Source organism: Mustela erminea, chromosome 2 (assembly GCF_009829155.1).
Source record: "Mustela erminea isolate mMusErm1 chromosome 2, mMusErm1.Pri, whole genome shotgun sequence".
NCBI lineage: Eukaryota > Metazoa > Chordata > Mammalia > Carnivora > Mustelidae > Mustela > Mustela erminea.
Window position 1 is genome coordinate 72510217 of NC_045615.1, and position 72089 is coordinate 72582305.

A 72089-nucleotide genomic window follows, 5' to 3' on the forward strand; every position below is an offset into this window, starting at 1 on the left:
GTCTGACAGTTTGCTGCCAAAATCCTCCCCTTTTATTTTTTTATTATTTTTTAAATTAACATATGATGTATTATTTGCCCCAGGGGTACAGGTCTGTGAATCATCAGGCACATTTCACAGCACTCCCCTTTTTAAAGGGATTTAACTAGTCTTGGGCCCCTACAGATTTCTGGTTCTGTGTGTTATCAGATCTGGGGTGTCAGCTACAGTACTCTTAACTGCTTGTGTCATTGCTTGACACAGACTCCTGTTTGACATACTCCATTTGCTCTCTACATTCATTCTTTCTCCCTCTCTCTCTCTTTCTCTCTCTCTCTCTATATATATGTCAATTGACAGATGAATCATATATATATAACATATATATTAATATCATATATTAATATCTATATATTATATGTATATATACATAATATATGCTATTAACATCTATATATTATATGTATATACAGATATAATTATGTATATATACATAGTGTATGTTATTAATATATAATATATTTATATATGATATTGATATATATATGATATTTTATATATATAATCACATTTTATCTATCCATTCATTGATACCTAGCTTGTTTCCATATCCTGAGGTATTATAAATAATGCTGCAATTAACATGGTAGTAAAATGTCTTTGAGATACTGATTTTATTTTCTTTGAATATATATCCAGAAGTGGGATTGTTGGATCATATGGTATCATATGGTAGTTCTGTTTTTCATTTTTTGAGGACTCTCCATACTGTATTCCATGGTGGCTGAGAACATAATTCTAGACTTGCCATGCTTTGGTTAGCCCAAAAAATTCCAGCACTAACTTGTTTTGTGTACTTCTTTTTCTTTTTTTTAAAATTTAACTTAAATTTTTTCAGTGTTCCAAAATTCATTGTATATGCACCACACCCATTGCTCCATGCAGGATGTGCCCTCCATAATAACCATCACCAGGCTCACCCTCCCCTCCCCTCCAAAACCCTCCGTTTGCTTTTCAGGGTCCACATTCTTTCACGGTTTCCTGCAAAGGAAACAGTCGAAAAAACAAAGAGGAAACCCACAGAATGGGAGAAGATATTCACAAATGACACTACAGACAAAGGGCTAGTATACAAGAGCTATAAAGAATTCCTCAAACTCAACACACACAAAACAGATAATCACGTCAAAAAAATGGGCAGAAGACATGAACAGACACTTCTCCAAAGAAGACATAAAAAGGGCTAACGGACACATGAAAAAATGTTCATCATCATTAGCCATCAGGGAGATTCAAATCAAAGCACCATTGAGATACCACATTACACCAGTTAGAATGGCCAAAATTAACAGGACAGTAAATAACAAGTGTTGATGTGGAGAAAGGGGAACCCTGTTACACTGTGGGTGGGAATGCAAGTTGGTGCAGCCACTTTGGAAAACAGTGTGGAGATTCTTAAGAAACTAAAAATAGAGCTACCCTATGACCCTGCAATTGCACTACTGGGTATTTACCCCAAAGATATAGATGTAGTGAAAAGACAGGTCATCTGTACCCCAATGTTCATAGCACCAATGGTCATAGTCGCCAAAGTGTAGAAAGAACCAAGATGCCCTTCAGTGGACAAATGGATAAAGAAGATATGGTCCATTATGTAAGTATTATGCCTCCATCAGAAAGGATGAATACCTAACTTCTGTTTTGCTTACTTCTATACAGCTATATTATTAGCTCTTCAAATTGTCCAAACATAATTATGTAAATGCTAGAACAGTTTCTGTCTGCTACAGTTTTATGGGATTCATAAACACAGCCCTGCTGGCCAATAGGGCCAGGTGATGAAGAGGAATTTCCAAGCTGGAAGATACAAAACCCCGTACAGTAGACATGCACACAAACTCCCTTTTGGGAGAGAAGTGCAACCTGGAGGGAATCACAGGGAAGATGGCTCTCACTGTTCTCCCTTTGGAGAGTGTTGTAGTAGGCATCATATCATTTATTAAATTAGAAGCTTGCCCCTTCAAGCCCCAGCTGTTAAGATAAACAGATATGCTCTTTCAGGAAAGGGTGCATTCCAGCCCACTACTTCTGTGCTATATCCTGGAGGTTAACCACAGGTTAGCCCTGGGTTAGCCATGGTGTGTCTGCATGAGCTGTTTAAGAACCATCTCTTGGTTTCTGATAGCTTTGTGTATCTCGTGGACACAAATCCTGTTGGCTTTTGAAGCTAGAGGTTTTAGAGGCCCATCTCCTAAGGGGAAGTCTTAAAAATCATGCCATATGTGGCATCCAAACCTTTAACTCTTCAAGGAGAATCTCAGGATTCTGAATGCCATTCTGATTGTGAGTACCCACATCTCGAGACTGGATTTAAGGCACAATTGTGTCTTAGTCTCTTCTACCCATTTGAATGCAGGTTTTTCTCATTCACTCACCCAGTGTAGGAGTAGCTCACATAGTTTCTAGAGTTCTTTCAGAGGAAATTGTCCCTATGTAGCTGTGAATTTTTTATATCTATGGAAGAAGGTAAATTTGAGAGCTTCTTATATAGCCATCTTCGACCGGCACCCACAGGAAATTCCATGTTATAAGTTTGGGCACTATTCACACAACACAATACCTAGATGAAGTTAATCTTTCAAAATTAAGCTTGGCAAAGGGTGACAAATTTTCAAGGGCAGCTCCCATTTCTTCATTTAGGAGCAATGGTATGGGACTTTAACACCAAAAATCTGATTTACTGATAGGAATGATATTCTAACACTCTAAGGACTGATTGCCTGAAAAGTCATAGGTCTTTCGTACTGCCTCTGGACAAAATTTAACCAACCAAGAGTTAAAGAAAATTTCCCAGTATGTTGGGATTCCAAATCAAATACGATGTAATTTATGTAAGGTCTTTCAATATATGAAACAGCATTGCTTTTTTAAAAAAATACAGTATCATCTCCAAATTTGTTTCTAGAGGATGGTTCATTTGTACAATGCAATTTACTACATTATCTGATCATTATGCTCATGGGTTAAATGAAATACTTCAAAAAAGAGGTAGCCATGACATAGTAACAGCCATGGTCACTTTAATTGACCACAGCTATACATTTACAATGTATGACATTTGATATTGCTTTCCATAATATAGAGTAAATTTTAATCATTAAACAATCTAATTGCCTATTTCACAACTCATAATTTCACAAATCATTGATTCCTTTAAAAAAAATAAGGGCGCTATTTTATTTATTTCCTTGTTAATTATTTTGTTTTTTATATTTGACATAGGACTGAAATCATATGATACTTGTCATTCTACTTCTGAAATTTCACTTAGCATAATAGACTATAAGTCCATCCATGTTGTTGTGAATGACAAAACCTCATCCGTTTTCATGGCAGTGTAATATTTTATTATGTATATACACCACATCTTCCTTAACCATTTGTTTATTAATGGGCACTTAAGTTGCTTCCATAGCTTGCCTATTGAAAGCAATGCTGCAATAAATGTAAGGGGTCATGTATCTTTTCAAATTAGTGTTTTGTTTTGTTTTGTTTTAAACTGGGTAGATACCCACTTATTGGATCATATGCTATTTCTATTTTTAATTTTTTGAAGAAACTCCATACCATTTTCCACAGTGGCTAGAGATTTCCTGGTATATTCATATGAATTATATACATATATTTAATATTATTAACAACCTTAACTCTTTGTGTGTTTAACCAGTGGGAGGAACCAATCTGCTATCTTTTCCTTCACAATTGGAATGGCACCTCTTCCTTCTTACCGCTTTATGCCTATAAGTTACTACCATTTTGGATGTTTTGGGGCAGTTTTGTTTGCTTTTTTTTGCAGCCTCTATCCATTTTGTTTCAAGGGTTCAGTAGCTTTGCAAATTGCTTATTTTACTTTTTCTATCCTTTGTTTTTGATATTAAGCTTATTAAAAATAAAATTTTTGTAACTAATTTCTAGTTTTTCTGAAAAATAGAGACCTATAAAATGTGTAAGGAGAAAAAGAAGAACTGAAAGACTTTGACCCTGGATAGATAAGAAAAATGTATAGACAACTGTAAATTTTAATTACATTTTCTTTTTCAAGAAGGAAATTTTCTTTTAATTTTTCTTTTATTTCACAAAAAGAGAAATTTAGTTGGAATGTGTGAACTTTTCACGAGATTAACCTTAGAATCAACAAAATGTATTTCTCAGTTTAAAATTCCATGAGGTACATCTCTTGGACAATGCAGTTTAATTAGTTCCTGCATATGTGTTTACCTAGGTCAGTGAGAATTTCTTAGATCTCAGTCATGCCAAAATTACTTTTAAAAAATATTTTTATTTTCTTAGAAGGGGTGGAGTAGCAGAGGGCGAGGGAAAGAAAGTCTTAAGCAGACTGGCACTGAGTGCAGAGCCTGACCTGGGACTTCATCTTGAGACCCTCTGATCATAACCTGAACCAAAACCAAGAGCAAGCACTCAACCAACTGTACCACCTAGGCTGCTCACACCAAAATTACCCTTATTTTATTCCAAAAAATTTTTTAGAACTTATAAGGAATTTTTTTCTTATTAAAATATTTTTCTTGCTAAAATATTTGTACTTATGAAAAATTTACTGTTTTTCTTTGTGAATTTCCTTAAACATCTTCAAGTGTTCAAGAACTTGAGGTAAGGGGTGCCTGGGTGGTTCAGCTGTTAAGCATTTGCCTCTGGCTCAGGTCATGATCTCCAGGTCCTAGAATCAATTCAGGATCTCTAGTACACATTCCATTTAAGATATTTTTAAATGCTAAAGGAGGCGATCTAAAGATAATCTTTCAAAATGTTCTGTCTTAATGGATAACTCTTTTCTAAGTTTTGGTTAAGTATATTTATTAATGTATAGAAATTCTGATCTAGTGTAGTTCTTAGTTTCTGAAATTCAAATGTAATAATTACTATTGTTGTGTTAGGATTTTACATAAGCATCAGCAGATCATAATGTTTACTTTTGTAAACATTTTAAGTAGTGATTATGGAAGGATGAACAAATAAAAATATGGTTTATTTTCTCCAGAGCTGGGCTATTCTATCTTGAATTTCTATCACATTATTTGACAAGATATCATTATGTTATATCCAAATTCTGTATTTTGGCTTTTCGTTTCTTTCTATTGAAAACAGATCTGGAGGGGGTTGAACATTTGCCATTTGATTTTTTTTTTTTTTCTATTCTGTATTTCTGTCTCTCTACCTTGGTCACAATTTCAAAAAAGTTTTTCATTATACTTTAGGTTTATTCCTTTAGATTCTAAGACTTCCCTTGGGAGGGTTATCAGATCTAATTTGAGTTTTGATCTAGCTTTTTAGATTTTTTAAAAATCTAAATAGTGAGTCAATTGTTTAAAAGTTTCTCTGTTTTGGATTTCCCCATCTGGAATATCGCATTCATTTCAGAGAACATTTCTTAGAGCATGAACTAGTACTTTCACTAATTTAATTGGGATGCCTATATACTTATAGTTCATTATGACCAAATGCAGTATGAGAAATTGATTCACATACACATACACGGCTAGATAAATTCTCTCAGAGGTCACAGAACAGGAAGACTCACTGAAAAAATTAAATAAGTTAATCTCATTTATTGTTCAATGTATTTTAAACACAGAAAGAAGCAAAGGGGAAAGATAAGGAGGATGGTTACACACTTAGCATGCAAACAGGGTTGAAATACCAGACTAATTGAATCTTTATACAATGCACATATATTCTCTTCCCCTTTGCTTCATCAAGATTTCCTACTCTCAGTAAGGATATAAGAACCAGACTTAAGGTTTAAACAAGGTAAGTCAGCAGACAGAAGGTGCCTGGAACTAAAACATTCTAGCTGTTTTGAAGACTTGAAAACTAGTATGCCTGAAGCTGAAGCTCACCAATTAGCCAGATGAGCGGTCATGGGCTTTATATAGAGGAGGATAAATGGGGGGGTAGTTGTTGTCATTGATGCATGATGGTTAAAAACTTCATGATTATTTACAGATTCATGCAATTCTTACATATTCAATATATCATATATAGTTGGTACTTTATGTACCTAATTTATTGTGTTAGAATTCCTCAAATACTTCATGATTATTGATTCTTTCATTATTCCTTCCTATGTTGATCACTGAAATTCAGTTCTTACTTTATGTTTGGCTTAATGCACAAGCTACTTTTCTATATATTTAGGTTCATGCAACTTCTTACGTTTTGTTTCATTTTTATTTCAGATGTTTGTTTCAGTTATGTTTATGACATAATTAAATACTCGTAAATAATATAATGGACACAAATTTCATTACAACTTGCAACTCTGTTGTCCCACTGCAGGTTATTTACCCAAAGGCAATGACTATGTCATGCATCAAGAGTAATAATGTAAATATTATTTACATTAATAACAGGGTGGGGAAGAACAACAAAGGTTTGACAATAATAGACTTGGTTAATTGCAGTGAAAATGAATACATTATAGTGATCTACAGCAAACAATGAATTTCACAAACAATGTTGAATGAAATTGAACAAGAATTGAATATATGAATCAGTTTATGCAAATTTCAGAAATGAAGGACTCTAATTTATGATATTAGAAATTGGCTGCTGGTAATATTTTTAGCCAATTAGTGCCTGGAAGGGGGAATACACAAAAGTGTAGTTTCTGTAGTTCTGGTAATGTTCTTCTTAATCTGGGTGCTGATCATACATGTATCTTTTATTTGTAAGGGAATAAATGACCATGAAATCCTCAGATTTTATGAGACTTTGTAATAAAATATAAAATGCCATATAAACAAAATGAAATTTAGTATTTTGTATGATTTTATTCATAGACAATACTAAAAAAAGGATTATAAGAAAACTAGAAAAATATGTTTATTTCTGTTCAAAGGATTTTTAAAGCTAGATTTTTTCATTCTCTATAATTTTTAAATTTTATGAATATTTCATATTGGATATATATTACTGTTACTATTTTAAAAATTCCCAACTAAATTTCTACCAGAAGCCCAATTAATGAATTTACAATCTCAAAATAACAACAGATATGAAAAAAGGAGACATGTGAGTTAAAATATTCTAAACCTCTCACTTCCCATATAAAAGAATAAAGATTTGTCCTATTAGTAATTTTGGCCCCATAATATCAGTGAATATAAACATGCATTTGAAAAAATTCAAAGTAGCTAATACTTAAACTGCATCAGGTTGTTTACGCTCAACCATAATGAGGGAAATAATCTTACAGTGACTGAATATAACATGAAAACCTCTAATGAAAAGAAGGGGAAAATAGCACTTCTTTTGGTTTTTGTTCTGTTTTAGTTTTATACTCCTCCTCAACTCCTCACCTGCCCAGTTATATTGAGGTATAATTGATATTTAACACTGTGTCAGCTTTAGATATAAAACATGATGATTCTATGTATGCATATATTGTGAAACAATCACCGCAGTGTTTCATTAATATCCATCACTTCACATATGTACAATTTTTTCTTGTGATGAGAACTTTTAAGATCTACTCTCTAACTGATAATTTTCTTAATATGCTTTCTTTTAAAATTAAATTGAATTAATCTATTAAATTTTATATAATAATTTTATTTGTTTGTTTGTTTGTTTTCCCAGTGTTCCACGATTCATTGTTTATGCACCTCACCCAGTGCTCCATGGAATACATGCCATTTCCTTAGGTACTTGTTCCATCAGGTACTTTAGAAATTTCTTTGAATGCCACTTTTTCAGTGATGCTTTCCCTGAATCTTTAATTTTAAATTGCAATACCTCCCATCCTACTTCTTATATCCTTTTACATCCCTCCATTTTTCCTGTTGCACTTACTACAATTTGACAAATATTTTGCCTATTATTTTGTTTTGTTTTGTTTCAATCACCTCCCCCCCAACTAAACTGTCTGTTCATTATTGAGAAATGTAGCCTAGGAGATACTTATTATGTACATGATGAATGAAGATGTGCTAAGAAATATATTAAGATGTACTAAGAAAGAGAAACCAAAGAAATTAAAAAAAAAAAAAAGACAAATGGGAGTATTTGTATTTTAAGGACATCTGTCAGTCTATATCAGACAAAAACAGATATGAAACCAGATGATATAATTAAATTAATTCATATTTTTAAATTAATCAAATATGTTAATTTTTTGCCTGAATGAAAATAGTTCCTAATGCTGGTCTTAAGTTCAACTTAAAAAAGAAAAAAATGTAAGGGGATACCTCAAAAACTTCTGGTTAGTTCTTATTTAATATGCTTTCTTATTAGTTATAGTATTATGAACTCATCACTGCCTGGAATTTTTCATATAATACATTCAATTTAAACCATTTGAGAAAATATGATTGGTCTGGTAGTCTTAGATTCAGAATCGTATACTATAATCATTGTGGGTCCATATCTAATAACCAATTTTCATACTTTTGTAAAAATTGATGACTAAAGGAATGAAACCATTTTTCTTCATAATTCTCAGCAATGGGATTATTTTAGTTAAAGCCTAATGTGATCTAAAAATTGATCAAATAGAGTTTAGTTTGCTCATTATTATAATAGTTCAATGTGCTATATTACATTTGTTTATTGACATGCTAATATTTTCACAATTATAGTAGTAGATTAATTCATATCTGTTGAATTATAAATAAATGCTTTTGGGAAGTCTAGATTTTAGGGAGAGTTATTCACTGTAAAGAATGAAATCAAGATAATTTGTGACACTGGTAAAAATACATTTTGCATTATAAAGTAGTGTTTAATATAATTTCAATATTAGTGTTGATGTAAATATTTACACATGAGGTTTTATCTTCCCTGTATTCTATATATTTACACAGTTGTGTTAGTCTAATTAACCCAATAAATATTCAAATGATGATGATATGGTATTTGAAGATGGGCATACAGTCTCTTCTTGCCATAATTAACAATGAAATAGGGGAATAGGTACAGACACATTAATGTATATAAATAAAATATTTTAAAAATCACAAAATATAAATAATATATAAATGAAAAACTACAAAATAAGGGATGTGGCAATGCAAATGAGTGATTCAAGTCCATGTACTGTCCTTCATTAGTTATAGAAAATTAATGTAGAATATTAATATACTAATTTAGCTTCATAATCATGGTAAATTATTAGAAAATGCCTAGTTCATGCAAAGTTAATTTAAAAATTAAATATTAACCATTATTAAGATGCCTGTGTCACTCAGTCAATTAAGTATCTGGCTCTTGATTTAGTCTCAGGTTATGATCTCAGGATCTTGCAACTGAGACCTGTGTCTGGCTCAACAATCAGCAGGGAGTCTTCTTGAGATTCTCTCTCTTCCCCTCCTCTGCCTCTCCCCTCCCCACTTGCTAGATCTCTGTCTATCTCTGTCAAATAAATAAATCTTAAAAAATTAAATGTCAACCATTATTGATACTATCATTACAAACTAAATAATATGAAATTTCAATATCCATTTTGGTTATCAGACAAGGCAATGGAAGCACATATGGAATGCAGAACAAGAATGTGAGGAAAGCATCAATTGTCGAGTGGGAGAAATGTATTTAATTACTGATGGAATGGGGGTAATTTTGACCTTTTTGTTTACTTGTACTTTTTGTTTACATATATATATGTATATATATATATATATATACATGTATATATATGTGTATAGTTTTTGTATACACACACACATATATATATATATATATATATATATATATATATTTGAGAGAGAGTGTGTGTGCAAGCAGGGGGAAGGGCAGGAGAAAGAATCTCAAGCAGACTCACTGCTGAGTGCAGAGTCAGACAGGAGTCTCAATCTCACAACACTGAGATCATGACCTGAGCCAAAACTGAGTCAGGCACTCAACTGACAGCCACTCAGACACCTCTGCTTGTGCTATAATTTCAATTCAAAGGAGAACTATGTTTTAAGAATTCAAATTAGATGCTGATTTTAAAGTAGATTAAGGAAGAAAGACAGAAAATATGAATTGACGACACACTACAATTTCTACATTAGTCTGGATGAAAGTTCTGTGTCTGGTAAAAATGGAAAGAGAGGATGGCTGGGGAAATAATGTGAAAAATAAACTACAGTATAGAGTTTGGACCATAGGATAAATCTCTCACACACACACACACACACACACACACGCACACACAATCTAAGCCAGTTCTGCTTTGATGAAATAATGAGTAATGGGAAGGGAAGCTTCAAAGGAAAACAAAAAGGAATAGGTAGTTTGCAGATCATCTATTATTTATTTCTTCTTGAGGGCAATCTCAACATCAAAGCTACTTTTCTATGTAAATTTATTTTATAATTTTTCTTACCCTTAAAGTAGTTTAACTTGTCCAATGAGCCATTGTAAATAGAAGGTTTTGTGACTTTATATATATATAAGAATTCTTAGAATGTGTTAACATTTGGGCATCTAAATCTTGGTGTGCACAGTATCATCTCTTGATAAATAATATCAACTAGTTCCATTTAAATTACATGTTCTATTCAAAATGTGTATTATATTGCCAGGTCTCTATTCTATATCATATAGTCTTACAAATGTCTACCTAACAACTTTTGGATATTATAAATATATCAAAATATGTCAAAATTTAAACCATTTAAGAGCACCTAGGTGGCTCAGTCGGTTGGGCAGCTGCCTTTGGTTCAGGTCACGATCTCGGGGTCTTGGGATGGAACCCTTCATTGGGCTCCCTGCTCAGCAGGAAGCCTGTTTCTCATTCTCTCTCTACCTTTCCCCTGCTTGCGCTCTCTCTCTCTGATGAATAAATAAATAAAATCTTAACGAAAATTTATTCTCTTACCTTATTTGCTATTTTTTAGTATATTTTAGATTCTTAAACAGCACTCATTTTCCCAGGCCAAAATATTAAATATATATGAAATATTAACTTTGGACTCTTTCTTTCATATTCAACACCTAGTCCATACATCTAATTGATTCCACCTTCAAAATAAATCTTCTGTCCATTTATTTTGCATCACTTTCAACACTAATACCCTACTCCATCATCTTTAACCTAGATAAGTTCAAGAGTCTTTTAGTTCTTCTTTTCATACTCTTGTTTCCTATAGTTTATGTCACACAAAGGAACAAATGTTTTTTTTAATGTTGAATTCAGGGCAGGTCAGTCCCTTGTTAAAACTCTCTGGTGGCTTCCCATAACAACTCTAATGTGGAAGTATTTGATAATAAAGACTTTTTTTAATAAGATCTAATTTTATATTATAATTTACCCACCTAAGATTATTCTCAACATACTATACACTACACACAGTGATACAACAACTGATGCACATGGTCCCTGAGGATGGGTGCAGTGACATTTTAAGAAAAACTCCATAAGAATTTTAAAACTGATTGGAGAAGTGTCTGTCCATATCTTCTGCCCATTTTTTGATATGATTGTCTGTTTTGTGTGTGTGGAGTTTGAGGAGTTCATTATAGATCCTGGATATCAACCTTTTGTCTGTACTGTCATTTGCAAATATCTTCTTCCATTCCATGGGTTGCCTCTTTGTTTTCTTGACTGTTTTCCTTGGCTGTGCAGAAGCTTTTGATTTTGATGAAGTCCCAAAAGTTTATCTTCGCTTTTGTTTCCTTTGCCTTTGGAGACATATCTTGAAAGAAGTTGCTGTGGCTGATATCGAAGAGATTACTGCCTATGTTCTCCTCTAGGATTCTGATGGCTTCCTGTCTCACATTGAGGTCTTTTATCCATTTTGAGTTTATCTTTGAGTACGGTATAAGAGAATGGTTGAGTTTCATTCTTCTACATATAGCTGTCCAGTTTTCCCAGCACCATTTATTGAAGAGACTGTCTTTTTTCCACTGTATATTTTTTCCTGTTTTGTCGAAGATTATTTGACCATAGAGTTGAGGGTCCATATCTGGGCTCTCTACTCTGTTCCACTGGTCTATGTGTCTGTTTTTATGCCAGTACCATGCTGTCTTGGTGATCACAGCTTTGTAGTAAAGCTTGAAATCAGGTAACATGATGCCCCCCGTTTTATTTTTGTTTTTCAACATTTCCTTAGTGATTCAGGGTCTCTTCTGATTCCATACAAATTTTAGGATTATTTTCTCCAGCTCTTTGAAGAATACTGGTGGAATTTTTATCGGAATGGCATTAAAAGTATAGATTGCTCTAGGCAGTATAGACATTGTAACAATGTTTATTCTTCCGATCCAAGAGCATGGAATGGTCTTCCATCTTTTTGTGTCTTCAATTTCTTTCATGAGTGTTCTGTAGATCCTCAAGTACAGATCCTTTACCTCTTTGGTTAGGTTTATTCCCAGGTATCTTATGGTTCTTGGTGCTATAGTAAACTGAAAGTTATATGACATAAAGATAAACCTGTAGTATGATAATTAGAAATATTACATTAAATAATTCAAAAAGGATATGAATATTCCACAAGAAAGGTAATGTATAAATACATATTCTGTAATAGATAATTATACATATAACTATGCTCTTGTCAAGCAAATAAAATAACTTAACATCTAGATGTGTATACATTTCCTGAGGGGTGATGTGTATACATGGTGTTTTGTATTTGGAGTAGCATTGTTGAAAAGGAGAAAATCCTGAGGCATGTAGACAAGAGTTTAGTTTATGCACTTCAAAGAAAGTTAATTGTTGAACTTTCAGAGAACAAAATGTCAAGTATATCAAGAACTATGATAGGTCAGAGATTTTACCCACTCAGAAACTAACAAGTTAGCTTGCTATAGTTTCATAAATGCTGCCAGAAGACATGAGACTCCTCGGTCAGCAACAAAAGAATTTATTACTCATTGTACAGCAAGCTGCGTGATCTTTAAGTTCACCTGGGTTTCCTTTGCAACCTAAGTAAGTGCACATGGGTAACATGAAATGGACCAGCTGGGAAGTCTCCACATGGTGTTTGTGTTTCAGCTAAAGGATTGAATGCATGGAAAACCTTCAGTCTTATAAAAGGGTTGTTTTTATAAGCAGCTTTATAAGCAAAGCTGTCTGAACTTGGCCCCATAAAGAGACATTACCTTTTTTTTTCCTGGTCAGGAAAATATTCTGCCCCTTTCCCTGGAGGTGGACATATCTATACATTCCAAGCATGTTTCCTATACACACATTCTTGAAAATACAGTGTAGGACAAAAACTCTCCCAAGATGTACAAAAATGTCATGGAGAATGGCCATCCAAAAACATAAAACATTTTATTATTTGCTTAAAAGCCATTGTAAAACATTTTGATTGACGTTCATACAAGAGAAAAATAACTGATACATAGTCTAAGACTCCTGAGAAACTAATCTCAACTTTTGTGTTGTGATCTTATCCTGTTTTAGGACTTTAACTATCAACCCAATGATTCCCAAATTTAAATCTCCCAATTTTAATTTGATATAGATAGATCATCAGAGTTTCTGTGTATATTATATGATAATATAAATTTAGTTGCTTGAATTCTGTTTATTTTTGAGCACTTTAAAGTTTAATAAATTTCATTATGCAGCTGAAAGAATCCATTCCTATTAACCATTGAGTCTTTGCACCAAATCTCCTGTATAATCTGTTCTAGTAAACTGTTAGGAATTAGGTTAGTAATCTAAATTTATAAGGATTTTAATACATAGTGTTGTAAATATTATATTTACATATATGCTACACATACACGATGCATGAATTTGACATTTCCTTATTTTATGAACCAAGGTAACAGCTTAATACTTTTTAATTTTTTTTAATTTTTAATTTTATTTTTAAAATTATTTTTGAATTTGACCTTTTCAAATAAAGAAAAATAAATTTTTTTTAAAGATTTTATTTATTTATTTGACAGAGAGAGATCACAAGTAGGCAGAGAGGCAGGCAGAGAGAGAGAGAGAGAAGAGGAAGCAGGCTCCCTGCTGAGCAGAGAGCCTGATGCGGGACTCGATCCCAGGACCCTGAGATCATGACCTGAGCCGAAGGCAGTGGCTTAACCCACTGAGCCACCCAAGTGCCCAAGAAAAATAAATTTAAAATCATCTTCTTAGAGAAGAAAATTACTATATAATACACACTCTCATTGAAGCCACTCAATTTCATAAGGATTTATCTGTATGATACAGATATAAGCAACACTTATTGAGAATAGTTGGCTGAATAGAGAGCCAAATTTGCACATGGAAACAGCACTTTGATAATGAAGCTGAAGTTAAAAGAAATGAAGTGGACTGGCCAATCATGAGTGGTAGGGCTGGATCAGAGCCCATCTTTATTCAGTGCTTTTCCCATGGATGTGAACACACTTTTCACAATGTCCATAGTTGTTCCTAGTAATGTATTAGGAAATGATATATGTGCTAACTTCAAGCTCAAACTTACTGATTTTTACATGTATAGAGCACCATTCAAAAATAATCTTTAAGCAATTTTATATCTATTTTCTCAAAACTGTCTATGTAGGTAAGAAATAAAATAATTTCCTTTCTATAGATAAATGGCTCCAAAGAGCTGAATCACTGAAATATAATAGTGGTCTTGAGTTCCAGTTATAATATTTTTCCATTAAGCCTCTCCATCTGGTTAACCAAATAAAAATATTTAAACTATTGATATATAAAGGACTTACGAAAAAATTAGGAGTTAAAATTGTAACTATATTATCCAATGAGTTGGAAATTACTTATTTAATTATGGAGCTAATATAAAGAGATATTGGGGCACCTGAATGATACAATTTGTTGAATGTCTGACTCTCGGTTTCTGTTGGGATCATGCTCTCAGGGTTGTAGGATTGAGCTCCACAATTGGCTCTGTGCTCATCAGCGAGTCTGCTTGGGATTCCCTCTCTCTCCATCTCCTGCTCTTCCCATCATTTGCATGCTCTCTCTCTTTCTCTCTTTCACTCTCAAATAAATAAATCTTAAAAAAAAGGAGAGAGATCATGTGTGTTGGCACTCCCCTGTCTAAAACAGTCAAAAAAGAGTAAAGCAGAGTTAGAAAATTATGAAAGTCACAGATAAAAGAAAACCTTGACCAATGAAGTGCTCTTTGAAAATTTGAACATCCTGCCTTGTTGATTTTTGCCATCTAACTGGTGTTAGGTGGTATCTCATGATTTGAATTTCCCTGATGACTAGCAATGTTGAACATTTTTTCATGTGTCTGTTAGCCAATTGTATGTCTTCTTTGGAGAAATGTCAGTTCATGTCTTCTGCCCATTTTTTTTTTTTTTTTTTTTACTGGATTATATGTTATTTGAAAGTTGAGTTTGAGAAGTTCTCTATAGATCTTGGATATCACACCTTTATCTGTAATATCATTTGCAAATACCTTCTCCCATCTGGTGGGTTGTCTTTTAGTTTTGTTGACTGTTTTCCTTTGTTGTGCAGAAGCTTTTTCTTGATGAAGTCCCAAAAGTTCATTTTTGGTTTTGCTTTCCTTGCCTTTGGAGACAAGTCTTGAAAAAAAGTTGCTACAGTCAATGTTGAAGAGGTTGTTGCCTGTTTTCTTCTCTAGGATTTTGATGGATTCTTGTGTCAGATTGAAGTCTTTGGAAAACAGTATGGCGGTTCCTCAAGACATTAAAAATATAGCTACTTCATGATTCAGGAATCACATTTACCCCAAAGATACAGAGTTAGAGAAAAGGAGAGGCACATGCACCCCAATGCTCATAGCAGCAACATCCACAATAACCAAACTATGGAAGGAGCCAAGATGCCCTTCAACAGATGAATAGATGAAGAATATGTGGTACATATACACAGTGGACTATTACTCAGCCATTAGAATGGATGAATACCCATTATTTGCATTGACATGGATGGAACTGGAGGTGATTATGCTAAATGAAATAAGTCCAGCAGAGAAAGACAATTATCACATGGTTTCACTCATATATGGAATATAAGAAGTAGCACGGAGGACCATAAGGGGAAGGAGGGAAAATGGAAAGGGGGGATTCAGAGAGGGAGACAAACCATGAGAGACTATGGATCCTGGGAAAAAAAACTGAGGGTTTCAGAGGAGAGAGGGATAGGGGTATGGCATAGCCAGTTAATGGGTATTAAGGAGGGCACATGTTGAAATAAGCACTGGGTGTTATACACAACTAATGAATTATTGAACACTACATCAAAAACTAATGATGTACTATATGGTGGCTAACTGAACATAATAAAAAAACTCTGAGCATCATAGCATTTCATACAGCTTGTAAAAAATTTGAAGAACTTAGGAAACCATGATGGTAGTATAGATATAGGTATTTATAAAAAGTAGCATAGATAATTTTTGAATTGGATAGCTAGTCTTTAAAATGTGTGTTAGGATAGGGTGCCTGTGTGGCTCAGTGGGTTAAAGCTTTTGCCTTTGGCTCAGGTCATAGTCCCAGGGTCCTGGGATTGAGCCCCACATTGGGCTCTCTGCTCAGCAGGGAGCCCGCTTCCCTCTCTCTCTCTGCTGCCTCTCTTGCCTACTTGTGATTTCTGTCAAATAAATAAATAAAATCTTAAAAAAAAAATGTGTGTTAGGGAAGTTAACATGATGTCCCATGGTGAAGGAATCCTAGAACACATGGAATATATTTTTTATCATTAATTCCATGTTCCCAAAAACAAGACAAAAATTCAATATTTATCCAACAATTAAGTGTAATTCAACTCTGAATCTTTTTATCCTGAAAGGAAAATTTTTGAGCTTCATGAATGATTATAACTAGAAAAATCCACCTGCCTTAATAATCTGTTAAACCAACAAACAAACAAAACAAACAAACAAAAAAACCCACACAGATTTCTAGGAACTTCTAAGCTTTAGATATCCAATTTTATGTGAAGAAATTATTTTTGTTCAAATAAATAACTTCTAAGTAAATTCCTTGAAAACTGCTTTTGTACATTACCAACTTTGTCAACACTCTAGTATTATTTGATGTGGAGTACACCAACATACTTAGTGTATGCATGCATACATAATTTTGAGTTCTGTTGTTCATTTATTAGTTGTTGTGGACCTTTCTGTACTTCAGCATAAGCCTTCACAATTTTTAAAATTTTGGCAGAGGAAAGAAACTGGAATGTTTGTGTTCTGTAAGGTAAAAAACCATGTTTTAGATATCCAATTTTATGTGAAGAAATTATTTTTGTTCAAATAAATAACTTATAACTTTTTGTTTTGTTTTAAAGAAAGAGCACCAGATGATTTTAAGTTTTGATTAAAATCTTGATTTGGGGAAACAATTTTAACTTTCACTGTGTATCATATTTCATATGAAATATAGTTATAAGTTATTTATTTGAACAAAAATAATTTCTTCACATAAAATTGGATATCTAAAACATGGTTTTAAAATAAAATGAAATGATATTATGATTATATAGCTTTAATTATAATTAAAACATTTTAACCAAAAGCTACAAAACAAAGAGAGACATTTATGGAAAATTTAAACATAAATTTAGATATTCCTCTGAATTCTAAATGTTTCATTGAGTATCAGAAACCACCAAAATTTTAGTCTTTTACTTGTATTATTCTGTATTCACATTCTCTGCATTTGATTGGATGCCTGGATTTTATTTCCTTTTCTGTATGACATTTTCCACAAATTAATATGACTGGTTGCTGCTTTTGGGATTGAACATCCTTCTGGGTGTTCACTGTTAGTCCTTATGCAACAGTGAGAAACTTCTTACGCCAGAGAACATTACTTACTTTCCCTTTGAAAGAAAAGTGGAGCATGTGTGTGTGTGTGTGTGTGTGTGTGTATATATATATATATATTTTTTTTTTTTAAATCACAACTAGACTAGGATTTTATGCCCATTTTACAATAAAGACTCCCATGACTTATAAGCATGATGCCACTATAACTTTTAATGTTCAGGTCAAAGAGTAGAGTAGAATCATGTTTTCACCATTGAAACAAACAAAAAAAAAGTTAAGGGAAGAAAGTACAGTTATTTTGTTTTCTGCTCTCCTTGAGTGTGAATATCTTGGGATGAATAACTCTATAGTAGTCTTTTCTGTATTTTTATATACCTCTAGCATTTTTGGCCCCCCCCCAAAAATAAACAAAACATCCAATATCACTAGTGGCAACAAATGTTAGATGTGTTTAATTATTACAACAATATCAGATAAAAGGACAAGTGAATTCTACAGAAAAGTGTCATCTTAGTGATTTTTAAAATGCACATTTTTACTTGCAGTGATATACCTATTGGAAACAGGAAATCCATTTTTTTGTGAAAATAAAACATTCAGTTAGAAAAGTTTATTAAAGCATTTAGTCAACAGATTACTTCTGTAACCTTTGTTCTGTTTGTGAGAAACATTTATATGGCTGTTTCTAAAATCTATAAACTGATATACTCATACCAAATTAAAATGAGCAACACAGATTGGTTTTCATACACAATAGCATTTTTATGGACTCTCATTTCTTCATAGACCACTTAGCTGTAAATAATCCATGCAAATAGCAATTAGACGTTTCCTGGTTTATGCATATAAACATAATGGTTATTCAAGGAACACAGAAATGCTTCAAGCAATTTTCTACATAAAATATGCATATTTAAAACCATATGTTTGAAAGTTTCAGTAAATGATTTTAAAATGAACTACTAGACAATTCAGAATGGTAATGTTCTGTATGTATCTTTGTTGTGCAGAATCAGGTCAACCTCTACTTACCACAGCAAACAAGTTAAAAACCTGTTGAATTTTCTATTACTATCTTAATGTATTCTAAGTCTATTATAAAATGCTTAAAATTTTCTTTCTTAGTTATGAATAAGAGATAAAAAAATGAAGATGTTCTTTTAACCATAGTGCAATTATATAAATTAAGAAATTAGCATTGATATAATACTAGTATCTAATGCAATGATCTTACTCAAATTTTGGCCTTTGTCCCATTGATGTCACTTAACAGCAAAAGAAATAAAATCTGGTTCTGGACTTAAGCCAGGATTTTATCTTTTCCTCAATTATTTCTCTTTACTCCCTCTTAATCTGATATTTCTTTGGTCTTTTTTTTTTAATGCCACTGATAGTTTATAAGACATATTTCTATATTTGTCTGATGTTTCATCAGGATTAGGCTCAGATCAGGTTTTTTGGCAGAAATACTAAAGATGTAATGTTTTGTCCTTTGAGCATGATTACAGAGTGAGCATGATTTTTACTTATCCCATTATTGGTGATAACTTTTCCACTGATGTTGACTTCTGCTCTTATTATTTTTTTCTATTGCTAATTAAAAACTGTTTGGGAAGTACTGTGCTGAAAGTTAATTAAGATTGATTCTTTATTTTGGCCTTGCAAAGGGCATCAACATTAAGTGTCTGAAAGGATGTTAAGCCCATTGTGCAGTTATTCACAAAGGCTTTAAGATTTGTGTTCATGAGAGACTATGGACTCTGAAAAACAATCTGAGGGTTTTGAAGGGACGGGGGGTGGGAGGTTGGGGTACCAGGTGGTGGGTATTATAGAGGGCACGGATTGCATGGAGCACGGGGTGTGGTGCAAAAATAATGAATACTGTTATGCTGGAAATAAAAAAAAAAAAAAGGAAAAAAAAAAGATTTGTGTTGAGTAGAGATGAGGAATAATGCAGAAAGGGATCTTCTGTAACAGGAGTGTGGGCGGAATGTAACAACAAAGGTAGGAGAGTTGGACTCTTTTTTGAAAAAAAAATGACTTTGCTTTCTTCCATTAGTCTTTTTATTTTCTGTGAAATAGATGGCAGTTTGATTTAAAAAGGAGAGAGAGAGAGAGAGAGAGAGAGAGAGAGAGAGAACAAGCAGATGTTAGAGACTGGATGAGAGAAAAAGGCTATCCCAGGAATTTTAGAGAATTTATCCACTAGGGAAAAAATAAGTCTGCCTAACAGAAATAATACACCATTTGAGATGTATGAGGATCTCAGTTTACTTAGAATGAAAACAGTGAGCATGCCTGTTTAGCTTTTTTTACAATCAGGTTCTTCTCCTTGGATGCTGTCAATGAACATGAAATGATCTGGTTTCAGAGTTAGAAATTTAATAATCAAGTATAAGAAATGTGGAAAGGGTCAAGACAATGGTGAACAACAGTCTTCCTGTTACATAAAGAGAAAATGAAGAAATGACCGGTGTACTAACATTTAAAAGGTGATAATGTCGGGCGCCTGGGTGGCTCAGTGGGTTAAAAGGTGATAATGTCATTGACACAAAGTAGTGGTAGAATAATTCTGGAGAAATAATACAGAATACTGAAATAAGTAATTTTGATAAATGGAAGGAGATAGACAGTATTTACATGTTTTAAAGCATGACCTTGGAGATGGTACAGTAGTTGATAATATATACATGCACATACACACATACACTCATGTCAGTAGGATAGGGCAAATGAATTAGGATGTGGCTAGTCTTATGACAGTTTGACTTTTATTAGAGGAAAAGTAATAAATAAATATCCTGGCAGTCTCTGTGAGGAGAAAAAGAAGAGGACACCAACCTCACCGAAAAGCCTGTAGGTTTTATAGTCATTAAAGTGAAGGAAAATACATATTCAACATTTGATATGACTTCAGGGGAAGCACTATCCAAAAGGTATAACCAGAACTATTAAACACACTTTTATTTTCACTTAATTGTAGCTCTTATTACATCTTTATAGAGTATTTGTTAAAAGTTCTCAGGAAGTATTCTTTGGCTGGAGTCATTATTCTGATAAATTGAGACAGTCCTCATGAGCTATCACAGCCTGTTTCCTAACAACTGTTCTTTCTCCCATTCCACATCAATATAATATTAAGCTAAACTATTGCCACTAAAATAACCTCAAATATAAAAAAGATATACTTAAAATAATACTAATACTTAAGAAAATATATAAATAAATAAAATGTGATGCTAATGACTTTTACTGTAAATGTCAGTTAAAAATTCAATTGTACTAGAGGCACCTGGGTGGTTTAGTCATTAAGTGTCTGCCTTCAGCTCAGATCATGATCCCAGGGTTCTGGGATTGAGCTCTGCATCTGGCTCCCTTCCTGGCAGTAAGTCTGCTTCTCCTCTCTATCTCCCACTCCCTCTGCTTGTGTTCCCTCTCTCGCTGTGTATCTCTCTGTCAAGGAAATAAATAAAATCTTTTAAAAATTCAGTTGTAGTATTTAAAATATTTGGAGAGGGAATAGGAGAAGAAGAAATAATGCTTTTGTACTAATGCATCTTCATGAAGACTAAAATGTTCATAAAAAGCAGAATGGAGCAGTAAATTGTGGATTGCTAGGCATCAATGCAATGAATAAACTACAGCTATATTCACGATGTGGATAAAAGTCACAAACATTTGTAAGGAAGAGTAGACAAGTCATAAATATACAGCCTGGTGAATTATTATAGAGTGACATGGAAAGTTACCTCAAAGATCAAAAAGTAATAAGTAGAAAGGATAATAAAATTAATCACAAATTAAATCTAAAATAAATAACACATTTTCCCAGTGAGATTGACAAAGATATGAGAAGTTGAAGAGAAAGTTAAGGAGAGTTGATAATTCAACACACTTTATTTGGGGATATATTTTGGTTTTAATTATGATAATGAGGATACTAGTCACTATCTACCAATTCTTTAAATGTCCTTTTAAGACTGAATAATCAGACTTCTAGAAATGTATTATATAGAAGTATTCCACATGTAAATTTTGTAGTAGCGAGGCATAAAAATAACTTCATGCCCATTAGTAGTGTGACAATTAAACTAGCACATATGCACAAAAAATTCACTCTTAATAAGATAGACAAAATGTATAATATATTGCACTTTATAAAATATATATGACATATTTAGAGTGAATTTTGTTTACTCTTTGAACTTTTATTTGATTAATTACATATTTTGTTTTATTGTTCAGTAGTTTATTGACAAATTAACTAACCTTTCTTTTATGCCCATTGCACTTATTTTTAAATCATTCAATTTTATCTGTCCTACTTTATTAACATATTCATGTAGGTAATATCTTTCTTTTGTAAGTTAAAAATTCATTAATTTTTTTTTTAATTTTTTATTTTTTATAAACATATGTTTTTATCCCCAGGGGTACAGGTCTGTGAATCAAATTTTCTAACAACTTTGTCCAAATTTCTGAGTTATATATCTACTTCATTTATCTGTTTTTTATGTCAAATATTTATGTGAATTTTTTCTAGCCCAGTTTAATTATATTGAATAAACTTAAATGTATGCAATAATATATTAAAATTCAATATTTTGAGTAAAGCTAAGCAACTTGTTATAATTTCAAGGAGTAAAATTACCCACTTACTTTAAAACCTAGAAAGTATTGGTCTAATTATATTTATTCTTCTATTTTTATTATTTTTAATTTTTATTTATTTATTTTTAATCATCATTATATATATATATTTCTCCCATCCTCCCACCACCACCTCTCTGGTAACCGTAAATTTCCTCTCTATAATTGAGAGTCTGTTTCTTGTTTTGTCTTTTTTTTTTCTTTGCTCATTTGTTATGTATCTTAAATTTCCACATATGAGTGAGGTCATATATTTATCTTTCTCTAACTTATTTCCCTTAGCATAATCTCTAGCTTTATCCATGTTGTTGCAAATAGCAAGATTTCATTCATTTTTATGATAAATAATATTCCATTGTATATATTTATATACACCACTTCGTCTTTATCCATTCATCTATCAATGGACACTTGAACAGCCTCTATAGTTTGGTTATTGTAAATAATGCTGCAATAAACATAGAGGTATGTATATCCCTTTGAATTAGTCCTTTGTATTTTGGAGGTAAATACCCAGTAGTATGCTTACTGGACCTTAGGGTAGTTCTATTTTTAATTTTCTGAGGAAGTACCATACTGTTTTCCAGAATGGCTCCTGCAGTTTACATTCCCACTAACAGTGCAAAAAGAGTCTTTTACCTCCACATCCTTGTCAACATTTGGTTTTGTGTCTTTGATTTTAGTCATTCTGATGGATGTGAAGTGACATCTCACTGTGATTTTGATATGTATTTCTCTGATGGTGAGTGACGTTTAGCATATTTTCATGTGTTTGTTGGCCATCTGTATGTGTTCTTCGGAGAAATGTTTGTTCATGTATTCTTCCCATTTTTTAAACTGGATTATTTGTCTTGTGGTATTGAATTTATTGGTTCTTTGTATATTTTAGATAATAACCCTTTATTGAATAGGTCATTCGCAAGTATGTTGAGGTATGTTCCCACTAGACCATTTAGTTTTGTTAATTATTTCCTTCATTCTGCAGAAAATTTTTATTTTGAAGCAATCCCAATAGTTTAAGTTTGCTTTTATTTCCCTTGCCTCAGGAAACACATCTAGAAAAATGCTGCTACAGTCAATGACAAAGAGATTATTGCCTGTGCTTCTTTTTAGAATTTTTATGGTTTCAGCTATCACATTTAGATCTTTAATCTCTTTTAAATTTATTTTTGTAAATGGTGAAAGAAAGTGGTCAAGTTTCATTCTTTTACTTGTAGCTGCCCAGTTTTCCCAACACTATTTGTTGAAGAGACTTTTTCCCACTAGGTAGTCTTTCCTCCTTTGTCAAAGACTAATTGACCATATAATTGTGAGTTTATTTCTGAGTTATTTTGTTTTTAGGATTTATTTGTTTATTTGAGAAAGGGAGAGGAGGGGGCATGAGTGGGGGAGGAGCAGAAGGAGAGAGAATCCTCAAGCAGACTCCCCACTGAGGGTGGGAGTCCAATGCAGGGCTCAATGCCAGGACCTCAAGATCATGAACTGAGTCAAAATCAAGAATCAGATGCTCGACTGACTGAGCCACCCAGGTGCTCCAACTAGGTTTTCTGTTCTAATCCATTGATCTCTGTACCTATTTTTATGCCAGTACCATACTCTTTTAATTACAATTTCTTTGAGTGTAACTTGAAATCTGGAATTGTGATACCCCAGTTTTGTTTTTCTTTTTCAAGATTGCTTTGACAACTCCAGCTCTTTTGTGGTTCCATACATATTTTAGGGTTGTTTGTTACAGTTTTATGAAAAATGCTGTTGGTATTTTGATAGGGATTGTATTAAACATGTATACTGCTTTTTGCATTATAGACATTTTGACAATATTTGTTCTTTCAACACATGACCATGGACTCTCTTCCTATTTCTTTGCACCATCTTGAATTTCTTTCATCAGTGTTTCATAATTTTCAAAGTACAGGTCTTTTACCTCTTCAGATAAATTTATTCCTAGATATTTTATCATTTTGGGTGCAATTGTAAATGGGATTGTTTAATTAATTTCACTTTCTGCTACTTCATTTTTAGTATATAGGAATACAACAGATTTTTTTTTAAGATTTTATTAATTTATTTGACAGAGAGAGACAGTGAGAGAGGGAACCCAAGCAGGGGAATGGGAGAGGGAGAAGCAGGCTTCTGGCTGAGCAGGGAGCCCAATGCAGGACTTGATCCCAGGATCCTGGGATCATGATCTGAGCCAAAGGCAGACATTCAACAACTGAGCCAGCCAGGTGCCTCTACAACAGATTTTTGTACATTGATTTTGTATCCTGTGACTTTAATGAATTCATTTATCAGCTCTAGTATTTTTCTGGTAGAGGTTTTAGCGTTCTCTCTATATAGTATCATGTTATCTGCAAATAGTGACACTTTTACTTCTTCCTTACTCATTTGGATGCCTTTTATTTCTTTTTGTCACCTAATTGCTGTGGGTAGGACTTCCAGTACTATGTTGAATAAAAGTTGTGGGAATGGACATCTTTATCTTCTTCCTGATCTTAGGGAAAAAGCCCTCAATTTTTCACCATTGAGTTGATATTAACTGTGGGTTTTCATAAAAGGCCTTTATTATGTTGAAGTATGTTCCCCCTAGACCTAATTTGCAGAGAGTTTTTATGAGGAATAGATGTTGTACTTTGTCAAATTTTTTTTCTGCATCTATTAAATGATGGTATGGTTTGTATCCTTTCTTATTGATGTGATGTATACGTTGGTTGTTTTGTGAATATGGAACTACCACCGTAGCATTCTAGAAATAAATCCCACTTGATTGCGGTGTATGATTTTGTCAGTATATTGTTTGATTCTGTTTGTTAATATTTTATGGAGAATTGTGTATATTCATGCAAGATACTGGCCTGTATTCTCTCTCTGTCCTGTGTGTGTGTGTGTGTGTGTGTGTGTGTGTGCGCGCGTGCGCGTGTCTATCTGGTTTTAGCATTACGGTGATACTGGCTTCATAGAATGAAATTGGTGATCTTCCTTCCTGTTGTATTTTTTTGGAATAGTCTGAGAAGAGTAGGTATGAACTATTCTCTTAATGTTTGGTAGAATTTGCCTGTGAAACCATCTGGTCCTGGATTTTTGTTTTTTAGGAGTTTTTTGATTACTGATTCAATTTCATTGCTGGTAATTGGTCTATTCAAATTTTTTATTTCTTCCTGCTTGAGTTTTGGCAGGTTATGTTTCTAGGAATTTACGCGTATCTTCTAAGTTATTCAATTTGTTTGCATACAGGTTGTCATAATATTCTGTTACAATTATTTGTATTTCTGTGGTGTTGGTTGTTACTTCTCTTTCATTAGTAATTTTGTTTATGTGAATCCTCTCTCTCTCTCTCTCTCTCTCTCTCTTTTTTGATGAGTTTTGCTGGAGGTTTAACAACTTTGTTGATCTTTTCAAGGAACAAGCCCCTGGTTTTATTGATCTATTATATTGTTTGTATATCATTTATTTCTTCTATAATATTTATTATTTCCTTCCTTTTTCTGAGTTTGAGGTTCATTTGTTATTTTTCCAGTTCCTTTTAGGTGTAAAGTTAGGTTGTTTACTTGGGAATTCACTTGCCTCTTGAGGTAGGCCTGTATTGCTATAAATTCCCTCTAGAACACGTTTGCTGCATCCTGAAGATTTCGTACTATTGTGTTTTCATTTTCATTTGTTTCCATGTAATTTTTTAAATTTCTTTTTTGGTTTTTTGGTTGACTCTATTCCTTGTTTAGTAGCATGCTGTTTAACCTCTATGTATTTGTGCTCTTTCCAGAATATTTCTGTGTGGTTGATTTCTAGTTTCATAATGCTGTGGTCAGGAAAGATGAGTAATATGACTTCAACATTTTAAAATTTGTTGAAACTTGTTTTGTGGTCCAATATATAATCTGTTCTGGAGACTCTTTTATGTGCATTTGAAAATAGTGTGCATTCTGCTGTTTTAGGTTGGAATTTTGTGAATATGTTAAATTGATCTAATCCAAAGCCAAAGTGTTATTCAAAGCCATTGAATCCAAAGTGTTATTCAAAGCCATTGTTTCCTTGGTGAATTTCTGTTTTGATGAACTGTCCTGTGATATGAATGTGGTGTTAAAATCCCCTACAATTACTGTATTACTGTTCATTATTTCCTTTATGTTTGTTATTAACTGCCTTATGTATTTGGGTGCTCTCATATTGGTTGTATAAATATTTCCAACTGTTATATCTTCTTGTCTGATTGTCTCCTTTATTATTATAAAGTGTCCTTCTATGTCTCTTATTAGTCTTTGTTTTAAAGTTTGTTTTGCCTGATATAACTATTGCTACCCTGGTTTTCTTTTGACATTTGTTAGCGTGATAAATATTTCTCCATCCTCTTACTTTCAACCTTTAGGTCTGAGTAGGCAGCATATAGATAGGTCTTATTAGGTCTCATTTTTAAAATAACATTAGTATAAGCTTGATCTATATGAATATTTATTTATTTATTTATTTAAGAGCGAGAACTAGCAGGGGAAAGGGTAGAGGAAGAGAGAGAATCTCAAGCAGGCTTCACACTAAGTTTCTCTAGGTTTTAGCAAGCATTTTGGCAATTGATAACAGACATTTTTGGCTGGCAATAAAAATGATTTTATTTTTGATGATTTTTGGCTGTCAATAAAGAGATAAATTAAAAAAAAACAGAGGAACTAAATTTATAGGACTTTATAATTAATTTTGTGACATAAACAAGGAAATTTTCTGACTGTATCTAGTGGAGAAGATAATACCAGAATATTGATTAGAATGAAGTAGAAGAGAAGATTTAATGGGTAATTTGAAATTTGAATTTATGTAAGTCTGGCATCATGACAGAAACCAAATTTTAATATGGGCATTTACCACATAAACTCATACTCAGTATATTCCTATTATACTTGTTCTGGTGACACCTGGGTGACTTAGTTGGTTAAGCGTCTTCTTTCAGCTCAGATCATGATCCCAGAGTCCTGAGATTGAGTCCCACATTGGGCTCCTTACTCAGCAAGAGACCTGCTTCTTCCTCTACCTGCCACTCCCCCTGCTTGCGCTTGGTCTCTCTCTCTTTCTCACAGATAAATAAATAAAATCTTAAAGAAAATAAAGATACTTGTTCTGACTTTTAATGTCCTTGTAATGATGCAATGTACATTAGTGCAAGAGTAAAACACAAACCTTGAGATTCAAATAGTTATGGAGGTCTACTGAAATGAATAAGGATACCAAATTTGTAAGAAATTTTACTTCCTTTATTGATCAGTATTTACATTTTTAATACAGTGAAGTGAACAATAAAAGAAGCATTAGATGATATATCACAATGCACTGTCTACTTACATGTCTGATGATATAATCTGACTTATATCATAGTAGTAAAAATAGTATCAAAATAGTATCAAAAATAGTAAGAATATTTTCTTACTCTGAATTTTCATTTTCTATCACTGTTCACATATATTTATAATTGGTTCTTCTTCAGTTCTTCTGTAGACTCAAACTGATTTTGTTATGACTCAATATATGAATTTGCCTTAATGTTTATTACAGTAGGGGACCTCTATATCTTGCAGCTATTGTCTCAGATTCTAAGTGATCACAGATTTCCATTGATCCAAGAAGAACATTACTTCATAATAGGGGTTGCAATTCATGATGACTCCAAAGTGATGTCTTGGTAAAATTGGATTTCTATATTTTCAAAATCATTATCTGGACATGTTTAAAAAGTTGAAGAGGTTAAAATTTATCTATGTTATGAATTTAACAGAAATGAATTTCTTTGTGGGAACTATCTGATAACTTAAGAATGCTACTATTGGAAAGTCTTTGACTGTTTCCTAATTTAAAAAGTTCATCAAAACATTCAGCTAGCATATTTGGCTTTCTCTGATATTTCTATAATCATAATATTGATATATGAACAGAATCTGTGCAAAAACAAAGGTAGATCAAAGTTGGGAGTTAAAAAAATGTCTTAAACAACATGAATTATTTTTTTATGACTTAGAATTTTTATAGGGTAATTTACCATGCTAAGTAAAATTTTCAGTCATTCTCAAATAAAAAAAATGAAACTTTCTAAGAGATTTGAGAGAATAGTTTTTTGTTGTTGTTGTTTTGATTTTGTTTTTCTCTTGATAGAGCATATATTTATAAAACTGAACAAGAAGTGGGTATGTGTCTCAGTCTGTTCCGTATCTAACTTTGGCTCAGCTCATATCTCCGGGTCCTAGGATTGAGTCCTGCATTGGACTTCATGCTCAGTGCGGAGTCTGCTTATCCCTCTCCCTCTCCTCTACCTCTACTCCTGCTGTATCTCCCTCAAATAAATAGATAAAATCTTTAAAAAAAATGATCATGAAGAGTGTCCTTTGCTATACATCTGAGTTTAAGAAACTAGTTTTGTAATCTTGAAAAACTGTCAAAGAAAACACCATCAAAAAGAAAAATAACCCCAGATTAATCAAGAACAGAGAAAAAAGTGAGAAAATAACTCTTGTAGCTATAGCTTAACAAGTCACTACATCTATTTCCAGCACTATGTTACATGCATATATCTACTGCTTCAATAATTACTTCTTAAGGAAGATTGATATAGAAGAAGAATAAAAATAAGACAAATTGAATGCACACATGATAATATTCAACTTAGAGGAGAATATTATTGCATAACAAAACAAATTCTCAATACATTTTTTGAATGAATTTTATTAACTGAGTTGTAAACATTATACAAATCAGCATTTATCAAAGAAAGGTATTAAGCATAATACATTGTGTTTCTCTTTAGAATAAGCACAAGATGTGTGCATCTTTTTAAATTTTTACAGTGCCAAAATTCTACCATTTACTCAAGATCTCTTCTATCCATAAAGTGTGATATTTAAATAGGTAACCATGCTGGTACACTGATTCTACATTTTGAAGCTGTTTTTAAGAGAAATTACTTTTTCCAAGTTAATTGTTAGGAACATATGCTAGTGAAGCAAAATAAGTTCTGAATAAGATTTATACTTTATCCAACAGTAGAATACAATTAGAGAGTAATCTCTGGAAGTCATTTTTAAAATCCCACTTTACACTCCTGTGAATTTGCCTTTGGGAAGACATAGGATAGAATGTATCTTCTTGGCAAAAATACAGATATTAACATGTTGTTTTAGGCAGATGTTGTCCCAGATGTAGAAGAAGATTTAAGATGCACTCTGGCCAAGCAACAGAAATTACTCTCACAGATGAGTAAGCATCCATACCAAACACACTGTTACCAGCCTGTATTTGTGTGTAACAGATAATGAAAAACCATCTGTCCATTGCAGTAATTTGCCAAAAGGACAACCCAATATACTACTTGATTTCTCTATATTTAAAAATAAAATAACAAACAGTATCTCTTATCACAGCTCTTTTTTTTCTGTAATATTTAAAATAAAGTGCTCTCCAAACACCTGGAAAAAAATGAGTTAGGGAAAGATGCATTTTGTGGTTCATAATGAAAACAAAACTTCTAATTTTCATGCAAAAGAAAATAAGGTTTGTTTTTAGTAAATTCTTGTTACCTTTTTTTCCCAACAGTTTTATTTTTTAAGCAATTTTAGAATTACAGAAAAATTGAGCAGAAAGGACAGGGAGTAGCCATATACTCCCTTTTCTTGCCCTTAATTTCCCCTATTATTAATATCTTCCATTCACGTGGTACCTAATATTGACATATTATAATTAACATTTATAGCTTATAGTATATTTCTCTATGTTGTATACATCTATGAGATTTGCCAAATGCATAATGTCAAATGGTGAGCATTACATTACAGAATACAGAATATTGTCATACAGAATAGCATCACTGCTCTGAAAACCCCCTGCACTCAGCCTATTCATCACTTTCTCTTAGCCCCCTCAGTCTCTGGACAAACACTGATATTTTTGCTGTCTTTATGGCTTTGCCTTTCCCAGAATACCCTATAGTATGTAGCCTTGGAATCACACAAAATTTTTATTTTATATTAATAATGTTTAGATCATTAATTTTAGATTGACATCTTCCACCTTGCAATATGCATTCACTTTTCCTCTGCATCTTTTCATGCCTTGATAGCTCATTTCCTTTTTATCAATAAATTTACACATACTTATATACCCATGATCCTACCACTTCCATCAAGATAGGTAGTGTATCTATAATTCCCCCAAACTTCTTTCTTCCATTTTTTTAAATAATACACTAAGACTATTTTTGAGAAGTTTTAGATTTACATAAACATTGTGTGAAAATATCCAGAGTTCCCATAGACCTCCTTTGTGCAGCCCCAATTTCTCCTGTTATTAATATCTTACATTAGTGTAGGACACTTCTACAATTGTTGAGTCAATATTAATGCATTTTTATTCACTAATGCCCCCATTGTTTACATTAGAGTTAACTCAGTGTTGTACAATCTATGGGTTTTGAAAAATTTTACTGATGCGTATCCATCATCACAGTATCATGCAGGATAATTTCACTATCCGGAATATCCTTTATGCTCCACTTATTCCTTCCTCCCCACCTTCTTTAAACTTCTGGAAAACACTGATCTTTTCATTGTCTCTATAGTTTTCTCTTTTTCTGAAGGTCATGTCTTTGGGATAATATAGTGCATGACCTTTTCAGAATTGACTCCTTTCACTTGACAGTATTCATTTAAAGTTACTCTTTATCTTTTGGTGGCTTGGAAGTTCATTTCTTTTTATTGCTGAGCTACACTCCATTGTAGGGATATAGCACAGGACGTTATTCTGTTTCCTTATTGGAGGACATCTAGGTTGTTTCTCATTTTTGGCAGTAATGAATAAAACAGCTATACACACTGATGTGCAGGTTTTTGTAAGTTTTCAACTTGTTTAGGTAAATACCTAATAACCTGTGATTCCAAATACCTAATAACATGTGATTGCTAGATCATATGATTAAACTATGTTTATCTTTTTAAGAAAGTGCCAAACTGTCTTCCATTTGCTTTTGCAACCAGTGAATTAATTTCCTGTTGTTCCACATCCTTGCCCACATGTAGTGTTGTCAGTGTTTTGGATTTTGTGCATTCAAGTACTTGTCCCATCGCTTTAATTTGAAATTCCCTAGTAATATTTGATGTTGAGCTTCTTTTCATATGCTTATTCACATTTGTATATTTTCTTAGATGAGGGATCCCTTTAGATCTTTTGCTCACATTTTCATTGAGTTGTTTGTTTTCTTATGGTCACTTTAAGAGTTTTTTTGCATATTTACATACAAATCCTTTAACAGATATGTGTTCTGCAAATATTTTCTTCCATCTGTAGCTGTCTTTTCCTTCTCTTAACAGTGTCTTTCACAGAGCAGAAGGTTTCAATTTTAATTAAGTCCTATGTCATTTTTCTTCTTTAATAGATCATGCTTTTCTGTGTTGTATCTAAAGTCTCTGCCAAATCCAAGGTCAGCTTGGATGTTATTATCTAAAAGTTATTTTCTATAAGTTATTTTCTAAAACTATTAATAGTTTTGTATTTCTACATTTGGGTCATTGTCCATTTCAACTTAATTTTAGTGAAGCTGGAAGGTCATTATATAGACTTATTACTATTATTGTTTTTTGCTTATGAATATCTATTCCCGTACCCTTTTTTGAAAAGACTATCCTTTATCCACTGTGTTGTCTTTGCTTTTTTGTCAAAGATCAGCTGACTATACATCTGTGGTCTATTTTTGGCCTCACTATTCTCATCTATTGGTGTGTTTGTGTATTCTTTTACTATCACCATACTGCCTTGATTATTATAGCTTTATAGTAAGACTGCAGTACAAGAGATTTGGTCCTCTGATTTTGTTCTTAGTATTGTTTCAGCTAACTTGGGTCTTGTGCCTTTCCATATAAACTTTAGAAGCAGTTTGTCACTATTAAGAGAATAACTTTCTGGGATTTCAATTGCTATTACATAGATTGCATAGAGTTTTTAAATTGAGAAAAACTGACATATAAATAGTGTGAATCTTCTTATATATGTACATAGAATAACTGTCCATTTTTTTAGGTGTATTTTGATTCTTTTATCAGAGTGTTGTAGTTTTCCATATGGAGGTTGGGTTCATATTTTGCTAGATTTATAACTATTATTTCACTATTTTTGTGCTAGTATAAACAGTGTTGTGTTTTAATTTCAAATCTCAGTTGTTCGTTGTTGGCATGCAAGAAAGTTATTAACAGTGTATCCAGCAAAAATGTAATAATTCCTTATTAGTTCTAGGAATTTTTTGGTTGATTCTTTGTTTTTTTCTCATAGAAAATTATGTTATATACCAAACAGATATTTTTGCTTGCTCAGTCTGTATATTTTTTCCCCTTTATTGCAGTACAGTGTTGAATAGGAATGGAGGGAATGTACATCTTTGCATTGTTTCTGATCTTAGTAAGAAAGCTTCTAGTTCCTTATCATTAAGTATGATGATGTTTGCTACTGGTTTTTCTGAAGTTGTTTTTATCAAATTGAGGAAGGTCTCTAGTCCTACTTTGATAAAAGCATTTATCATCAATGTGTAAGATGTTTTTTCTGTATCTATTGATATGATCATATGATTTTTCTTCTATAGCATTTTACTGTGATGAATTATATTAGTTGATTTTAAAATTTAAACAAATCTTGCATAACAAGAATCAATCTTACTTGGCATTAGTATATAACTTTTTTATATATTGGTGGATTTGACTTGCTAATATTTGTTGAAGATATTTGAATTTGTATTCATGAGAAACATTGGTTGTAGCTTTCCCCTCTTGTAATGTCTTTTTCTGGTTTTAGTATTACAGTAAGGCTAACCTTGTAGAATTAGACAGTGTTTCATATGCTTCTATTTCTGGAAAAGATTACAGAAAATTGGTATAATTACTTCCATGAGTATTTGGGAGAACTTACAACTGAAAACCTCTGGACCTGGCACTTTATCTTTGGGAAGATTATCATTATTTAAATTTCTTTAATAGATATAGGAGTATTCAGATAATTTCTGCATCATTGTGTGAGTTTTGTTACATTGTGTTTTTTTGACAAATTGGTCCATTTTATTTATCAAACTTTGAAGCATAAGGTAGTTCATAATATACCTTTGTTATGCATTTAATGTCCATGGAAGCGCTATTGTTGGCCTTTCCTCCAATTCTGATATTATTAGTTTGTGTTTTCTTTCTTTCTTTCTTTCTTTCTTTCTTTCTTTCTTTCTTTCTTTCTTTTTTCTTAGTCACCATGGATAGAGATTTAGCAATTGTATTGATCCACAAGTATTATTTGCATATTTTGGGTCACTTATAATTTTCAGTGTTGGAAAGAATACAGTTAGGTATGACATTTTATTGAAGACTTTTGTATTATACTTGCAACTGAGAGAATAATGTGTACCCTATAGAGTATATTAAGATATTGTAGAAATTTGTGCAAGAGAATTCCAAGTTGTAGAGTTCCTTTGCATAGAAACTTGGGAGCAAATCATAGGGTAACTGCAGGTTAACTGGAACATAATATGTATGACAAGAATAGTAGTGCACATCATTAAAAAGATGGGTGAGAGAGAATTTGTGGAAAGTTGTGAGTGAAGAGCCAAAACTGTGATGAATAAAATTCAGTGAATTTAAAAGTGAACCAATTAGTTGAGTTTATTTACTCTTTAGAAAGAACTCACTGAAATAGAAATGATTTGAAATAATTTCCTTAACAAGAGTAGTACAGATTTTATATATTTGTTGGTTAATTATAATCAAATTATAGTTTTAATAAACACAGAGTTACGCTCATTATCACAAGATTAGTACAACCTTTTAAACTGAACTTGTTTACCACTTAAACATATTTAAATAGTTTTCAAAAAACAAACTAAACATGAAATTAATTTTAACAAAATTAAATAGCTTTAAGGTTACAAATTAACAATATGGGGAATAAATAATTAACATTTGAATTTATATGAAATTATTTTTTCCTTCCTAAAAAACAGACTCATACAGAAATTCAACTTTATATTTACCTTTTGTAATAGGTATATATTCTTTTTGTTTGTTTAATTTTTTAATTTAAATTCAATTTAGGTAACATATACTGTATTATTAGTTTCAGGGGTAGAGTTTAGTGATTCATCAGTTGCATATAACACTCACAGCTCATTGCATCAAGTACCCTCCTTAATGACCATTACCCAATTCCCCCTACCTATCCCCCCATCTCCTCTCTAACAACCCTCTAGTATGTTTCCTAGAGTTAAGAGTCTTTTATGGTTTGCCTCCCTCTTTGTTTTTATTTTATTTTTCCTTCACCTCTCTTATGTTCATCTGTTTTGTTTCTTAAATTCCACATATGAGTGAAATCACATGGTATTTGTCTTTCTTTGACTGACTTATGTTGCTTAGTATAAAACCCTCTAATTCCATTCACATCATTGCAAACAGCAAGATTTCATTCTTTCTGGGGTACCTGGTTCACTCAATGGGCTAAGGCCTCTGCCTTTGTCTCAGGTCATGGTCCCAGGGTCCTGGGATCAAGCCTCATATTGGACTCTCTGCTCGGTGGGGAGCCTGCTTCCCCCTCTCCACCTCCTCTCTCTCTCTGCCTGCCTGTCTGCCTACTTGTGAGCTCTGTCTGTCAAATAAATAAATAAAATCTTAAAAAAAAAAAAGATTTCTTTCTTCCTGATGGTTAAGTAATATTCTTGTGTGTGTGTGCATGTGTGTGTGGCAGGGTGGGGAGGTCAGTGTGTGACTTCTTCTTTATCCATTCTTCTGTCAATGGACTTCTTGTCTCTTTCCATATTTTGACTATTGTGGACATTTCTGCTATAAATATTGGGATTAATATGCCACTTCAAATCACTATGTTTATATCTTTTGGATATATACCTAATAGTGCAATTGTTGAGTCATAGGGCAGTTCTATGTTTAATTTTTTGAGGAACCTCCGTACTGTTTTCTACAATTGCTGCAGCAGTTTGGATTCCCTCCAACAGTATAAGAGTGTTCCCCTTTCTCTACATCCTCACCAACATCTATATTTTTTTCCTGAGTTGTTAATTTTAGTCATTCTGACCAGCATGAGGTAGTATCTCATTGTAGTTTCTATTTGTATTTCCCTGATAGTGAGTGATGATGAGCATCTTTTCATGTGTCTGTTGGCCATTTGTATGTCTTCTTTATAGAAATATCTGTTCATGTCTTCTGCCCATTTCATGACTGGATTTTGTTTGTTTGCTTGTTTGTTTTGGGGGTGTTGAGTTTGATAGGTTCTTTATAGATCTTGGATACTAACTTTTAACTTATCCCCATCTCACATTTAGGGTTTTCATCTACTTTTTTTTAAAAGATTTTATTTATTTATTTGTCAGAGAGAGAGCGAGCGAGAGCGAGCACAGGCAGACAGAGTGGAAGGCAGAGTCAGAGGGAGAAGCAGGCTCCCTGCGGAGCAAGGAGCCTGATGTGGGACTCGATCCCAGGATGCTGGGATCATGACCTGAGCCGAAGGCAGCTGCTTAACCAACTGAGCCACCCAGGCATCCCGGTTTTCATCTATTTTTAATTTATTTTTCTGTGTAGTCTAGGAAAGTGGTCTAGTTTCATCTTTTTGCATGTGGTTGTCCAATTTTCCCAACCCAATTTTTTGAAGAGACCGTCTTTTTTTTTTTTTTCCATGAATATTCTTTCCTGCTTTATCCCAAAGAGTTGGAGGTCCACTTCTGGTAGTATAGTTGAGATGCTGATGGTGTCTATCACAGGTGACTCCTTGAACCACTAAGATATACTGGTGATTACTTATGTTAACTTTACTCTGAGGACCTACAACTATTCCAGATGGAGACTGGTTGCAATTTCTATAAAATAACTTCTAAAAAGAAGGGCAGAAAAAAATTAGATGAATTACTGTCCTCATTACTACAGCTTGACCCCAAACCACACCTGGCATTTATCATCTTCTTCCTCAACATTCATTACAGACTTGCCTCACACTTGGGCAGCATTTCTGCTCATCTCATTGTTGCCTGGTGTCTTAAGCTAGACATAGATAGTTCTGGTGTCCAAGAAGTTCATTGCTCTGTCTTTCATACAGGGTCTTTTTCTATTTGCTTAGTGTGTTTTTGTTTTTGTTTTTTTGGTATAGATGCTGCTTAGTGAGCCATGATGTAAATAACAAAGATCTGAATGTTAGGTACCCTCAGAGATTCATTCACCTGCTTTTTCTCTGGATTTGTCTCTGCTCTCCCAGTCCTGAATTTTCTAGACCACTTACTGTCCATCTAAGTGAGCTATGAACTACTCTATATTTATATAGTTCTCTCTTATCTTTTCTTATCTTGTTTATATTACATCTTCTTGTAGCTAGGTTGATTACCCATATTTCTAAGTTCAGTCCAGTGGCAGTGTTTTTCTTCACAAGTGCCTTTTAGGCCTGCCCTGATAGGGACTATATTATATATGTATATGCATGCATACATGCATATGAAAATTTACATCTTATATATATTAAAATCAAATAATGTATATTAAAATTAAATATCAATTATTTTATTTTTATGTATTATATATTTATATATTTAAATAAATATATTTAGTTTTGAGGGAAAGAGAAAATTGGCTCACATAATTGTGGAGACCTGATATGTTGAATATCTACATGGTAGACAGGCAGGTTGGAGACCAGGGAAGAGTAATAGCTTAAATCCAAAAACTGTCTGCTATCAGAATTCCTTCTTGCTTAAAGAGGTCAGTCTAATTTTATCAAGATCTTCCACTGATTAAATGAGGTCCAGCCACATTATGGATAGCGATCTGCTTTATTCAAAGTCTATCAATTTCAATGTTAATCTCTTCCAAAATCACCTTCACAGAAATGTCTAGAATAATATTTGGCCAAATGCCTAGGAAATGTTTCCTGACAACTTGACAAATAAAGTAAATCATCAAAGCCACTAATTATCAAGTGCATCCTTCACTATCAGCTCACAGGGAATCATTCACAGACTACAGTTATTAGGTGCAGGAAAAGAATTACAGCAAGACAAATATATGCATTGGGAAGGAAGGAGGGGTTCTATCATTTTCAAATCTAATTATTTCAGCTGACACTAGAGTGCCCAATTTCATACCAGCATGTCATATAATTTCTTTGCCTTGGGTCATCTGGATCTGTTCAGACCCAATCCTGAATATGCCATTTCCATTTTGAAAGATTTATGCTGTACCCACACTTTTAGCTTAGTGGACCTGTGAATATTCAACACATGTCATAGAGCTTCTAAGCATACTCACTTGAGGTCTCAGAGTCAGACAAGTGGTGTCTATTAATATTAATAGCGTGCTGGAAGCTGCTTTCTAAATTATAAATAATTTTTTTTGAATATGGCATAGCCTAAAATCTTATGCTATGACTTCCATATTGGGGACAGCCAGAGATTCTACACAATGTTCTTAGGACACTGAAAGTACCATATGGCCTTTACCAGGTCACATAGTCCACCTGTCAGTAATAATTGAACTATGACCGAACCTAGAGCAAAATCCTCTCTTGTGGAGGGCTCCACTTAAAACTATCCACCTTCCAAATACAAGCTACATTCACAAGTGTTATATTCATCATTTTCACATTCCAAAGAAAATAATCAAGTACTGTGACTCTTTCTTATTGATAAAAGTGCAGCATACTTTAACTTCATTTCACTTTGGTAGGTAGACATGCCTCAGCGTATGCCATAAATCTGGGTCTTCTAAAACTTTTTATTGTGGCAGAGCCATGAACAGTCTACATATGGCCCCTCATTGTCTTTGCACATCATACTGGGGCATCTCAAATGTTTATCTCTTTGTATTCTCAAGTTCAATTGCAAAATGCCATCATAATAATGAAACAGTGTCTTGTCAGCATTAAGTCAAGATGGCCAAATTTCACTTGTTCTGTTTTTAGATAGAGATAAATAAGGCTTACTTTGCCCTAGAGAAAGATCTTTGGTTAGTTAAAACTACTTTATATTCCATTTTGACAAAAATTAGAAGGAACATATTCACTAGACCAAAAGACATTGCATCAGAACACATGTTGTAGGGGTGCCTGGGTGGCTCAGTGGGTTTAGCCTCTGCCTTCAGCTTAGGTCATTATCTCAGGGTCCTGGAATTGAGCCCTGAATTGGGCTCTCTGTTCAGCAGGGAGCCTGCTCCCCCATCTCTCTCTGCCTGCTGCTCTGCCTACTTGTGATCTCTCTCTCTCTCTGTCAAATAAATACTTTTTTTTTAAAGAACATATGTTGCAGTAAAGATTCTACACTTACAGAGCAGCCACAGTTAAGACTACACCATCATCTCTCATGATAACCTAGTCTGGATGGATACAACCAGTAAATTTCATGTGTACCTCTGGATTGATTAGATCTTTTAGGGTGGCATTAATGTCTGTCATTTTACTTGAGATGTGCTATTGTTTCTGATTTACCATGTTGGCTGTAGGAGTTTCAAAAGCTTCCAATTCTTCTGATATAAATTTTTATTCCTCCACACGAAGGAAACCAATGTAAAAGTCTGCCATTTTTCAAATAAATCCATGCCAATCATTTGCATAGGGACAGGAGAGAGAACTATAAAAGGGGTTTATAAACTCTATACATCCATTGCAAATTAGACCTGGCCCATGGCTATACTTATCACATCATGTTCATATACTCCCATTCTAGTGAGGAATATTGAATTTCATTTTGGTTCATCTGGTGTTAGTTTTAGCTGAGATATTCATAGAAGATTCTAGTTAATCCACTGCCCTCAATATGTATTAATCTTTTGTGGAATAGCTACAAAATATACTCCATGAGCATTTTAGGGTCATTGTTAAAAAGAATTTGTCCTTTTCTTCAATCAGCTGGCTCTGGATCTGAGAATTGGCTCAGTTCTGGAGATTGAGTTAGGCATCATTACTTTCTATTATAGCAGTAACTATTAGCCATTAGCACACCCACTCTTAATATTTTATGGTTTCATAAGGAAACAGACAAAACCCCCACATTTTGTTGTGTATCTTTTACATCCCTAAAAATACCATAACTCTATTTGCCAATACCACAGAACCCTGTAAGTCAAGGATCTCTATTTGCTGTTGCAGTCTTGCTGGTCAATGCAGTACTTTTTGTCTGCCTTCTCATGGATGGATGATCCCACCTATTCTCTTGTCATCTCTTTTCTTATTTGACATCATTATTCTCAAGTTTGAAGCAGCAATTCTAACCAAATAGAAAACTATTTAACGGCATTTACTTAAATTAATAATGTCTTGATATCAATAAAATCTCACTGATCTAGATTTACGGTACACATCCTGTGATCCAGCACTTTCAAAATCAATTCCCAAGCATGTCTTCACAGTTCTTTATGGAATGTATTAGCTATACCATATAGATTTCTTTGCTGAATAATCATGTTTCTCCTTCTAGTAGGGTTATAACCACTTAGGCCATGGTGACTCTGTTTTAAGAGCATTAAGTGGGAAATGGGGAAACCATTAGATACACATAATCTTGTAAGATAGTTTTTTTTTCCCAAATGAAACCAACTGAATGCTCTGCAGATACTGAGAAAATGTTCTCTTCTAAAAATTGTGAAGGGACTATTCCTTCCAACCCAAAGTTTCAAGGATTCTTGGGAATAATTTTTAAATACATACAGAAAAATATTTATTTTTATTTTATATTTTTATATTTTTTATTTTTTATAAACATATATTTTTATCCCCAGGGGTACAGGTCTGTGAATTGGGAGGGAGACATACAGAAAAATATTTTAATCCTTGCTTCAGGTCTGCTCCCTTCATTTCAATGTCCTCACTTCATTTTAGGGGTCTTTCAGAAAATATCAGTTTGGTTTCCTGTAAAACTCTTTCATACTTAAAATCACTTCGAAGGCCAAATTTACAATAGAATCAGCCCTATCACTGCAGGACAAAAAATTATTTTATTTTAGTTTTTTTTTTTTCTTTTAGAAAAGATTTTATTTCTTTATTTGACGGAGAGAGAGAGAGCTAGTGAGAGTGAGAACATATTAATTTTTTATTATTATTTTTTAAATACAACAAAATGTTTAATGAGCAAATTTGTCTTAGCAAATATGAAACTGCCACAGAAAGAAGAGGGACAGGGGCCATGGGGCTGGGGTACAGGTCAGGGAGACTAAAGAGGAGAGTCAACTATGTAAGAAACCAGGGAGGGCTCGGGGACCAGAGGCCAGGAGGACGCGAGCTGTGGTCCTGGAAAGGGAGAAGGCAGGGTACTGGGCGGACAACAAAATTCAAAATAGTTTGGCCATAAAATATAAACACACTATGTTTCTACAGTGGGGCAAAGGAGGAGGAGGGGAGAAGGGAGAAGAAGAGAGGCTGTTCTGGGGAGGGTCTGTGGGGGTCCTACCCCGCCCCACTGAGCACCTCCTCCCCACCCAGAGGAAGAATCAGGCTTCCTTCTGAGCAGGAAGCCCAGTTTAGGGATGGATCCCTGGACCCTGAAATCATGACCTGAGCTGAAGGCACATGCTTAAGGACTGAGTCACCCAGGAACCCCCATAAGAGTTATTTTATTTATTTATTTATTTTGTTTGTACGTTTGTTTGTTTGTTTTAATTTTTAAATTTTTTTTTAATTTTTTATTTTTTATAAACATATGTTTTTATCCCCAGGGGTACAGGTCTGTGAATCTCCAGGTTTACACACTTCCCAGCACTCACCATAGTAAGAGTTATTTTAAATACTACTTTGAAATCCTTTGGCATTCAAATTGTGTTCTAAATGTTCAGTTTGCTAAATTTAGTCTGATTTTTTCATACCATTGGGCTTCCATGGCAATTAGTAGCAGCCAACCCATTTTATAATAATGAAAATAACCATTGTCTCCATCTTCCAAACATCTAAGCAAGTACTATCCAGTATAGCCCTGCTACTCACATCCAATGCCAACCCCCACAGATGAAAGTGCTAGTAATTTTCATTGTAAAAATGCCAGAAAGCATCACACTTCACTTAGCTTCAACAAAGTTGTTGGCATGTAATCAGCACTATTAATCTCCCACCCTGTGTGTCTACTGGTAGGAGTATATCAAATACCAAGTGCCTGAGGCTGGGTTTCCCCAAACACAGACTTTAAAACAGAACTCAAAAAACATTCTGAGAGTTAGCTACAGGAGTCATCTGTAGGTGAGTGGAGAAATGAAGAAGGAGATGAAGAAAATAAATTCAAGATATAAATATATAGGAACATATATATTAAAATATATGCATTTATATATAATATATAGATATACAATATACTATATATATGTATATAAATATATGGGAAACTAGGACTCTGTTTTGTTAGGGAACTCTGGTACACAGTATAGAACAAGGTTAAGTGTTGTCTCAAAGGGCAGATTTATGTTCATTGTCAGTGAAAGTTACCTTAACTGCCCTATATTATCAGCTAAACTTACAGATGACTTATTAGGAAGTCATCAGTGTATATGAGAATAGTAAGGGCACCACCAGCTTTTGATATACGTATAATGCTAATACATTTCTCCTAATAATAATTTCATTTAAAAAAATGTGAAGTATATGTGATTGAGGCTAATTGCACATTAACTGAGTATCATTTGAAAATTATCTAGATTTTAATAAATGTAAAGATTAGTTATTTAATTCAAAATTTGTGTTCATCCTTTAAAAATATATTTCAAATATCAGGAGTTCCTGGGTGGCCCAGTTAGTTAAACAACTGACTCTTGGTTTTGGCTCAGGTTATGATCTCAGGATTTTGAAATTGATCTCCTCATCAGGCTCCACACTCAGTGTAGAGTTTCCTTAAGACTTTCTCCCTCTCTCTTTGTCCATTCCCACTGTACTCTCTCACTTTCTCTCTAAAATAAATAAATCTTTAAAAATTTATCATATCAATATTCTGTTTCTAGAATATACTTTCAAGGTTTTATTTAAAAATGTAAAATTATTATTAAATAAAATTTCACAATATTATTTTCATATTGAAAATACTTAAAATTAAAACTTTTCTGTGATAAAGTCTAGAAGAGAAGGATGATAAAGTAGTTTTATGAAGTGTCTCTGCAACAAAGTCAAAACATGAATTTTGTGATGGTTAAATTAATTTATTGTTTAAATTCTCTCAGAAGATTATGAAATCAACAAAGTGTAGATTCATGAACTTTTAAAAGTAACTAATATATAAAACTTAAAAAAAAACAATTTTAATTTATATATTTTATTTCAAATTAATACATTTTAGTGTAGAAGATATTATTTGCAAAGCAAGATACATTGTTTCAATTCACTTATTTATTCAAGAAATAATTACTAAATTTCTTTGTATTAAATTGTAAGGAAGAAAAGTCATGGTCCTTTATGGAAAGATAAGAAAGGATAATGTTTGTTTTTATTTTGAGTAATGATAGTTGAAGATAATGAAAAAGGACAAATACAGAGAGAAAAATCTTTTTTATTCAAGAAATTGTACAGAGAGTAAAGCATCAAATTTATGTAGTTAGCTTTTTAAATCTTTGTTGTGAAGAACAATAGACAAATGGATTACAAATAGAGCAGGAGTAGACAAATGAAGATTGAAGTCTAGAGCAAATTTATAAGCTTTAAGGAAGTATTCCATAGAGTGTGAGAGACGACTGATAGAAGAGATAGAGTGTATGAAAACAAGTCAATCCCGTAAAAAGGCAAAATAAAGTATCATTGGGAAAATACATAGAGAAACACGTCTCACTATGAGAGGAATTTTTATGGTAATACCTAGTGAGAAAGTAAAGATGAATGCATATTCCAGAATTTTTCTAAGGTTGGGGACAGAATGTCAGAAGAGCTCTTATTTGATAACTTCTATATTTTAGTGAAACAAGAAGCAAAGTAATCTGAGATGGACTAATTCAATTATTTAATGAGGAAAAAGTTTCAAAGAGAAAGGTATTGAATTCGTATTTAGATTATCAGAAAACCATATCAGAATTATTAAGAAGAATTGAAAGCTTTTATAATTTGAGATTGTTATCTTATTTTGAAAGGAGTTTCTCCAGCTTTGTCAGTTTCTGCCAAAATACTTGGATATATGTACATACTCATGGTTGAGTCATACAGGATGTTGTCAGGTGAGTAAAATGGAAGAAAAGGAGCGAAGCTAAATCTATTTTCAAAAGATGATTTTATTTACGGGACACTGAGTCTAAATGATAAATAAGTATAGAAAATGTCATCAGAAAGTTGAGAATGTAATGGATTGAGGAATTAAGAGAGGATTTTAAAAATTGTGGTTAACATGTTTGAGTAGCTGGGATAGGAAAATGTTTTTGGTTTAAATTTGGGAAGCTGAAGTTTGAGGGTTTTGTATAATAAAATCTGGTCAATGATAAATTCAAAGGTATTTGGAGTGGTGGAATTAAAAGGAAATGTATTAGTAATGAAGAAGAGGTAAAAAAAAAAAGAAGTCAAAGGACTAAGAAACCAAAATACATGAAAATAAATGTAAATTACTTCAAATTACAAAAAAAAAATTCTAAGTTATGACTTAAGTGTATAAAACTTCTCCACAAATCAAATAATTAGGATTATCATCATACTTTCAAAAAGGAACAACACAAATTTATTGTGAAACCATGTTCCTGTAGTTGTAAACACTCTTCCCAACCATTCATAAGTAACCACCCTAAGCATCCTAATTTGTACTTAAGTGTAATGATCACATAAAATAATTATCTAAACTCTATGAGTAAAGTTTATCTTTATGTCTCCAAAATCTTTCATTTTATAATATGCAGAGTTTTATATTCCATACATAATACTGTTCAGTTCTTTATCCTTGGCCAGTGTGCCAGGGTCTACTGCGTAAGTAACTAAAGAGTTATGCTTCATCTAAAAAAGAAAACCACTAATATAAATAATTAGAAAAATATGTTAATCAAAAAATATTTCAATACAATTTAATAGACAATAGTATTAATTGGCTTTAATGTGTCACACTCTGTATTTGTTTTTCCCGTAGAAAATTATAATACTTATTGCACCAGCTGAGTAGACAAATCATTGAAAATAACACTATTTCTTGCCTCGAGTCAGAGAAAATTTTCATTATCATTCAACAGTTTAAAACAGTTTAAAAACAGTTTAAAAACGTCCTGTATTCATCTCCAGATTTAAAGAATATTTTGAGATGTAAGCTAGGTTGTGTTTTTTTTTTTAATTTATTTTTTTATTTTTTTAATTTTTTTATAAACATATATTTTTATCCCCAGGGGTACAGGTCTGTGAATCACCAGGTTTACACACCTAGGTTGTGTTTATTATAGGAGTTTTGTCATGTTTTACCATCTAAAATTGACCTTTCCCAAATATCATTTCAAAATACATAAAACAAACTTTTAAAGTAGGATACTTTTCCTTTTGAATGTGAAATTTAAATAAATAGGATTCTAGGAAGTGTTCTTAATTAAAGTTTTTAATCTTGGTGTTTAAATTTGTTTTGGGGTGTTTATGTTAAAACAATTGCTGTCAGCAATCATTAATTTGAATAACAGTAAATGGTTCCTTGTGAGCCCTGGTTATCAAATCCTTATCATAGCAAATGAATATTTTGCATTCTCAGAAGTGCCACAAGGGAGGTTATGGATTATTACAGGTAAAATAAGGCACACACAACTGATAAATTATTGAACACTACATCTGAAACTAATGATGTACTATAAGTTGGCTAATTGAATTTAAAAAAGAAAGACGACTAGAATTTTTTCTTATTCTCACTTACCTTCTATTGAGTAGAATATTCAAAGTAATAAGTATGGAACATTTGCCCTGTCTTCTTCTTGTTAAATTTTACCTTCCTAGCAGAGCAAGTTGGCAAACAAGTACAGAAATAGATAACCACAGGTCTAATTCTGGGAGAGTAGCTCAGCACTCATCAAACTATAATCTACAAGCACTAGGAGGATAATATAACATTGTGAATGTTAAACTGTAGTGATTTCAAATCATAGGAGATCTGAAAACTCCCTAATATTTCTCTGAATTCTTGAGCATTTTTTATCTTTAAATTCTCCTCAGACTCTGTGTATCTGCTTGCATTAGTCTGGTCACGGCCTTGATTCTTGTTAATCCAGATATCAAAGCTCCTTTTCCAATCTATCCCAAATCCACCCATATATACAATTTCATATTTTTTTATTGAGTGAAACAATATATACTAAAATTCAAGGCAACTTGACAGTAAAATAAGGAAGACAATGGATTTCTTTGTAAACATATGTCTAGTAAAAACTTCTGGTCCCTCACTGACCCTTCATTTTAGTACATTTCCTCTTATTCTGCTTTCATATTCCCTGTTTTTCTTTCTTTCCTTTCTCTTCTTCAAAAGAAGCACACAATGTATTTTCCCTCATTTGTCTTGACCATCAGTTTAGCTATTCTCCTAATTCTGTTGACTGTTACATACATTTATTAAATCATGTATTTATTTTTTATTTAGGGAGCATAAGCAGGAGAAGCAGAGAGAGAGAAGAGTCTCACACAGACTCCATTCTGAGTGTGGAACTTGAATTGGGACTCAATTTCACAACCCTGAGATCAATACCTGAGCTGAAATCAAGAGTCAGATGCTTACCTTACTGAGCCATTCAGGTGTCCCTGTTATATCTATTTAAATCCTTTTGTCTTTCCTCCTGTATTAATTTTAGAGGGTTGTCATAACAAATTACCATAACCAAATGGCTCAAAACGATGTAAACTTATTCTCTCACAGTTTGGAGAATAGAAATCCAAAGTCAAGGTGTTTGCAAGGCCATGTTTCCTCTAAAGGCTCTAAGGAATATTTCTTCCTTGTCTCTTGTAGCTTCTGGTGGCTTCTGGAATTCGTTGACTTGTGGGTGCATAACTCCAGACTTTCTTCTATTTTCACATGACCTTCTCTTCTTTCTGTGTCTTGTGTTGTCCCTCTTTTATCTCTTATAAAAACATTTATTATTGTTTTAGGGCTGTAAAATACATGATTTAGGGTATTTGAGTAATCTAGGGTGATCTTAAGATTTTTAACTTAATTAGACTTTCAAAGATTGTTTTTCCAAATAAAGTCCTGTTTACAGGTTCAAAGGATTAGGAAACAGGCCACTGTTCTGAGGACCACTATTCAATCCACTATGCCGCCTTTCCAAAATGCATATTCAAGGGACTGCTTGTAAGATTATTTTCTTCCCTAAGAAGTATCTATGTCTGCTGAAAATTCATACCATAAAATTTTCATACCATAAAATTTTCACTCCTTTACAGTAATTCAGGTGTATGAAGTCTGGAAAACATGGAGTTAAGATTAGTCTGTGATAAGAGCAAATGTGTGAAAATAGAAGCAACCACGGGAACTTTTATAGGAATTTGATTGTTAAGCAATTATTGCCAAAAAGTTGTTTGTAATTCTGACTTTCATAATCACTTTAACTTTCAATACTGAATACTGCTTAATCTTTTTTTTTCCCCCCCTATCATTTGTGTGCTTTTAAAATATCTGACTCAGGGGTGTCTGGCTGGCTCAGTGGGTTAAGCCTTTGCCTTCAGCTCAGGTCATGGTGTCAAGGTTCTGGAATTGAGCCTAGCATTAGACTCTCTGCTCAGCAGGGAGCCTACTTCCCCCTTTCCCTCTGCCTGTGTCTCTGCCTACCTGTAATCTCTCTCTCTCTCTGTTAAGCAAATAAAAAATAAAAAATCTTTAAAAAATAAAATAAAACATCTGATTCAGTCTTTGCTTTGTTCTTTTATTCAGGAAGGGAATCAAACTAACCTACTTGTGAATATTGAGAAGCTGAGCACCAAAACGGGGAACCACATAATCTACTCAAATGGTGCCTTTTTTTTTTTTTTTTTTCTTTTTTACCTCACTCTTCTCCAGTTAGGTAGAGAAGGGATGATCAAGTCTGATCTGTGATCACAGCTGAAGTTCATACAGCTGTGGCTAAAGAATTCACAATGTTTAAACAGAGTCAGACCATGCTATAGGATATACCACTTTGTGTGTAAAAAACAACAGAATTTCATTTGGTGAACTGCTCAAATACTGAATTCATCTTGTCTGTTATCTCATAATGACCTGCAGGTGTGTAGCTGACAGCTGCCAGAGCTCCACTTTGCAGGAAATGGGAATGTAGTGCTAGGCACAGGGTGGCTGAAGCACCAAGAATGTAGGATAAATGTGGTGACATACCTGGAAAGAAAGAAAGGTGCGTTTAGCCCCAGGCAGTTACTTGGAAGCATCTCTCTCTTCATTTGGCTGGTAGTTACATGAGTGTGTTCAGTTTGTGACAGTTCATCAAGTTGTGTACTTACTTCCGTTTATGAATGTAAGTAAAATGTTAGAAACAAATATCTAAAGTCAAGTTTTGTTTTAAAGTAAATATTATTCTTTTGCCTAGGGCTTTTATTGTCTTCTAAATAAGGTTCTTCGTAAATTTCATGACAAACCATTTTGATATTTTTAAAATTGAAGACAACTTCCCTGCCAATGACACAGTATCGCTTATCTTTTTTTGTAGAATTACTGTCTTTTTAGAAGTTAGGGTTTCAACCTAGTAGCAATAGTATCTACATAGACTCAGATAATAGTTTCTAATACCGATATCCTATAAAAGGAACCAGGGCTTGTTGTAAAATGACTGATACTAGGCCTGGGGCAAGAGGGATGCTGGGTGGCTTAGTCATTAAGCTGCTGCCTTCAGCTTAGGTCATGATCCTGGGATCCTGTGATGGATGGACCCCATGTCGGCCTCCCTGCTCAGCAGGAGAGGCTGCTTCTCCCCCTGCCTGATGCTTCTCCTACTGATGCGCTCTCTCTCTAATAAGTAAAATTTAAAAAAAAAAAAAAAAAAAAAGACTGGGTTCTATTGGAAAAACTCTAAGCACTTTTTCATATACATTGTTATATCACTTTTAATACTTCTGGGTATTCAAAATCTACAATATATTCCTCATATATTATAATATGGAAGACGAAGAAGTTAAACAATGAAAAATTAGGCATCTTGGAACAAGGTCATAAACTTAGATTTTGATATTCTAGAATTTGAGTTCACATTTTTGACTTCCAGATCAGTGGTCTGTCTGCATTATTGTATTTTCTCTCAGTTTAACTTTAGTAGAGAAGTTGAATGTAAATTATTCTCTGTGGAAAAGAAAAAACTGTGCTAGTTAATCTTGGTAGCTATTTTAACTATTTTTAGAGAATTGCCTAAAGTTACTAGATTTTCTCATATATTTCCTTAAAATGAAATGTATCTTTCAGAAATGTTCAATAATCTCTTTAATACTATACTATTTAGTCCTTCAATGAGTACTTTAATCATGCAATTTTAGTTCTTTTCGTCTCTGGTAATGATCTTATTACTATATACATATTAATGAATTTCTTCCTAGTAATGATCTACTTTATGGACCATTTAAATTTAAGGATATATAATATATTTTAAATATGTCATTAATACAGAGCTTCTAAGTTTTTTAAAGTAAATTAATTTATTCATCTGTACTAGTTAACCTTTGAATTGGTTTTCAAAGATTTTCTACAGGAGTGAATACATAAATAATCAATTTGGGATGAAAATGCATACATTTCCTTGGAACCAGCAAAGTACTAGTTTATTTACAGAGTTACAGAGGTAATACTGTTCCTCAAAGAATACAGAGAGTGATCAGATTGTTAATCAACATGGATATACTAGTAGAGTCTGACCAGTCATCTATTAAGGGAGCTAAATTAGAAGTATTGAGGTTTTTCCAAAATATCTATCTTTCAATTTAATACTTTCCATTTTATTAAATTGTATTTAAATGATAGGAATAAAACAAGAAAATAATAAAGGGCAAAGGAAAACATTTCTATTTTAAGCATGAAATTCTTACAGAATATATTAGATTTTTAGATATCTAATTACCTATATTGTATGAATATCTAGAACTTTGAACTTTATTGGTGATTGGTTTATCATTGGTAATATAATCATTTATACATCTCATAACCAAATAATGTGCATCTTTCCTTCAATTCTGATTCAAATATGTTGGTTTGGGTATAACACAGATTTTAAGGAAATCAGTGACATTTTTCTACTCTTGGTCATGGTGTCTCTTTTGAGCAGATATATTAAAGTTTAAGTGTAATCCCTTCCTCATAGAAAGGTGAGACTTGTACCATAATGTCAAGCCCCAAAAAGTAAAAAATAATTTTACCTGGAGGTCAGGCTGATTCTAATGTACTTTTTATCAAAAGAAGACATTTTGTGTACCTCACATTAAAGTTCTTTTTTTTTTTTTCCTATGGTTAATATATTTACTTGACTCCCCATTTTTTTTTTTTTTTTGTTTTGTTTTGTTTTGTTAAAGTCAGTTTAAACTTACTGTTATGGATCCAAGTTAACTTAATTGACCTGATGTTAGTGCAACTGATTTTAAATCTATTCAGTCTTGATAGCATCTAGACCTATAACTTGCTAGAGTTTACTAGTGACAATTCACACTATCTTCCATCCCAACTCTCTCGTGTTTGTATCCTGCTGAAGGGGCTCAAGCTAAATAAATTTTCTCTCTGATCCAAGCACTTTTGCTAATGTGATGTTCTAGAAGACACTTTCATGATTTTGTGTGGCGATTTACAATAGTGAGTATCCTTACTCTTTTTCTAATCAAATTCAATTAATAGAAATATGAAGATAGTATCAATTTAATACATATTTATAGATTTATTTTAAAAAGAGTCACTGAATTCAAACAAATCTAAAAATAAATATTAGCAGAATGTTGATGAATAGTGTTGTTAATTATTCTCACTATGTTTCCTTTGCCCAAGAACTCTTTTGTTTGGGTCTTTTTTCTTTTTCTCACTTGCATGTTAATCCATCCCGAACTAATTCTGGTTTACCTCCAAATGGTAAAACTCAACCATGCCTTAATTAGGTGCCATAGATTCTTTTATTATTTTTTTTGAAGATTTATTTGTTTGAAGGAGAGTGCACATGAGCAGGAGGGGCAGAGGGAGGTACAGAGAATCTCAAGCAAACTGCAGGATCAGCTCAGAGCTCAACTGTGGAGCTTGAGCTTTAAGACCCTAGGATCATGACTTGAGCCAGATGCTTAACGGACTGCACCACACAGGTGCCTATAGGTGTTACTGATTCTAACCCCAATTTTGTGACTACTGTGCTATTACTCAGTGGTGACTACTGAAATCTGTAATAATTCATATAGTGGTCAATTTTATGTGTCAACTTGATTTAATACCTGAGTTCCCAGATATTTGACTACACAAATATCCCAGATATTTGACTAGACTACCTCCAGTAGTTTGTGAGCATGTTTCTGCATGCAATTAGCATTTGAATTGGTGAGCAGAGTAGAGGAGATTACTTTCCCCATGGTGAGTAGTTATCATTTAATTCATTGAAAAAGTAAGTAACACTAGTCAGGGTAGTAGAGAATTTGCTCTCTCATCCTGATTGTGTGAGCTGGAATCATTCTTCCCCTGCCTTCAGACTGGTGTTTACCTTATCAGTGCTCTGTTTCTCAGAACTAAACTACCAGCTTTCTGGGGTCTCCAGGTTGTGGATTATCTATTTATCTATCATCTACCTATCTATCTATCATCCATTTATCATCTATCATCTCTCATCTATCTACCATTTATCTATCATCTATCTATCATCATCTATAAGAGATAATATATATAAATATATATGAATCTATCTATCTATATTATATATATATCTATATATATCACTATATATATATATATATATATATATTGGCTTTGTGTCTCTGGAGTACCATAATATAATTCACTTGCGATGTCTTTTTTTTTTTCCATGTCAATAGAAACTTCAGTGAAGGCACTCTTAGTACAACATAGTTGCTAACAATCCCTAGTCCTCTCCAACATGTTGAGCCAATGTTTGCCTATGTCATTTAACTTTATCATTGTTTTTCTATATTTCACTTGTTTTCTGTATTTCACTGTATTTCTACACTTCTACATATATTTTCTATATGTTCATTTTATAGCTGCTGTAACTGCCATATTACAGCATATATGTATCAATTTTTTAAAGATCTTTATCTTTTAGATGTACACCTGCAAATATTTATGTGTGATATAGGAAAAGACAGCTGAATGACAACATAAAATTTGTAAAATTCCAATGGACAAAACAGAAATCATCAGAGCATCATAGAATCTTTCCACTCTCCTAAATCCAGAGCATAATAACCCTGATTTTACTAATGTAAAATAACTGAAATTTACTTAATGCTCTTTAATAAACATTTTCCTGTGCAACTTTTGTGTATTATTATGTAAACCTCAATAGATAATCATTGAGGACATATTTTTATTGATTTATTATGAGGACATATTTATTATTTTATTATTTTTATTACTTATTCCCCAATAACAAGTGTAGAGAAAACTGTATGAATCTATGAATCAGGTTAGCCTTAGGTCCACTACAGGTCTTAGCTCTCAAAGAACTTATTTTCTCCCCTCAATATTAGAGAACATAAAAAAAGTTTTTTTTTTTCCTTCCTAGAGTTCTAATCTCAACTTCTGTTCTATTTTCCTTTTCTTCACCCAGAACAACCTTCTCTTAGTCTCATTTTATTTGTTAGTATTCTTTGCATTCCATTGTCATATATTTTTATCTCATTATAGACAATGAAGGCAGTATGATCAAATAGACATCTCATTGTTCTGCAAACTGGGTTTATAATATTTCAATGTTATTTACTTTAATAATTTTCAAATACTTTTCTTGTATCTGGGTCACATCAGTAAACAATGATAAAAAATTATACTGACTCTTCTGAAGGTGATATTCAAATGGGAGAGATATAAACCATGAACAAAAACATAGTAAATACAGAAGTGAAAGAGTGTAGTAGAAAATGATAAGAACTATGGGAAAAATATATTAAAATATGTTATGACAGTTAAGGAGTATCAGTTTACAATTTTAAATAGGGTGATGAGGGTAAACTTCAAGGTAAAGATGATATTTGAACAAAGACTTGATGGAGTTGGGATCGGTTTTGTAGATCTGAAGGAAAAATTCTTCAGCAGAGATTAATAGTTAGAGCAAAGTCCTTATGAAGAAGAATATCATGTGTGTTATAAGAACGAAAAGTCTTCTGCAAAGTAGGTCAGAGCAATGGCAGTAGGGGATAGGATGTCAAAATAGGACATTTCTGAATAACTAATTTATTAACTCTACAGGATGTTAGGTGCAAAATGTGACTCTCCAGGGCAAATTAGGACAGAGGGTCACCCTAATTGTAGGCTATCATAACAACTTTATCTTTTGTAATGAGGAAAAGAAAAGTCATTGCAGAGTTTTTAAGATTGTAGATTACATGATCTAACTTGAGCTTCTTCAATAGCTGCTACACAATAAATACTATTCAAATGGATGACAGATTACTCTGGATGCTGAATTGTTAGCAAACTCTAAGGGGACTGGTGATGGTGGTGTGAATATGAAGTCAGGAGGCCAGTTAGGATGTTTTATAGTATAATCCATGCAAAAGACTATTATTGGACAGTGATTTTAGCTATGGGAATGGTAAAACATGGTTAAATTTTGGATATATTTTAAAGATAGATATATTCTAAAGATAAATATTTGTTGCTGGATTAGATAAGACATAGTAGAGAAGAGCCATAAATATGTGCAAGTTTTTAGGTCTTAGGAGACCATTAAGTGGTATATGAGAGATTGTAGATCTAGTAGGTTCATGGAACAAATACCAGAAGTTTTATTTGAAATTTTTATTAGCCAAGTGCAAAGGTTGAGTAGGTAATTAGATAATTTCTGTTTCTGGTTAAATAGATATATACTGAAATTAAAAGTTAACAATAACATGGAATTCATTAGAAATGGTTTATAAAAGCTGTAAGACTTAATGAGATTACTAAGACTGTAAGTAGAGAAGAGACGAGGACCAAGTATCAAGAACTTTCTATAATTTTTTATCCAATAATTATTTATTATGCCAAAAAATGGAAGAATGAGAAAAAAAGGCGTGCCTGGGTGACTCAATAGGTTCGGTGGCTGCCTTAGGCTCACATCATGATCCCAGGGTCCTGGAATCAAGTTCAGTGTTGAACTCCCTGCTCCACAAGAGGCCTGCTTCTCTTTCTGCCTTCTGTTCTCACTACTTGTGCTCTCTCTCTCTCTTTCCCTGTTGAATAAATACATAAAATCTTTAAAAAAAAAAAAAAGGAATGAGAAAAAGAGTATCTGTTAAGAGACCACGTAGGTGATCAGAAAATTCATAGTGTGATATCTTGCAACTAAATGAAAAAAAAAAAAAAACACATTTTTTCTGAGAGCACATTTAATGATCTCTAGCACTCTCTCTCTCTCTTTTTTTTTCTTTTTTTCTTTTTTTTTTTAATTTGACAGAGAGAGAACACAAGCAGGGGGAGTGGGAGAGGGAGAAGCAGGCTTCCCACCAAGCAGAGAGCCTGATGCGGGGCTCAATCCCAGGATCATGACTTGAGCCAAAGGCAGATACTTAATGTCTGAGCCACCCAGGAACCCCCAATGATCTCTTTCTTGACAAGATATTTTTCCTCATGGTATAAATTATGTTTATTATGTATAATTTATTTTAGTTTAAAAAAGTTATTTATAAGATTAAATGTTCCTAGTCTTGCGCAGCAACCATTCCTTCTCATAAATTATTTTTTTAAATTAACATATAATGTATTATTTGCTTCAGGGGTACAGGTCTGTGAATCATCAGTCTTACACAATTCACAGCACTCACCTTAGCACATACCCTCCCCAATGTCCATAACCCAGTCACCCTATCCACCCTCCCACCTCCACCAGCAACCTTCAGTTTGTTTCCTGAGATTAAGAGTCTTATGGTTTGTCTCCCTACCTAATCCATCTTGTTTCATATTTTCCTTCCCTGTTCCCATTTTCCTTCTCTGCCCCACCTCTGAAATTCCACATTGAGAAATACATGAAAGGTATACAACTAGAAAGATATGAATGACTATTAAAAAAGCATAAATATCTAAAATATTGTCAGACTACTTATATATAATGGGAAATTGAGAGTTAAATATGTAGTAAGTTTCTAAAAATCTTATTGGAAGTAAGTAGCAAACTTGAATTCTTTCTTCTCCTTCATCAATAATCCGTACCTTAATTCAGGAATTCTGAATTTCTCACATATAATTTGAAAACTGTTACTTGACTTTTCTCTGGTTTTCCATATTGTCATCTCTCCTATTCCTTCAACTAAATTGTACCAGGGAAATGTATTTGTAATGTGTTACAGACTTACCACTTACCATCGTCCTACTTAAATTTTCCCTTTCCTCAGAATGAAGTACAACTATATTTTTAGGGTATAAAAGTTTCTTTGGTTGCAGCCAAATTTTAATCTCATTTTTTCTATTTGATAACCAATTTTTTATTGTGACACTCTGTTTTAGGTATAGAACATAATGTTATGTGAAATGTTTACACTGCAAAATGATTATCACAATAAGTTTAACATCTATCACCATACATAATTACATTTTTTTTCTATTAATGAGACTTCTACAAAAATCTATTCTCTTGGGGTGCCTGGGTGGCTCAGTGGGTTAAAGCCTCTGCCTTTGGTTCAGATCATTATCTCAGGGTCCTGGGATCAAGCCCCACATTGGGCTCTCTGCTCAGCAGGGAGCCTGCTTCCTCCTCTCTCTCTCCCTGCCTCTCTGCCGACTTGTGATCTCTGTCTGTCAAATAAATAAATAAAATCTTAAAAAAAAAAACCTACTCTTTTAGCAACTTTCAAATATACGATATGGTATTGTTTTCTATAGTCACCATGCTGTATAGTACATCCCCAAGACTCATTTGTCTTATAACTGGAATTTCATGCCTTTTACTCATTTTATCCTTTCCTCACCCCCTCTGTCTAAGGCAACCAGCAATTTGTTCTCTGTATTTATGAATTCAGCTTTTGTGTATTTTTTCAAATTAGATTACACATATATGTGAGATTATATAGTGGTTTTTCTTTTTCTTTCTGATTTATTTCATTTAGTAAAACATCCTCAAGGTCTATCCATGCTGTTTCAAATGGCAGCATTACTTTTTTGGTGTGTGTATCTAAATTATATACATATATATGTTCTTATAAATTATATTATTATAAATTATATATAGCTCATTTTTATTCATTCATCTATTGATAAACACTTTTCCATGTCTCAGCTACTGTAAATAATTCTATAATAAAAATGGGGGCACAGATATCTCTTCAAAATATTGATTTTGTTTTCTTCTAATAAATACTCAGAAGCAGAATTACTAGATCATATAGTAATTTAAAACCTCCATACTGCTTTCCATAATGGCTGTACCAATTACATTCCCATCACAATGTTCCCTTTCTCCCCATCTTCCCCAGCACTCATTATTTCTTGTCATTTTTGGTAATAGTCATTTTAGCAGAGGTGAGGTGATACCTCATTGTGCTTAGGATTTTCATTTCTCTGATGATCAGTAATGTTGAGAATATTTTCATGCTTCTTTTGGCCATTTGAGTATCTTCTTTGGAAAAATGTCTCCTCAGGTTCTCTGCCTATTTTTTAAAAGATTTTATTTAGTTATCTGTCAGAGGAAGAGTGAGAGAGAAAGAGCCCAACCAGGGGAAACAATAAGCAGAATAGGCCGAGCAGACAGAGCAGGCAGAGGGAGAAGCAGACTTCCTGCTCAGCAAGAAACCCAATGCAGGACTCCATTCCAGGACCCTGGAATCATAACCTGAGCTGAAGGCAGACATTTAGCCAAATAAGCCACCCAGGGACCCCTCAATGCCCATTTCTAATCAGATATTTTTTTCTTATTTGTATGAGTTCTTTATGTATTTTGGATATTAGTCCCTTATCAGAAGTATGATTTAATTTTTTTGTCATTCTGAAGTTATCTTTTCATTGTTTCCTTTGCTGGGCAGAGGTTATTACTTTGATGTGGTCCTACATGTTTATTTTTGCTTTTGTTGCATTTGCATTTGATGTAAAATCCAAAAAAAAATCTTTGCCAAGACTGATGGCAAGGAGCCACCCATTATGTTTTCTTCTAGAAGTTTATGATTTTAGTCCTTATGTTTAAGTAATCCATTCTGAGTTGATATTCTGTATGGTGTAAAATAGTGGCCCAATTGTATATCATTGACCCCTTTGTCATAAATTAATTTGACCATATATGTGAGGGTTCATTTCTGGGTTATCTCTTATATTTCATTGATCTATGTGTCTTTTTTTTTTATGCCAGTACCATACTATTTTGATTGCTATACATTTGTAATATAGTTAAATCAAAAAGTATGTTGCCTTCAGCTTTGTTCTTTCTCAAGATTTTTTTGGCTATCCAGGGTCCTTTGTGCTTCCATAGAAATTTTAGGATTATTTCGTTTATATCTGTGAAAAAATTCCAGGAATTTTAATAAGGATTGCATTGATTGATTCTGTAGATTGATTTGGTTGTATGGACATTTAACAATATTAATTCTCCCAGTCGATGAGCATGGACTATCTGCCCACTTTTGTGTGTCTTCTTTAGTTTCTTCCCTCATTACCTTGTAATTAAAAGTATATGAGTCTTTCATTTGTTTGACTAAATGTATTCTGAAGTATTTTATTCCTTTTGATACATTTGTAATTGGGTTTGCTTTCTTGATTTCTATTTATGATAATTTGTTATTTGTATATAGAAACACAACAGATTTTTGTATATTGATTTTGTATTTGAATCCATGTATTATTTCTGATAGATTTTTGTGGATTTTTTAGTATTTTCTATATATTTCATGTAACCTACACATGGTAATCTCATTTATTTTTCCACTGATTTACGCATTTTTAATTTATACTTCACTAAACCATTTGTAGTTTCTTATATTAGCATTTATCTTTATATTTTATATCCCCTTATATTATGTACTTTTTCTGATATGCTAAATTTTATTTTTCAAGACAAAACATTCAGCCTTTTCTAAAGTCCTTCCATGATGCCACCTCTGCCTCTAATGTACTCATTTAGCTAACTCCTATATATATATATATATATATATATATATATATACACATATATGCCTATATTCTTTATATACTGGGTAAAGCTATGCATTATTTTTTACTTTTTTAAATTCCATGTGTACATGTTTTATTTATTTAACTGATTACAATTTCCTGAAAGTGCTAACCTCTTTATTTATAGAGTTGAGTATATAAAGAACACAATATATCTTTGTTTAACTAAAAAAAGCTTGCTGAAATCTTAGAAACCATTATTGTGAACTTTAAAGTGTTATAATCACTACATTCAATCTAAACTTCTGTATTTCCTGTTTTCAATAAATAATATAATTTTACATGCCAAAAAAAAAAAAAGAAGAAAGGAAAAAGAAAAGATGCTGAGAGAGACCAATATAGAGATATGAAGCTAGCATAACAAGGGTAAATGACAGTAATGCCATGCTAAAGCAAAGCTAAAGCGAAACAGATTTGAAAATTTCCAGGAAACAAATGAGTTTTAGAAGGAAAGGGGGTGAGGGAATGAGTGCGCCTGGTGATGAGTAGTAAGGAGAACACAGATTGCTTGGAGCATTCAGTGTTATACGCAAACAATGAATCATGGAACACTACATCAAAAACTAATGATGTACTGTATGGTGACTAACATAACACAATAAAAAAAAAAAGAAAACCCAAACAAAACCAAAAGTTTCATAGACTACGGAAGAACACAGCTACCTGATATAACCAGATATATGAGAAACTCATTCTAAATATCTAGTAATAAAAAGTTCAGTAATCTATTTAGCATATCTTTCATTAGTCACTAAGTCATACTAAATCAATAAAAATATGAAAAACGATATCTTTGTTTGTTTATTCCTGAAGCTTAGTCCCATCTTTCAAAACTTTATTATTCTTTTATTTACTTCTAATTTTTCTGTGTGTATAACAATATAAATTGAGGCAACCTATTTTTGAAATTATAAGTTACATGATTAGTAAATAAAAATTTAAAAGCCATGGAAAAAATACAGTTGACCAAAGCCTAACTATTAATGTTAAGCTTACTTGGGCATGTAGGGAGCAATAGGTATTATATATATATAATGTATATATATATATATATATTTTATATATATATATTTATATGTATGTATGTATCTATGTGTGTGTGTGTGTGTGTATATATATATATATATATATATATATATATATATATATATATATATATTTATTTTAAGAGCTGGCAAAGAACCTGAATTTCCTCCTATATTACTTTCATTGTACATTAAAGATGAATAAGAAAATGCCTAAGATGCTCAGTTAACAACATTTTTTGTGCTTCTGTGTCTCCTTCCTTCCCTCTCCATTCTCATGAAATCAACAGCTTCCTCAAATACCTGTTTATCTCATATTCTACTTTTCTCTCCCAGTTGGTTGAGTTTTCACAAAAACCATACATGAATTACTTTCATAATTCAAACAAGCTTGCTATGTCCTCCATTTTTCTTAAGCAATGTAATTCTCCGGTTTTTTGTACTTTCATAAAACACAATGTATTATAACTATCTGCTTTTCTGCTAGCCTATATATTCCTTGGAAACAAGGACAATTTTATTTATTTATTTATTCATTAATTCATTCTTTCACTTATTTACTTTTAATTAGATATTTAGCATGGTGGCAAATACATAATTGATTAATATAACAAAATTATTGAACAAGCATATGAATAATTTCTCTCTATATTACATATATTTGTCTAATAATTCTGCTTTTAATTCTACTATAGATACACATTTGACAAGTCAGTATTGAGAGTATAATTTCAATTATCTGGCAATATTCAATTCAACAGATTATTGGTAATCATGCATTATATCAATATATAGTATTAGATTCTAATATGCAAGTGTCATTACAATACATTTTAGATGAGCTAAAATACATATGGAAATAACACATAGTTGAATAAAATATCAACCAAAGGTTAAACATATGAATATATATTTATAATGTATATCACACATATAAAATATTTTATGTATTATATACAAAATATACATATATTTTAAAGTAGTTTAATATAGGTGGATAAAGATTCAACCAAAGTCGGCATACATTGGTCACTTACCTGCAATGTCTGTACATGGAAACAGAAAGAATTCAAAGGATGCTACCTCCTCTCTGCACTCTGCTTTTAGTTTATTTACTAGTAGGCTGCCTCCACAGGATGCTGGTTGTCAGGCTTAAGCTTTATATTCCAAGTTGAGCAGAAAGAAATTGAACACTTCTCCAGATTCTCCAGAGGAAAACAAAAATCTTGAAATTATAAATGCCTATTTGCTAGTTGGGTTGTAAATTCATCCCTGACTGATCACAATGACTGAACTGATGTTCTGATTGACCAGGCTGAATCAGGCCATTCTTATAACTGGCTGTGGAACAGGCCCACCCCAAATCACAGAAACCCAGGGTGAAAAAGAGTGGGTTTCAAAATCAAACTTGAAGTGCTGTGTCTAGAAAAGTAGAGAATGATATTCACATATTGAACAACTGTCAATATGAGCAATAATTGCCCCCTACATGATCACAGGAAAAGAGACATTATTTCTTCTTACATTTATGGCTAGAAATTATCATACCTAAGTCTGAAAAGGCTAGTATGATGGCAATCATTACTGAAATAGTAGAAGGGATTCCAGATATTTGATAAAGATGCAGGTATATAAAATATATTGAACTTTCAGGGAATACTGACTAGGGTTGTTGGAATGTAAAAAAAATAGAGGCAAATATGAGACTTAAAAAAGGACAAATAATAACTTATTCTTTTTAAAGATTTTTAAAAATTTATTTGACAGATAGAGATCACAAGTAGGCAGAAAGGCAGGAAGAGAGAGACAGGGTGAAGCAGGCTCCCTGATGAGCAGAGAGCCCAATGTGGGGTCCAATCCCAGGACCCAGAGATCATGACCTGAGCCGAAGGCAGAGGCCCAGTCCACTGAGCCACCCAGGTGCCCAATGACTTCTGTTTGTACATGTTGAATTATAATAAATCATAATATATAAATAGCTGAATTCATCAGGCAAATGAAATCATTCTATACCTATGTTTGTGGTATGGTATTGTGCATATGTGTGTGTGCAGTACGTGTGTGTAATGTGTGTATGTGTGAAGTTAAAAAAGGTCAAATGTGTGTCTGTAGATACACTGACTAGTAAAACATAGAAAGAGTACACTTAAATGGCAATTTAATAAGCAAATTTTATGGAAAAGTGTAGAAAATAGTTTTCTATCAAATTATGATAGATTTTGAATTAATTAATTAATGTATTTATTTACCTGTTTATTATGTTATGTTAGTCACTATACAGTACATCATTAGTTTTTGATGTAGTATTCCATGATTTGTTATTTGTATATAACACCCAGGGCTCCAAGCAATACTTGCCCTACTTAATACCCATAGATTTTAAATTTAAACATCTTATTGAAAAATAATGTATCCAATTCAGTAAGCTTTTACATTAGTAGGCAAAATATTAATTTATATAAATATGATATATGCATATATGTGTATATGTTTATGCATGTGTACATGTTTATATATTTATATTATATATATCCAAAATATTTCACTTTAAATTTTATAAAATTTATTTTATTTATTATGTGAAAATAAGAACATAGTTTTCAATTATAATACATGTTGTAGAAAGTAAAACAAATTCTATAATTTTTATACAGTGGGTAATTTAGCTGTATTGAAATGTACATTGGGTCCCTGAGGTGAAATTAGTCCTTTAAATTTCTAGACATATTTGAAAAAGAAATTGATAGGATGGTTACAAAAAGATTATCATCTGTTTTTATCATCTGTTAAGAAACCTTATACTAATCCAATTTTTTTACCAAATTCTCATTAAAATGTATTTATCTTCAAAAAGATATATATGTATTTCCTAACTGTGAAAAGTGTTCTCAAATCCTAACTTAAACATATTACCTACTGATTGTCTTTTTCGTATGTCTTTCTAACTTTTGAATTGTATGTTGAAACAATTGATAATGTTAAAGTACACCAAAATTTTATGAAAGGAGAGCAAGAAACAAAACATGGAAGTATTTAGGTTCTCTTTACATCTATCTGTGTGTCATCATTGTTTTAATTAAGAAGAAACATTTAATACCATAGCAGAACCTAAAGTATTCTATAAAGACAGAGAAATTATTATGATATATTAACATTAGCTTTATATTATTAACAATTGTTTTTCTCTTCTTCGTCCTCTAGCCCTGACATTTCCTGAGATTCTGGTGAATTTTCATATGAGTGTGCCATTTTGTCAGCTGCTCAGATTTATCTGACTGACAGGAGCTAAAAATAAATCTATTTAACTTGCTTTATGCAGCATTTAATTAAAGATACCACGAATAGGACTTCAAGGAGCAGGTTGAGGACAAGCTGCAGTATTAGCCTCAATCATTCCTCAGGGTCTTGAACTCAGACAACTCTGAATAAATCCCAGGGGAAAAAAGGAGCTGTTATTTTACACAGCAAAGAAGTAGATTATCGTTAGCCTATTAGCCATTGCAGCCCAAGAAGAGGGTTTATATTTATCTTTGTTGGCATGGCTAATAGTTAGAGGGAATAATGTATGGGCAGAGGTTCAACTCATCCCCAAAAGAGATACAGTCCATGGTCCAGTCATTCCCACATGTAAACAAGTAACCCAAAAGCATACAAGTCACTTCAATTTAGGATGTATTATTGAATTCATCTGAATCACCATTACATTGGTTTGTTTAAGCCTCCTGGGTGGTGTCACCAAGTAGTTGCATCATCAATACCCACACACAGTATAAGTCCATCCTATTTAGATGTCACGAGAATGTATGAATTTGAATCAGATTGGAACAAATCCATGCCAGTCGTGTGATTGTACGCTTTATAAGGAAATCCACGTTTAGAATTTGTCATGGATGGTGTTAGACACAGAAAAATAGAACTGGCCTTGTCCACATGAGTTATTTTTTGTCACAGCATGTGGATGAGAATGAGTAGCCAATAGATTAGGCTGCCAGCCACACTATTAGCTCTTGACTCAGACAAACCTTATCCTTGTTTTTCTAGGCTGCAGTGCTGAATCTAGAAGGAAACTCTTTCAGAGAAAGAAGTGGAGGAAATATTACCCTGTTGAATCTATAGAACTCAGCATAATCTTGAAAATAATTTCAAAAAGTGCACAAGAAAAGAGTTCATGAATAAAGATGCAAATTTTTCTTAACAAAATAGTCACAAAATATAAAAATAAACCACAATTAAGATGAGTGTATCTCAAAATTGTAATCATGACTTAACATGAGAAAATCTTTGAAAATCATTCTCTATTTAAGTTAATTATGAAAAATATGATCATAACAGATGTTATCAAAGCCTTTGATCAAATTCCACCTCCAAGCATGATTAACCCCTTCTGCTTCTGTTTAACATAGTATAGGAAGACTTCATATGCAGTGTTGCTGCACTCACTGCTCTGTTCCAGTGGCCTCTTTCTTTTTTTAATCAAGTACCACACAGTTTATCCATATGGCTTTGTAGTATATCTTAATACATGTAAGAAACCCCCTAATGTTTTTTAAGGTTGGCTTAGCTATAGATGATACCTCTTTTTTGTAGAAATTTTACAGCAAACTGGTCAAAGTCTTTAAAAATACAAGTGATGATTTTATGAGGATTGAAATTACTTATAAATTACTTTGAAGACAACTGATAGCTTTATAAAATTTTGTCTTCCTATCCAAGATTATAGAATGATTATTTAGATAATTATGTTATCCTTTATTAAAATGTTAATGCTTTCCTTAAGGATGTACTGTATATTATTTGTTTGAATTTGTTTAATTTTTTACTTAAATGATTATTACTGTCATTAACAGTATCTTAATTCTTAATTTTACTGCTTTTAAAATTATTATTGTAGAGACTTTTAAAATTATTTTCTATACATTTTGAGTAATTGCTACCTTGATCAAATATTATGAAATTTAGTAGTTATTTGATTTTAACTTATTTGATTCCTAATTTCTACACTGTTCTTTTTTTTTTTTTTAAAGATTTTATTTATTATTTGACAGAGATCGCAAGTAGGAAGAAAGGCAGGCAGAGAGAGAGGAGGAAGCAGGGTCCCAGCTGAGCAGAGAGCCCGATGTGCAGCTCTATCCCAGGATACTGGGATCATGACCTGAGCTGAAGGCAGAGGCTAAACCCACTGAGCCACCCAAGCGCCCCCTGTTTTACCTTTTTATATTTTATTCTTTCACTTCATTTTTATTTTTCTTTCATATAAGATCCACTGAAATTAATTGATTAGTAGATGAGGCTGAGGGTCAATCACTTTGATCTCAAAATCCAAGTGGGAGATAAAACAGATTAGCAGCAATACAATATTGGCTGTTTTTTTTTGTTTTTCATTTGTTTTAAAGATTTTATTTATTTATATGAGAGAAAGAAGGAGTAGGGAGAGAGGTAGAAGGAGAAACATACTTCTTGCGGAGCAGGGAGCCCAACAGAGTATGATCACAGCCCTTGGGATCATGATATGAGCCAAAGACAGATGCTTAACTGACTGAGCCACCCAGGTGCCCAGATGGTGGTTTTATTTATTTATTTATTTATTTATTTATTTATTTATTTTTATTTCCAGCATAACAGTATTCATTATTTTTGCACCACACCCCGTGCTCCATGCAATCCGTGCCCTCTATAATACCCACCACCTGGTACCCCAACCTCCCACCCCCCGTCCCTTCAAAACCCTCAGATTGTTTTTCAGAGTCCATAGTCTCTCATGGTTCACCTCCCCTTCCAATTTCCCCCAACTCCCTTCTCCACTCTAAGTCCCCATGTCCTCCATGGACGGGACTGGAAGAGATTATGCTGAGTGAAATAAGTCAAGCAGAGAGAGTCAACTATCATATGGTTTCACTTATTTGTGGAGCATAACAGATGGTGGTTTTCTATATTGACATAAATTATTTGGGAAATAATTTGCCTTTATCTTTAAATTTGAACATTGTATATTGTTATGAGTAATAACTAATTTTTAATTCTTTTTATTAACATATAATGTATTATTTGCCCCAGGGGTTACAGGTCTATGAATCATGAGGTTTATACATTTCACAGCACTCACCTTAGCACATACCCTCTCCAAAGACTCTGTTTTTAAATATGTTGAAAACCTCATACTGCACAATGGGAAATGCATGAAAGACTGCATTGTAGCACTGTTCTTAAAACAGACAAACAAAAAAACTCCAAAACCCCACAACATTTCAAATATCTTCCATTCTGAGAAGAATAAATAAATAAATAAATAATGAAATGTTTAAATGGTGGATTATATACTTGTTAAAATAAAATAAATTTTACTTATATATAATAATATAGATATATGTTTCAAGTGTTCAGATAAATTATATAAATAATATCCCAGAAGACCAAACACAATATACCATTTTATAGGTCTCACAGCAAAACCAAACAGTATTTGTTTATGACAAACTTTTACTTTAAAAATAAAATAGTTAAGTGACAAAAGTGTACTTCAGTGGTAGAAAGCAAGGTTTTTAATTAGATAGATTCTATTTTTATTAAAATGCTAATTTCAGGATTAAGGGCATTCTACTAATAGGTTATTAGCATGGTTTATTTAACACATAAATATATGGCATACATTTTATATGTAATAAATTCTATAATAAAGCAATAGGAGTAAAGGAAAGTAAAAATCAGGTTAACTTCTGTAAATCTCTTTCATGGCACATGCTGATTCCCTCATTATAGCAGGCACTGAAGAAGGTCATAGCACTGAAAATTTAACCTTGGGAAAATAACCTGTAAATAACCTTTATATTAGGCTTTTTAAAAAATTTTATTTTATTTTTTCAGTGTTCCAAGACTGTTTATGCACCACACCCAGTCCTCCATGTAATATGTGCCCTCCTTAATACCAACCATCAGGCCCTCCCAACCCCACTTCCCTCCAACACCCTCAGTTTTTTCTTAGAGCCCACAGTCTCTCATGGTTCATCTTCCCCTCTGATTTCCTCCAATCCACTTCTCTTCTTCACCCAATATCCTCTGTGTTATTCCTTATGCTCCACAAGTAAATGAAACCATATGATAATTGACTCTCTGCTTGACTTATTTTACTCAGCATAATCTCTTCCAGTCCCATCCATGTTGATACAAAAGTTGGGTATCCTTCCTTTCTGATGGAGGCTTACTACTCCATTGTATATATAGGCCATATCTTCTTTATACATTCCTCTGTTGAAGGGCATCTTTGCTCTTTCCACAGTTTGGTAACTGTGGCCATTGGTGCTATGAACATTGGGGTACAGATGACCCTTTTTTTCACTACATCTGTATCTTTGGTGTAAATACCCAGTAGTGCAATTGCAGGGTCATATGGTATCTCTATTTTTAATTTCTTAAGGAATTTCCATACTGTTTTCCAAAGTGGCTGCACCAACTTGCATTCCCACCAACAGTGTAAGAAGGTTCCCCTTTCTCCACATCCTCTTCAACACTTGTTGTTTACTGTCTTATTAATTTTGGCCATTCTAACTGATGTAAGGTGGTATCCCATGTGGTTTTTGATTTGTAACTCCCTGATGGCTAATGATGATGAACATTTTTTCATATGTCTGTTAGTCATTTTTATATCTTCTTTGGAGAAATATCTGTTCATGTCTTCTGCCCATTTTTTCTTTGATGTGATTATCTGTTTTTTGTGTGTTGAATTTGAGGAGTTCTTTATAGCTCTTAGATGTCATCCCTTTGTCTGTAGTGTCATTTGAGAATATCTTCTCCCTTTCCATGGGTAGCCTTTTTGTTTTGTTGACTGTTTCATTTGCTATGCAGAAGATTTTGATCTTGATGAAGTCCCAAAAATTCATTTTTGCTTTTGTTTCCTTTGCCTTAGGTGCCTCAGGAGACATGTCTTGAAAGTAGTTTTAAGCTTTTAGAACAATAGTTCTGTTCTGTGATTTTCACTTGGCAGTTAAGTATCCATGAGTGTCTAGATGGAGAGGTCCAGCATTTGCATACAATTTGTCCATGGTGAAAATAAGATGATTTTCTTAGAAGTCACAGACTTTAAGAACCAGCACTCTTTGCTCCCCCAAGAAAAATTGCTTTATTCAGTTACTTCTGGAAGGTGAATTATTCCCTTTACATGTTACAAGAATTTATACTGCCTGTGTTCTCTTATAGGGTACTTCGTGGTTTCAAGTCTCACATTTAGGTGTTAAATTGACTTATCTTTGTGGATGGTATAAGAAAGTAGTGTAAGAAAGTTGTCTTGCAGGTAACTGTCCAGTTCTCCCAGCATTGCTTATTGAAGACACCTTTCCACATTGCATATTCTTGCCTCTTTTGTGATAGATTAATTGACCATATAAGCATTGGTTTATTTCTGATCTTGCTATTCTATTTCATTGATCTATGTGTCTATTTTTATGCCAGAACAATACTGTTTTGATTACCACACTTTAGTAGCATATCTTGAAATCTGGAATTGTGATACTTCTCCAGCTTTGATCCCCTTCATGTAGATTATTTTGGCTATTTGACGTCTTTGGTGGTTCCATACAAATTTTAGGTTTTTTTTTTTTTTTTTTTTTTTTTTTTTTTTTTTTTTTTGTTCTTGTTCTGTAAAAAATGTCAGTGGTATTTTGATAGGGATTGCATTGAATCTGCAGATTGCTTTGGGTAATGTGGTCATTTTAACAGTATTTGTTCTTCCAATCTATAAGCATAGAATATCTTTCCATTTGTGTTATTTTCAATTTCTTTCATTAAGGTAATAATGTTATGTAGTGACAGATGGTAGTTACACTCATGGAGAACACAGTATAAGGTATAGAGAAGTTGAACCACTATGTCATACACTTGAATCTAATGTAAAATTGTGTGTCAACCAGACAAATAAAAATAAATTTATAGAGTCATTTTAAATATTTACACTAATGTCTTTTAGTCAATATCCATATCTTTTTTATGACTGAATATTATAATTAAACACATTTTCTGCTGTCTTTTATATTTACTTTTTTTCTCTTTCCTGAAGGAAAAGTATAAATTCCATAAGCACATGGGTCTTATTAAATCATCGACCATTTTAACTATATATTAAATAATAATGTCTTTGCCCTCCTCGAACTTCAACTAGTAGTTCTCAAAGGATGAGCAAATCATATGTTTTTCAAAGTGGTTATATTAAGTAATTGATAAAAGTGCTTCCCATGGTATTGTAGATATAAAGAATAGCATGTAAATGGTATTGTTATAAATTTGTATCATCTCAAGTTTCTATCATCCTCATTTATTTACAGGTTTATTCTAAGGTTTTGAGGCTGGATGCACTGCACTTTTCTTCTTTTTTTCACTCCAAGGATCTTGTCTCAATCATAGGTGACTTCATTAGATATTTTGAATGTATGAATGAATGAATGAATGAATAAGTAGATGGATGCCTGGTTTCAGGGTAACTGTATTCAGTAACTTCATAATTTCTGTATGTGGAAAGTATTTTAATGAAAATATTATCAATATTATCAATGATATTATTTAATCATATCATATTATTGTCTTAAATATATATATAAATATATATTTATATATCTGTTTTATATATGTATAATTAAGCTTAGGATATGTGTCATTAAAACTGTGGCAAGATAATGCATTATCTAAACAATCTTAGAAGTCAGTTAAGATGTAAATGAAATTACTTTGTCTTGAAAACTAACATACCTATCAACAATTGTTAGCAAAATAAAATCTACAGATCACTAAATTTAGTCTCAGAGTATGGATTAGTTAGCATATTGATTAAAGAATATATTTGAATACCTTTTATTCAGAACAGGTATATAGGTATGTGTTGAGAGAATTTTTCAGCAATATTAGTATAAATGAAAGTTCATGCATTTAATGTATTAGAACTTTCACATCTACAACAAAATTCAAATTTTATTTCCCTGAAAATAACCTTTTGGTTGGTAGTGACATTTTATAGTAACATTAATACTCATATTACCATAGTTTTGTGTCAATTTTAAAAAGATGATTACATTTTGATTTATATTCAAGATAGGAATGTGTAGTTTATTTTTTTAAGAAATATTTTATTTATTTATTTTAGAGAGAGAGAAAACAAGACAGGTGAGGGGCAGAGGGGGAGACAGAGGGTCAAGCAGATTCCTCACTGAGCATGTGCCTCACATGGGGCTTGATCCCATGACCTTGAGATCTTTACCTGAGCTGAAACCAAGAGTTGGAGGTTTAGCCAACTGAGTCACCCAGGTCCCCAAGGAATGTGTATTTTCTAATTAAATAGTGCTTTTGAGAAAAACAGGGTAAATTTTACATGCATTAAGTATTGATATCACTATAAATGTGGATTAACTAATGATTGAACACTGATAAGTTTATCTTTATCTAAGTAATTTAATAGTAAATTTAACACTAAATTTTTTTAAAAAAACACTTCTTTTATTACAGAGTTCAAGGGTTTGTTTTTATTTTGCAATGTTACATATCCATTTACTTTGAGAGGAGGAATTTTGTTATATATTTGTTATGTATAACATCTAACACAATGCCTTCTTTGTCAAAGATAAAAATGTTTTTATTACATCTTTTCTTTATGGTGAACAAAGGTAAAAATAAAAATGCATGTCTTATAAACAAAATAAAACAAATTATCTGCCTTCCATTAATTGTCTTACAGAGAACAAATCAAGCAAATAGATAATATCATAAAGTAAAACAAAATTAAATAAAAACATAAGATTAGAAGGCAGTTTGTGAAGAGCTGTAAAATAAGGTACGTTTAGGTGGATCTTGAAGATAACCAATAAGACTGAATTAGTTATAAAGGAATGATTAAAAACATGCATGTGAAAGCCATCAAACTACATAGATGCATGAAAACTGTGGCTCACATGTCAAGAGAATAAGAATAGCGCACCTGAGGAGTCTTAAGAAAACCTGAAAGTAGCATTTAAGGTCAGATATAGATTTCAAAGGACATAACGTATAAGTGCTAAGAAAGAAAGGAAAAAAGAAATTAACAAAATTAAGGTATGAATAGGAAATTAAAGGAAAAGATGATTAGTAGTATCATTAGTAATATCATTCAGGAATCCTTGACTGTTGTCTTTCTTTCACTTACTGGATTCATTTCATCAGGAATCCCTCTGACTCTACCTTCAAATTATGCTCCAAATCAGCCACTTCTCACAGCCTTTTCTACCTTCTTGGTTTGAACCACTATTATCTCTTTCTTAGATGGACACAATACCTCCTTTCTCTGCTTCCATCCTTGTCGTTTTAGAGTTTAAAACAATCTTTTGAAAGTCTAAATCAGATTATGACTTTCTTCCATTCAAAATTTAGCAAACTGTATCCTTGTATATGTTATAAAAGCCCCTAAGGACTTGCATGATATACATACTCCTTTGACTCACCTCCTCTCCTCTTACATTCCTGTCCTTATATTTTTTGACTCTGCTACAACAGATCTCACTCACTCCTTTTCATCTCTTAATCCATAATACTGAGGGCCTTCACACTAGTTGTATTCTTGACCTCTTTCTTTCTCCACATACTCAGTTAATCCCTTATTAACAACAAGTTTTACACAAATGTCACTTTCTTAATGAATTCCAACAGTCATCTTTAAAACAGAATCTCCATCTTTATTCCTTTTAACTTGATTTCCTTTTTCTTTTTTTTTTAAATCGTGCAATAGTTTTATTTATTTAATTTAATTTATTTATTTTTTTTATTATGTTCAGTTAGGCACTTTACAGTACATAATTAGTTTTTGACGTAGGGTTCAATAATTCATTAGTTAAGTTTAACACCCAGTGCTCATCACAGTACATGCCTTCCTTAATATCTATTTCTTTTTTAGTGACATTTATCACATTCTACTGTAATTTAAAATTTAGCTTCTTAGTATTTTGTTTTGGGCATATATGCCTGTGTGCATATCAGTGTTTTATTGTTTCTCCTCCTGGTAGAATTTCACCCTCACAAGAGCAAGTTTCTTCATTTATTTTCTTCACTCATATAGCAAAGCTTTGTCTGCCACAGTGTCTGACAGAGTCTTCACTTGATAAATATCTGTGGAAATGTATAGATATCAACAGAGAGGAAGACAGATATAAAGAATTGGACAAAAAGGTCATAGTCAATCTATATAGGATTGTTTTGAGATTTCACATGATTATCTTTACCAGTGAAATACTGTAACTCCGAAATAATCCATTTACAATAATAATAACATGATGACAAAAATGATAGCATGATGATACCATTTACTTAACCAAATTCAACTTTGGTTTCCTAAGCAGAATAAAACTAAGTATTTGGAATTCTGTTATTAATTATATGGTCCAAGTAGGTGTAGAAACTCCAACAAGTTTCCTCTCTAGATGTTTATAAGAGAATAAATAGATTCGATTAGTACATATAACTCATATATTTGTCAAGACCTCATCATATGTCAGTCTTCAAGCTAGATGATGGGGAAAGATAAATGGTCAAATAGTAAATGTATGTCCTACATCTACTATCTTAAAGTATTAAGGGGCATCTGGGTGGCTCAGTCATTAAGCTTCTACTTTGGCTCAGGTCATGATCCCAGGACCCTGGAATACAGCCCTGAGTTGGGCTCTCTGCTCACCAGGGAGCCTGCTTCTCCCTCTCCCTTTGCCTCTTGCTTCTGTTTATTCTCTCTCTCTCTCTCAAATAAATAAAATCTTAAAAAAAAGAAATCTTAAAATCTTAAAAAAGGGAAAATATTGAGAGGCCAGGGGGCACCTGGATGGCTTAGTCAGTTAAGTGTCTGACTCCTGATTTTGGCTCAGGTCATGATATCAGCATTGTGAAGTCAAGTCCCATGATGCACTCTGTTTAGCATGGAGTCTGCTTGAGATTCTCCTCTTTCTCTGCCCCTCCCTGCTATACACACATTCTCTCTCTCAAATAAATAAATAGAACTTTAAAAAAAAAATGGGGGACCAGAAGTAATAATAAAAAAATTACTCAAATAGGGGTGCCTGGGTGGCTCAGTGGGTTAAAGCCTCTACCTTCAGCTCAGGTCATAATTCCAGGGTCCTGGGATCGAACCCAGCATCGGGCTCTCTGCTCAGCAGGGAGCCTGCTTCCCCCACTCTCTCTGCCTACTTGTGATCCTTGTCAAGTAAATAAATAAAATCTTTTAAAAAAATTTAAAAAATAAATTTTAAAAATTATGCAAATAAATATAAAATTATGATTTGCAAAGGTACTTCAAAAGAAAAAATATTGCATATTGGTTGAGAATATAAAGTATGCCATACAGATTTGGATGTATAGAACATCATCTCACATAGTATAATAGTAAATATTGATTTGACCTGAAATTATGTCTAATCATTTAAATTTAATACTTAATACATTAAAAGACAATAAGAGGTTTATATCCATCATTTAACCCTTCTTTTTTCTAGCCAAACTATTCTCCATAAAAACAGTTATTGGATAGTACAATATAGTAACCAATTAAATATTGAGATG

At 32.7% G+C, this 72089-nt stretch overlaps 1 pseudogene; it reads right to left on the reverse strand.

Moving 5' to 3' along the window:
* Positions 1 to 17521: 17521 nt before the first annotated feature.
* Positions 17522 to 54726, reverse strand: LOC116582226 (annotated as a pseudogene).
* Positions 54727 to 72089: the final 17363 nt, after the last annotated feature.